Genomic DNA, 66726 nt, shown 5'->3' with positions numbered 1-66726 from the left:
GTAAAAGGCTGATCAGAGAGGACAGGCATTTGGGGTGAGGGAAGGACTTTATGGGTTGACTATTGGCCCTGGACAGAAGTGCTAAGGAGCTGGAGGGAGCCCGAGTTGCTCAGGGAGGGCAGGTGCCTGCCCCACCCTTTTCACCTCGGGAGGGTACCTGCAGGGCTGGTCTCAGGGCCTGATGGCTCCAAACAGATTCCTGTGGGAACCAGAGGGATGGCCTGAGGCCTGCAGGGCTGCAAGGAGAACTCCCAGGAGTGATTGCCAGAGGTGCTGAGAGAGATTTGGGATGAGAAGGGAGGAAACCCAGCATTTGTGTGGCTCCCACTGTGTGCTGGTGTGCACTGGACACTTTGACGTACACCGTCCCACTCATCTTCATGGCCACCCACCGGGGGATATTATAACCATTATCCCCATTTTACAGATGAGGAACCTGGCTTGCAGAGGTCACTGGGAGAGTAGGTGATGAGACGTGTCTGCTGGACGACATAGCTTGAGCTCTGTCCACTGCAGCAGAAAGAGCCCTTTCCTGGGTAGTGTGGCTGTGTTGGCCTCTGGGTGGCTTTAGTCACAACACTGTTTACAAATCGTGCACTTACCAGGCAGAGGAAAATAAGCAGCATAAGACAGGTTATTGGGACCCTTTCAGGTAAAGTTTTGTGAACCGGGTCAATCAATTAATAGACACAGGTGAGGCAGAGTCACTGGCCCTGGGGCAGAGTCAGGGCTGCTGTCTTTACTAACACGGCCATTGAAACCCCAGATGCGAAAGCGCTGCCCCCCCTTTTCCCCAGAAACTCTTCTTGACCACAATTCTAATGTCAGTTTGTTTTCTTGTATTGTTTCACTTTTTCCTCCAGAGAGGGCACAAAGATCTAAAAAAAAAACCCCAAAACCCTGAAACCCCCAAATGAAATAACCAAAAACCTCAATGAAATGAGAATTGCAGCACATGGAGTTCTGGTTAACTGAAGCGTCATTGTTGACTGTGGCTTTTCTTGTCTCTTGGCATTGGCTTTTGTGTGTCTGTGCAGCATGGAGAATTCGTCACTGCCAGTGACAACCAGTGACTCGCTGGTTGAGGGGATTGTGTGTGTCTCCTGCTGTGTGTGGTCACAGTCAGCTTCCGGGGTGTCAGGGCCATGGGATAAAGGGGCCCAGCAGGTTGGTCTGCCCCTCAGTGATTTCCTGTGGGGGCAGTGGCCCTTGAAGAAGAGGATTTCACGGGGCAGGGCCACCCCTGCTCTGCCTTTGCAAATTTTTTTCTCAATGGGCCCAGGCCTATGTGATGAATGCAGCTGAAGCGGGGCCCCAGGCAGGGGAGGAGGGGCAGGAGGAAGCCATTCAGAGTAGGGCCTGCACTTTGACCATCCCATCTTCAGTGAGCCAGGCCTTTGGTTACTAACTAAGAGGCTGGTAGATCCCCAGGGAAAAGGGCCTTTTGTTTATTCACTCATTCCCATTTCTCCTGTCATCCCTCCCACCTTTTCACCCTCCCTCCCCTTTCCTTCCTTCTACCCATCCATCCATCCATCCGTCCGTCCATCCGTCCATCCATCCATCCATCCATCCATCCATCCATCCATCCATCCAACCATCTATGAAACTGTGCAAGAGTGGTGAGGGAAATATACAAGACTAGGCCCTGCTCTTTAAGAGTCTTCCATCTAGGAACACAGATGAGACAAATACACACATAAAGCAAAGTAGAAAAACAGCAGGGTCATGTAGCAGAGTATGAATTGCTGTGAGCATTCAGACAGGAGATCTTCCCAATGTAGGTCAGGAAGGGAGGTAGCGATTGAGTTGAACCTGGAGGGACAGGTGAAGGGATTTCAGATGAAGGAAATAGGATTAGCCTTTCAAGATAAAGCAACAAGGGTAAAGGTTGGAAGGTGGGAGGGCTGTGGCTGTTCAGGGCAAGGTGAGCTGTTTAGTTTGGCCATGGAGTGGGAGTGAGTGGGAGGTAAAGCTGCAGGAAGGGTTTTGAGCCAAAAGCAGAGGGCCCTGGAGTCAGGCTTTGCTGCAATAGGCAGTCAGGATCCACTCCAGGCTTCTGCGTAAGTGTGCGGCATGTCCAGAGCTGTGCTTTGGGATGACAAAGCTGGCAGAGACGGCAGCATCACAAGGGCGTCTCCAGGGCTCTTCTCAGATGCCCGGTGGGGGAGTCCACACCCACTCTCCCTCTTTGAGCCTGGAGGGGTCCTTGCTGGAGTCCTTGCTGGCCAAGCTAGGCTAGCCAGCCACTCCCCTGCCAGTTGGCATCCTGTCCCAGCTCTTTGGCAGTAGTCAGTCCATGCCACACACATTAAGGTGGAATCCAACGAGAAAGTACTGCCTAGTGTGGCCATATGACTAAGTGAAGGGTAGCCTTTATGGGAGAAAGACGCTGGTCAGGAGAACTTATTAAAGTCTCTGGGAGGCAGAGTTTGAGGCAGTTAAACTTTGTCAGTGACAACGAGAGGTACCGCTTGGTGGGTATAAATGTGCCAGTTAGTACTGTGCTTTTAAATGAAAGGTTAGCTTACTTCTTATGGTACTTTAATGAGTGTTAAGAGGTATTTTGCCCACAATAATTATCTCTCCCCCTTCAGTGCCTTAAGTGGGCACTGTTAAGCATTCTTTTGGTTTAAGGAATATAAACTCCCAGCATGTAAATCCTGTATCTGGGAAGAATAACACATTGAGAGCTGTTGGACCCCTAACACCTCAGTACAAATAGACTCCTTAGGTTAGCAAGTCCTGATGCTACTAGCTTCTGAGAGGTGAGCGACCAGAACTAGATGGCTACAGAGTATTTTTAACAAACATCTACTGTGTGCAAAGGTCTAAGCTGGAGCTGGGGCAGGGGGAATAAAGATGAATACATCTTAGTCACTTTGCTGTGGATACTCAAAGGGTCCTGCCATCCAACAAAGAAGAATATACATTGCTACCATTTTGCAGGTGACAAGTGATGAGTATTGCTTGGCAGACATTGTTATGCTTTTAAACGCATTATCTCATTTAAAGGCATTAATATACCCTTATAAGATAGCTACTAGGATTATCACTATTTTAGGCTGAGGGAACTTGCTGAGAAACATATGTAAATACTGTTAAAAATCAAGTGAGGGGGGCCTAGGGAGATGCATGGGGATTGGAGAGGGGCCAAGTGCAGACTTAGCCAGCCTCCAGTGTCTCTAGCATAACAAAGCAATTAGGAAGCAGAAAGGCCATTCTAAAGTGCTACCTTGGTAGTGAGATCAGGAGGAGAAAAGCCAATCATGCCCTGAGGCAGGAGAGCAAAGCAAGTGGGAGTCAGGGCAGACCCCAGCGTGGGGTCAGGGCAGGGTGGCTGGCCATGGGAGGGACAGCGTCTTGTACACCCCAGGATTCCCACGCCAGCATAGTGCTTGGCTCCCGGGAGGCACTGAGTCAGTGCTCACTGGATTTGCTCTTCTTTTCTCATCAGTGAATTCGAGAGCAGGACCAAAAGCAGTAACTGTGGAGGCCTATGAAATTTGCAGGATTCACTCAGACTGAGCCCCTGGTCCCCTCCATGATGGGACCTGCCAGCCCCTACATATAAGAGAGGATCAACCTAGTTTCTTATCTCGGATGCCATGCTAAACTGTGAAGCAGCCCTAAAACCGGGTTGAGAATAAAAGCCTCCCCTGGTGGATCCTGGGAGGGTGTGTACGTGCATGTGTGTGCATGTGTGCGTGTGTGCACTCAACCAAACTCTCTTGGTCCCATCCAAACATGGGGGCTTCCTTTCCTTGGAGGGTCGGTGACAGCCCAGCCTCCCATTCACAGGTTGGAGAAAGAGCATTAATCTTCTTGACATGGCATTGGTGGGGGAGGGGGGGCCTGGAACCTGTCAAACTGGGATGTCCCTGGGAGCAGAGATCCTTGTCTTATTCAGCTGTTTGAATAAGCTTTAGTTCATAAGGCCAGGGCATAAAAATGTCAGGGGGTGGGGTGGGGGGAGGGACTTTGAAGAAGGGCTACTTGAAGAAAATCAAGTAGTAGTATAACAAACAAATATCATCTCTCCTTTTCCTTCTTGCTTTCTTTGGGAGTGGGGCATCGGTGGAGGGGACCCATGGAGGAACCTTGAAGTGTTTTCTGAGAACTAACACCCATGTTCTCAGTAGGAGGGTGCAGGGGGTAGAGAGTTCCTACTGCAGAGAGGGCAGGCCTGACGAAGACTAAACTTGTGAATAGAACATAATTTTTACAGCCAACGGCTTTAAGAAACTCTGGCAAGCTGGTGGAGCCTTCACTTCTCTTAGGAGTACTCCTTGAACTAGATGGTCTTACCTGTGCTATTCTTGTCTGGGCTCTGCAGCCACAGTATGGGGCTAACCAAGAAGAGCCAGGACCCAGAGGCCAGACGGGCCCACAGGAGTCCTTCCTCCAGGAGGAGATCCATCCATCTGGAATGAGAAAGGCAGGATTAGAGTGAGGAGAGGTGAAGGTGGTCAAGAACTCAGGTACATCAGTTAGAGGGACTTAGGACAAAGGGGCAAGTGGCTCTCACATACCATACCTGCACCCCTCACTGTCTTGTGAGCAGGCCATGTTCTTTCTGCTCCTTGCTCCAGTGCCAGCCTTCCCCACCCTGGAACACCTAGCAACTTCTCCAGCTATCCCCGATGTTACCCAACCTGGGCTCTTCCTTCTTCCCGAAACCCCCAGCTAAGTGTCAGTCCACATGATTTCTTGCCAACTTGTTCCCTAATTGTTTCTCGTGTGGTAGTCCTGGTCCTGAGGGCCTTACCCTCTTGTTTGGGAGTTGGAACTGTCCATTCAGGTCTCAAGGGAAACATCAGTTCTTCAGAGTCCTTCCCTGATCGAAGCCCTCCTGATAGACTTGAGAGCACCTCCCACTTTATTAACATCTTCTCCTTTATGTGTGTTTGTTTTGTCTTGTCTCACTCCACTAGAAAGTAAGGCAAGAAGGCAACTTGCCTGCCTGTTCACTGTGGTGCCTGGAATAGTGCCTGGCACATTGTAGACCCTTAAAAAATGTGTTGAATGTACTGGTAAATGAATGAATCCTCCTTCCCCTTATCATAGTAACCAATGCATGTTTGCTATGGATTAGAAAAAGCTAACAACGTCAGGTGAACAAAGGATGGAGCAGTGCAGAGAGGGCCAGGGGCAGTGCCCGGAATAGGGCTTGGGGTTCTTAACTCCGCAGGGTGGGTGACTCTGGGCAGGTAGACCAGTCTCCCTATGGCTGTGCGACACTCCCAGCCCCTCCTCCTATGATTCTAGAGCTCTGGAGGTGAGAGCATTTGGGACTCCCTGGCTTGGCCAATGGACCTGCCTTGGCAACCGGTGCCCTGTGTGCAGGGGAGGTGCTCCAGCGTGCCCTGGGGGCTGCAAGACTCTTTATGGAGCCAATGGAACAGGCATCGTTAGGAGAGGAAAGGGGAACAAAGAGCAACCTTCCCAATTATTAATAAGGCAGCAGCCCCATCCATCTTAATGAGACAAGGCGGAAAAAACCAGCCGCCAGGCAGCCAGCACACAATAGGATACAATAGAGACCTTGCTTTCTTTTTAAAAAGGAGGAAAGAAAGAGACACACAGAAAAGAAAAAGCCACACAGATTGGAAAGCAGTTCCAAAACGTCCACCTCTGTGCCCCTTGTAGAAGGTGTCACCCTGCTCTGCAATCGTAGTTGTCTCAGAAAGGCAGAGGGTACTGTGGTCCTCTGCTAGCCTGGGGTGGGATGGGGTGGGATGGGGTGGGATGGGGCAACTTTAATGGCAAGTGGTGAGTGGAGTGACACCCATCCTAGCAATATATTTTGACTTCTGGATGCAGTGAGGCCCAGTGTGGTCCAGTGTGGCCCAGTGCAAACATGAAGATCTCTAGCTTAGTTTAATTCTAGCTTAGTTAAATGGGGGCTCAAAATGATTTGTTAACTTTTCAATTAAAGCTTCTCTCTTCCACCCCCACCCCATCCCTGTGTTGCGTTAAAATTTTTCTGAGCCCTGGATATGGATTTTTCTATTTGTTAGCTGTGTGGCTTTGAGAAAATCACTTAATGTCTCACCCTCAGTTTCCTCAGAACAAATGTACCTCCTAGACTCACTGAGAAGATTACATTGTGCTAATCATGGATAAGCAATTACCACAGTGTCTGTCTGACACAAGGAAGGTGTTCAGTAGTAAATCTTAATTGAATCAGAGTCTGAATTATTTCAGCTGGACAGGCAAACAAGGTCCTCTCCAGGAGGCCGGGGGTATCCTGAGAGTGGATCTGTCTGATGTTCACTTTGATTCCCCTGGTTTAGCACAGGACCCAGCACAGAGTAGCTGAATGAATGACTAAGAGGCCAGATGCTGATGCAGTGGTGGAGAGAGGACAAGGCTCAGCACTCACAAGCTGGTGCCCTCCAGGGGGGCCAAGCCTGGATCCCAATTAGAGCAAGGATCCCTGCCAGCGATAGCTGCTCTCTGCCAGGATCCTCATTAGTTTGGCAAGACATCGTTGCAAGCTTTGCTGGATCCTGCCGCATGCCCAGACATACTCCCTGGTGTTCAAACCACTAAGCTCTCTTGGTGGGTGACACACAGCTTGTCCAGCATTTCCTCAGAACCAACATCCCCAGGCCTGTGCAGGAAACTCAGGTGCTCTCTGTGGCACTCAGGGAAGCCTTTTTACCATCTCACCCGTCCTGGGACAGGGTCCAGTCCATACAGGAAAGGTGTGTTTTGTGTGGCAAGTTACTACAGGATAAATTCCTGCAGCCCAGAAAGAGTGGCTGCCAATTCTTCTGGTACGACAGGTAAATGACCTTCCAAATTTCCCCTCTTGGCATGGCCATCTTATGGGTGGATTACCTCAGGCAGTGTGTGTTCTATGCCCAGTATGGCCAGGAGGGTGGAAGGGTCAGAGGCCAGTGTGCTGGCAGGGAGTTAGGGGCCTGGTGTCCACCAATGACCTACAGTAGGACTGTGAGCAGGCTGTTAAACTTCTCTGAGTCTGTTTCAAACTCTCCTCTGCTCCTTGGTGGAAACAGCTCAAAATCTCTTCTCTTAGGGGGATGCATGATGCAATGAACAGATGCCCAGACTGGACCTGTGATGCCAGGGAAGGGTAGGAGGCCTGAGCAAAGCACACCGGGGTGGTACGAGGTAATGGAGCAGCTGAGGGCATGCGTGTGAGGGAGAGCGAGGACACCCATCCTGTACAGAACCTTGCACGTAGTAGGAGCTCATTAAGAATTTGTTGATTGATTGCTGGCCTAAGAGCTCTCTCTCCATACTTCACTTCTGTGTGGTCTGGAAGGAAGATGCAGAGTATGACTGCATAGGCATCGTGACCTGGACAATGGGGGCAATTATCCAGAAAATGAGCCATCGCTCACCCCCCCTCCCACACTAAATCTTTTGCAATAATTACCTGACATTTCAAATGAAGCAGGATTTTTAAGAACCTATGTAATTGAGGCGAATATTAGAGACTCACACGGCTCCTTCTGCCTGAGAAAAACACGTGTGCTGTTTGATTCACCTGTCTTCTTTTCTTTACAATTAATAGTTACACTTTTACCTTTTTTTAAAAGTGATATTTAGACATTGTAGAAATTTTAGAAAATGAAGAAAAGCAAAAAGAAGATGCTTCTAACAACCAGAGATACTTAACATTTCAGTGTACTTATTTTCAGGTTTTTTAAAGCTTTTTTCCTTCCCTCCCTCCCTCCTTTCACCTTCTCTTCCCTCTATTCATCTTGCAAAATTTGAATCACACTATATAGGTTTGTATTCTATATTCTCCCTATGCCATTCATTCATTTACTCACTCATTCAGCAGGCCTTTATCTACTGAGAGCTTGAGAGGCACCAGGGCACTGTTCTTTGGGGTGTAGTTGTGAACAAAACTGATACCAGTCTCTGCCCTTGGGAAGCTTACATTTTGGGGGTGGTGGCAATGGGGTGACAGACAATAAAATAAGTGAACAAAATAAGTAATGTGTTAGAAGATGATAAGAAGTAGGTAGGAAAATGAAGTAGAAGGAAATAGCAAGTGGTGGAGTGATCTGGGTGCAATTTTAAATGGGAAAGATCTCACCAAGTAGGGGATGTCTGAGTCCAGACCGGCAGGGCAATATTCTATCCTAAAATACTCCATTTTCAATACCCGGTCTCTAGGTGCTTAGAATGACTTTCTCAAGCGCACAAAAAATCTAGACAAAATTCTTGTATCAGCCATATTAATAATGCAACAAATAAGAAGAAAAATGCAAAGAAAAGTGCTAAAAGCTTATGACCAAATCCTGGGCCTTTCCCTTGGGCTGATCAGAGTGTATCTACAGCAGAACAGAAAGTGAGTCTGGGGAAGGCAGGGTGGGTTGGGGGTGACATTGCAGGTACTTGCTCATCACAGCAATGCCAATGTGGTAGCTGTCTCATGCTGTATTATAGGAGCAAAAAAAAAATCCCATCAGAACAGCTCTATTTTGGACATTGGCTTTGGTCCGTTCACACTGAACTCTGTCAAAGGTCATAATTATCACTAACATTTGCCCTGGGCTTTTCAGTTTCCCAAGTCCTGGTGTTTTCAGAGTTCCTGATACAGTATGAGGCAGTAAAGTAAAGAAAGGGCAGTGGGAGTTTTCTATTTATATAAAATTTCAAAGTTTGAAGGAATCTAGAGTCTATCTGGCCCAGCTTCCCTCTAAGTTAAGGACTGAGTCTCAGAAAGGTGAAGAGATTGCAAAGGTCACTCAGCTCAGGTTGGAAAACTAGACTCTTAGTCCAGTGTTCCATCCACAGCAGCGGGTGTCTCACACAGGGTGACGTGATTACAGCATCATTCCCTTCCAGCTGCCAAGCTGGCTTTTCCCATGTGGAATTCCAAACAGTAAAGCTTGTTCTGCAGTCAGCCACTGGTACCAGGTTTCTCAAAGTGAGACCAAATCTGTCTTGCCTGCTCTCAGAGCAGTAACTTCCTCACCTGCCTCAGGACCGGTGTGGGATCTGTCTAGGGATGGGCAGGTGGCTGGTGTCAGCCTCAAGGCTCTTTCTCAGGCACTGTCACTCTTTGAGTGTGGGTCTCAGGAAGTAACCTGGTGCTGGTACCCCTGTGCCCATTAGCCGACCACTCCTGAAGCCCTGAATATGGACTTTGTCTGGCGGGCTCCCCTCTGCTCCGAATGGACTAAAGCCAGTCATTTGGCAAAAATCAGCTCAGTTGCCACCATTGTCTTTCCAGAGGCAGAGCTGAATGGGCCCTGGGACTAATGTATTCTATTATGCCCCTCAGGCCAGCCTCGGCCTGGCCTCGCAGGCTTGGGGAGAGGGCTGCATTCCGCAGGCCTCCCTCCCCCAGCTCTGCACTCTCCAGCCCTGCCCACCCTGGGCCCCAAGAGGGAGCTGCCCAGCCAGCCCATGGGCCAATGGGTGTCTCACCTCCCAGGAAGACGCCTTGAAAATCAGCTATGGGGAAGTCACCCTATCTGGAATGGAACCCTTGGGTGGAAGGAAGGGTGTTGAGAGTGGCTGAGAGTCCAGTGAGAGAGCCAGGAATGGACATGGAGAGGCAGCCTTAGCTGCTGCGAGGAGCAGGAGTCAGTGGGGAATTCTGGGGAAGCGGGCACATCGCCCCTGCCCTGCTCCCTCGCACCTCCGCACTGCCAGTCTGCAGGACGCATTCACTGATCGCGCAGTGTGTCTGCCGCCCCTTCTCCCCTGTGACCCATTTCCCACCAGGACCGTTCCTCCTCCAGAGGACAGGAAGGGTCACGGGTTTGATTTGAGCAGCCTGCAGACCTCTCGCTCCAGGGTCAGTTATGCCTGCACGGAGAGAAATATGATGTGTGAAAGATAAGGGGAGAGGGGCTTGGAGACGGGGAGCCTGGGCTCACACATTTATCACATGTGCCCTTTTAAGCACAAAGGAGAGGTTTGTGAGAGTCTTGGGTCACTATCTCTGGTTCTTGTGTTTGACAAAGCTAGGCTTCCATCCACTAGGAAGAAGGGAAGGCAGGATGTGCGTGTGTGTGTGTGTGTGTGTGTGTGTGTGTGTGTGTGTGTGTGTCTTTGGTGTCTTTCCCAACGAGACAGAGGTTTGGAAGTGTGAGTTCCTGGCCCCAGGGCTTGGTGAGCTCACACTGCAGAGGCTTCTTTCCCTTTTGGATTTAACATGGCCTGTTCCCCCCCCCTTTATTGATTACAAGTATACTTATTCTCATTGACGACTGCACCAACTTTGGGAGAGCTATCAGAAGGCTGAGAGCCTCCTTCTTAGGACAGTTTCGGCGAGGCGGGGTGGACAAAGTGATGGGAGACAGAGAGAATGCCTCTCAATCCGACAGGCTTTTTAGGCCTGAGGAGTGCGGGATCTCTGTGTGCCTGATGCCGGGTGGGAGTGAGGTGGGGTCCTGGTGGGCTTGTTCTGGGGCTGTGCGCCTAGCCTGTCTGTTGGTTTCTCTGAGTTGCTGGATGGTGGGTGGGCAGATGAATGCTTCAAGATGATCCACAGTGTCCTGGCTAACTGTAAGATCTCAGCCCACGCCTGCACTCTCCCCAGCCCTTTGCTCTGTGCACACTACTCCCCGGGTCCCCTTTGATGCGTATCTCTCTTCCCTTGCTCTATGGTTTTAGGATTTTGGGGATCTGCCTGAGATGTCCTCTCTTTCCCACATGGCCCAGCCCAGACACAGGCTATGACAAGAGGGGATGGAATTAAATTACAACCTGAAATCCCCCCTAACCTTGAGGAGGCAATGTCCTTGGGGTGGGGATGGAAATAAAACCGAAAGTCAGGGAATCTGTGTGAGTTGAAACATGAGGGAGGCAGAGCATTATATTCTCCAGGAAGAATATTTTATTCTCCTGTCAAGGCGCCAAGGACAATGGCAATAAAAGAAAACATACGCGATGGTGGTAAGGGTTACACGGCCCTTTAGGAAGCAGCCGGTTGTGTATTTATGGACCGAAATGGCTGGAAACCCCTTCACACGAGGAGTTAATGCAGAACTTGGAAAGCGCTCTAAGGCTGAGTGGCTGCACTCGGGAAGCTGTTATTTATGGAGCTTTATACTGTGTATTAAGCAATTTGCTGGTCTAGACTACACTTAAAAATAAAGAAAGAACAAAAGGGTTTGATGGACAAATTATGCTTTTCTTGGGGTGGGGGAGGCTTGTAACACTCTAAGTGTTAGAAGGATTTGAGAAAAGGCAATGTTTGTGTAATGACAGATATTAAATATGATAGAGTGTGAAACTCCTGGAAGGTTACAGAAGGCTCCAGATCTACAGCTGCTTATGTTACAGCACGTGGGGAAGAGGGCAGGGTCTGTTGGCTCCTGGCTGCTGCAGGCAGCCTCAGAGGGGCCAAGGGGCAGGCTTCTCGCCGCCTACCCTTTGACTTGGTAACACTCCCACAGCACTGCTTCCTTAAGAAAAGAGTTGCTTGTCCACCGTTTCTGCCTGAGAACTTGATTTCATTGTTAAACGACTGTCTGAATGCCCTTGACATGGGCTACCTAATGAGCCTTTCTGACTCAGCTTCCTCTTCTGTAAAGTGGGATGCTCAGTTGGGGGATACAGAGCAATGCAGGTGGACGTGTGTGACCAATCCACTGACACGTAGAGGTGGGGTGTATCACAGCTACAGGCATCAAAGCAGAAGGAAGAGATTCAAGCTTCTAGGTACATGGAAGAGCTCCTTAGGCTGTTGCTTCTTGGAATCTTCTCAAAATGCAAATTTTGATTGAATAGCTCTGGGTGGGGCCTGAGATTTGGCATATCTGACAAGTTCCCAGGAGATACTGATGCCACTGGTCTGGGGATCACACTTTAAACAGTTCCAAGAGACAGTAAGAATGAGAACTTTCAATCTTTCAGTTTCTTGTCTGTGATTAGAGTCTCTAGACTATAGACCTGCTTAAATTAGATTTGTTTCTAGCTGTGGGAAAGAGAAAACCCAAATGACTTTGGATTCAAGCAAGCCAAGGAGAGAGATTGTAGGTCTCACCCCATAAGAATTCCAGGGTAGGCTGCTCAGGTCATTCCTTACCATCCAGGTTCTTTCCATCTCTCTGTTCCTCCACCCTAGTGTGTGGGCATTTATCCTCATGCCTGTGGTCTCATAGTTGCAAGATAGCTGCTGTACCTCTTGGTATCACATCTGAATTCCAGACAGGAAGAAGAGGGGAGGGTCAAGGTGCATGCCCTTTAAGGTTGCCCATGACCCACTTACCAACGTGTGCTTCTCACTGCTTAGAGCTGGGTCATAGGACCAATCTCATTCAGGGATCCCATGTCTGTGCACCTACTATGTGGCAGGCACTGGGCTAAGTACTAGAGGTACAAGGACAAACATAGTTTCTGTTCTCAGGAAGCTTCTAGAGGAGCTTCAGACATGTAAAGAAGCAAACAGTGAAGAGAGGTGCTCGGATAGCTGCGGTGCATGGGGCAGACAGAAGACTGGGTTAGCCACATCCATCTGGGAGACCCAGGGCTGTGGCCAGCAAAGAGAAGGTGAAGAACTGAGTCTTGTCTAAGGGTTGGGAGGACAGCTGGCCCTGTGGGGGCAGCATGGGCTCAGCACAGAGACATGCGGCAGCCTGGCGCCTCCTGGGAACTGCATATCCACTCACACCTCTGTTGGAACTGCCTCAGGGCTGGGATCCAGCCTTCATACACCTGTAGGCAACACAGGTGGTTTTCACCTGGCATATATTCGAGGTTTTAAATATTTTTAATGTCACCCCTTGAAAAACCATGGAAGTCTCAAAATGTCCAGGTCCTAGAGAGGACCATAACTAGACCTCCTGCCTTATACTGTGGACTGCCTCTTGCACAGTCCTCTTGCTCCCTCTCTCATGGGTGTATAGTGAGCCCTCCCTCTTTGAGTGGCTCACAGTCTTTTCTCCCCTAGATCGTTTCTTCTGAGCATCCTCATGATGGCAGGTCAGCGACACAGGGTTTATTGGCAGCTGCTTGCACAGAGCACTGTGGTCTCCTCTGCAACCCAGGCCCGGGCACCCTTCAGGCACTGGCTACTTCCTGCTACTCTTTTTCCCCCCCGCAGGACCCCCCAGGAACACCTCTCATGCACTGCTCAGGCCTTGGGATCTATCTCTCTCTCCTCTCCCTTTTTCAGAACCATCTTTTCCTTCTAGCTGACCTCTTGGAAGAGTCTGATGAATGAATTCATGATAGAAGTTAACGGCAGCCAAAGGCTCTCTGGGTTTCTCTCCCTGGGGACTGGCATTTAACAAAGACAGTTAGGCCTAGTGCGGAGTCTACAGGATTGGAATCCAAAGATCGGTGTTCCTGGCTGAGTCTGTCCACTAGAGCGCTGTGATGGCTGGACTGAGTCCACCACTCAGCTCTGTGTCTTCTCCTGTGATATGGGAATAACAAACTTTGCTGCCAGCTCTGAGCCTTTTTGTAAGATGGGGCACTGTGCCTTTGCCCAGCAGAGCAGCGCCTTTCAGATGGGGACTGGGAGGAGGGGACCTCTCATCAGCCCAGATGGAGACCAGGAGGTGAGCGCTTGCACAGCTGAGGGTGAGGTCGCCAGACCCGGAGGGGAAGGAAAGGCTCTCCTGAAAGGTGAAGGAGTGTGATGATGGGCCCGCTCCCATTCCTCCCCCCAACACCTCATTTATATCCGAGTTGTTCTCAGCTCTAACCCTTGAGAAAGGCGGTGGAGCCGTCTGGCGCGCCTGCCACGAAGGGTTAGGTAAATAAGCACATGGCTCCTAGGGGAATGTGTCTGCTGCCGCCTCCGCCCTCCCTGCAGCAGTCTCAGCAGATTTACAGGCCTCCCGTCAACGAAGCATGTGCCACTTCACTTTCACTCCGGATCACCAGGGGGAGGGCGTGCCTAAAGGCCCAGTTTTCCTGCCCTGTGATGTCCCAGGGCAGCCTTGAGCTCTGAAACACCAGGACCTGGCCCCAGGTGTTACAGGCAGAGCCCCCTTCTAGCTTCTCCAGCCCCCGCTTCAAGCCCAGGCACTGTCAGAGGCTCCCAGAATCCCCAGCCTTCTAGGCACCAGCCCTTGTTCTTACACAGGGTTGCATTAGGGTCTGGGGGCCAGTGTCCATGTAAGATGTACAGGAAGTTCTGTTCTCCTTTCAGACTTGGCTACTACATTCGCCAACCCATTGTTGCTGAGCAGCCTCCTGGTGCAGGCCCTGGGGAGATAGGGAGGTTGGATGTGTCATCTGTATGCAGGTAGGTTCTGGGATGGAAGGAGAGTCAATACAAAAGCACCATACTCTGTTATGGATTTGTAAAAGGCCCCAACGATCAGTTCCCTAAGGAGTCAGATCTAGGAGAGATTTCCCCTTCCGGCAGACAAAGAGAACTATGTGAGTGATTTATGCTTACTATTGCCGTGGTTCTCAGGAAAAGTAGTGCAAAATCAATGCTTGGGTGCAGTCCCTCTTAGCTTGGATGTTTCACATATCTCCTCCCTTTACTGCATGTGTATGCATTTACTGGGGTGGAGAGCCTTATTGAGCACTCACTGCATGCCTGGCACCATGCTAGATGCTGGGATGCAGTTATAAATGAGACAAAATAAGACAAGATGCAGGCTCTCCAAGAGCTCACAGTCATGTAGTAGACACCCCAAAGCAAGCAGTTATAAAACAAGGTGAGTGCTGTAATGAAGTGTGTATAGGTGCTCTGGGTGCAGATAGGAGACAGAGCCTAATCCACCTAGGGGTGGAGTTGTCTTCAACTCCAAATTTTTATGAGTTTCCTAGACATTCCCAAACCCTAGATAGCAAGTCAGGCCAGTTCTTGAGTCAGAGGGGCTCAGGATTAATAAAGTGGGCATAATATTTGCATCTCTATAGAGGCAGAATGGAAAAGAAACCTGTCCAAGTAAGAACGTTACTGTGCTTTGTGACGTCTTATATGGGATATCACTTTAAACATCTCACATTTTACTAAAACCCTGTGTGCCTCACTAACACTAGCTATTGATAATTCACATATTTTATTTCATGAGGTAGCAGGGCAGGCATGATAGCTCTGATTTACAGGTGAGAACTCTAAGGCCAGAGGGATAAAGTGAAAGTCACCTAGCTGTAAGCAGAACCGAGGCCATACGTCTTTGTATTTGCTGACTCTGGGCCAGAATGCTTTTCTCTGCATTGCACCAAAGCTACCACCACCCAGCCGTAGGCAGGAGACCCTCCCACCTCGCTGTACAACTCCTGGCTGATGGAGAGGATCCTGAGTGTATCTTAGGAGAGTGTCATAAAAATCACTGATGATATGATAATGGAACAGAATAAAAGGAACAGAGTAGAAAGGCTCCTCCCTCCCCCCACCCAGTGTCTCTAGGAGAGGGCCGGAAGGAGCTGTGTGTGTGTGGGAAGAGGCCACCAGGTAGGCACCTGGGAGGCCCTTCAGCGACCCTGTTTGGCCTGACAGTCAGCTTTGGGCAATAGGGAGACTGAAGAATGCCTCCTTGAGCTGGTGTTATGAAGCAACAGGCAACACACTTCCAATTTTCATGTACAGGCACCTGGCAGTGTAAAAATCAGAACTTTTTTGAAATGAAAAACACAAGTTGAAAGTTATATTTTGCCCCTGTTCTATTCAGGAATCCTGGTTTCTAGGCGCTCTGTCATGCCAATAGCATGGTTAAAGAACCATTGTTCTGGAACTTTTCCCTCTACACATAAACATTTTTGCCATGAGGAAAAGGGAGACTGGGCTTTGAAGTGCAAAAGTTTGACAAGATGAAAAAGAACAAAAAACAACAACAAAACAAAACAAAAAACTGGATGCAGCGCTAAAATACAAAGTCTTCAGGCTCTTCCCTGGTGCGAACTGTCTGGTGCCCATCCTCCAAAGTTCCAGGTATAGAATAAAGTCTACCAGTGAAACTGAGACCCGAGTGCTTCCCTTCCAGCTGGGCTGTGGAAGGAGCCAGAAACGTACTGGGTTTAGGATTCTGGGGTCTTATTTATATCCCCACTCCCCATTTGTCCTTGAGACAGTTGTGTCCCCCGCATAGCCTAAGAGGCCTCTTTCTAAAGCAGTAAGACCATTCGGATGTGGGGTGGGGAGCTGGGGACTGTGGGTGATCAAAGCCAACAGGGATCAACCAGACATATAGGCCAGGGCCTCTCATGAATGGATTTGTGACATTTACTCCTTACTTAAGACTCCAGGACTGGTGGAGGTATGTCACCTGGATGGATTTCCAGAATTGTAGTGGTGAACAGACTCAAGTTCTCCCACCATTTGGGGGAAACTGTGCAAACATGAGCGGGAGGTCAGCCAAGCCTGGATTCAGAGGTGAGAGGATGTTATTTACCAACACAACTCTTTCTAAGGAGCGAGTAAACAGACACATTTGGCTTGGGACTGAGGGCCTGGCTGGAGGAGAGGAAAGGACCCCCTACCAAACAGCATTTTTCTCTAAATGCCCCTTGAATTGAGACACAGTTGCCGGGTCTCCTGCGGTCTATTCTCTGTGAGGAATGTCTTCCCCAGCTTCTCCGCTGAGCTCTACCAATTGTTTAGGGGTTAACCCTTTGCCGTCCAAACTCTTGCTTTATCTCTCTCCGTCTCTTTCCCTCCATCTGCTCCTCTCTCGCTTTGGTGTACCTCTCATTAGCCTAGAAATGACAGAGAATTTGAGCTTGCAGATGGGTTTTGTGTGCGCAGTGGAATCACAGTCTCCATACCGGCACGAGTGCTTTAAGGAAACAGTTGCTTCTTCACAAACTCAAGTAGCTTTGCTTGGAATCTGTCCATCAAAAAATTTGGTCTGCAGAATCCAAAGCCAGCTTCCCTGGAGCCTTACAAACAAGCTGGCCGGCAAGGCAGCGCCTCCTACAGTGTCTGCCTTAAGCAATAAGATCTGTGGCCCATTTGCCACATGGGGCGGTGCCATACAACTCAGTTGTGGGGTTTTCAGCATCCTTTGCTTCCTTTCACCCACACTTCAGGGCACCCGCAGCCCAGACCCAGCAAACTTCATAAACTGCTTGCTGTTGTCTCCTGCCCTTGGGGTCAGTCATAGTCCCAGTCCCAGCTATCTGAATGTTTGAAACATACAAAGAATTCCCAGGAACTCTGAGGTGGAGGGTGGCAGGGGGACTTCTGTTCTTGGGGGGGGGGGGGCAGGTGAGAAGGCCCAGCTGTGTTTCTGCTAATACTCTCCCCTTGCTTTCTGCCTTAATGGGAGCCCTTGGTTTTGACTTGAGGTTCCTGGGCCAGCACTGAATGTAGCATGTGTGCCTGAGTGATGGATCTGATATTTACACACACCACGCTGATAAGTGCACATGTGTTTTTAATGTTTTGGCTTTCTACACCACAAACATGTCAATGTGGATATGCGTGCACACACAGACATGCTGTCGAGCTGGGACTTGAGTAGGTTTTTTTTTTTTTTTCTTCTTTCCCTTTTTTAAAACAACTCTGTCCCCCCCCCCCCCCCCAAAAAAAAAGCTAGCGCCTTTGCAAGCAATCTTTCCCGCCGCGCTGAGCAGCGTTTACTTAATGCCTCCGGTGTCGCAGGAGGGCCACCATCCGGTGATCCCACCTGGAAAAGTGCTGCATTTTAACACCAGCGAACAGCCCCAACTGCACACCTTCCCCTGGTCTCGGCGGGAGCTGGGCTGGCCGGCTGGGGGTTTGAAAGCAGCTTTCCCCAGCCCCGGCTTGTCGGAAAGAAAACGACTCGTCTTTGTATCGCAGCTGCAGAGAGCAACACCGAGGGGGTAAGCTGCTGGTCTGGTGGGCTGCGGTTTGAAATGGGGAAAAGCTGTAAAAAAAAAAAAAAAAAAAAAAAAAAAAAAAGCCTTCGTTATCTCCTGGATTTGCAAGCACTGTTAAATTCCCCGCGCCTCGGCGACCCGCGCAAGTTAATTAACAGCGTTCAACACCGTCTTCTCCACCCCACGCTTCTGGTTCCTCTTCCCGTTATTTTGCTATTTGCTCCCCGCCCCCGCCCCGCGCTCGGTTCTCCTTTTATTTATTTATTTTTCGATTCTGTTTCTTAAGGGGTGTTGACCTGCGATAAGTTCTAGTAAAGCGCAGCCCGTGGCGAGGGAAGCGATTGGCCCGCCGCGCGGGTGACTGACGGCCGGGCGCGCGCGGCTCGCCGCAGCCCGGCGCTGATTGGCTGCGCGGGAGACTCAGGCTCGGCCGCGGGAGCGCCGGGCACTCCAGCGCCGCAGCCTCGGGAGTCGGTGCCGCGCGCCCGGAGCCCGGGCAGCACTCAGGCCGCGCGCCCCCTCCCCGCGGCAGGCCGAGGGCCGCCCCCCGCCGAGGACCGGGCCGGAGCGCGCCGCGGAGTCGGGCCGCGGTGGGGACGGCGCCTTTTGTCCCCCGAGACTCCGGGAAGTTTGCGGCGGGACGCGCGCGGGGAGGCGGCCGAGGCAGCCCCGACGTAGCGGGAGCGAGTGCGCGGAGCCAGCATGGGCAGCGGGCGCGGCGCGGGGGGCCGGCGCGGGGCCGCCGGGGGCGTGCTGCTGGCGCTGGCCGCGGGGCTGCTGGCCGCGGGCTCGGCCAGCGAGTACGACTACGTGAGCTTCCAGTCGGACATCGGCTCGTACCAGAGCGGGCGCTTCTACACCAAGCCGCCGCAGTGCGTGGACATCCCCGCGGACTTGCGGCTGTGCCACAACGTGGGCTACAAGAAGATGGTGCTGCCCAACCTGCTGGAGCATGAGACCATGGCCGAGGTGAAGCAGCAGGCCAGCAGCTGGGTGCCCCTGCTCAACAAGAACTGCCACATCGGCACCCAGGTCTTCCTCTGCTCGCTCTTCGCGCCCGTCTGCCTGGACCGGCCCATCTACCCGTGCCGCTGGCTCTGCGAGGCCGTGCGCGACTCTTGCGAGCCGGTCATGCAGTTCTTCGGCTTCTACTGGCCCGAGATGCTCAAGTGTGACAAGTTCCCCGAGGGGGATGTCTGCATCGCCATGACCCCGCCCAATGCCACCGAAGCCTCCAAACCCCAAGGTAAGGCCACCCCCTCCGATGCCCCGGGCTGCTGGGGACCCTGGGATCCGCCGGGCTGCAGCGGGGGCTGCGGGAGAGCCGCTGCCACCCCGACCGCCGCTGCCGCTCCACCCCGGAGTTCGGACGTGCTCCCTAGAGACTGCTCCTCGGCTGGGCAGAGGATGATTTTTCCCCCCAAAGCTTCCAGGCCGTCCCAGGTGTTGCCTAGCGCCTCTCCCGACCCAGGTGCACGGACCTCCGGGCTGGCCCGGCCGCGGCGGCTGCGCTTCCCTCCTCCCCCAAACGGGGTCCCGCTTGTGGAGCTGCTCTTCTTGGGGTTCAGTCTCTGTTTTCCGTACCTGAAACAAAGCCTTAAGCTCCAAATAAAAGGAGAGCCCGTCTCCCTTCCGAGAGGGAACCGAGCCTTCATCGCAGTGATTAACACTCCAGACAGGATGCACCAGGAGGGTAAACCCAAAACCCAAAGTGCAGAAAGCTCAGGAAGGCCGGGATACATGCTGGGGCGCAGCTTTATTTTCTTAGATTCCATGAGGATTTTACAAAAACAAACAAACAACTCTTGCCTTAACTAGTCATTCAGCCAAGTAGCCGAAACTGCAGAACTAGCTGAGAAAGAAACTTTGGAAACGGGGTTTTCTGTTTCTCCACCCCTTTCAGGTAAAGGCTTGGGGAGGGTTGGGGGGGGGGGGGGAGAATCTCTTTTTCATGCTTGCATACCCCCTGCGTGTCTCATTTACACAAATCCCCAGGTAATTAGAAAGATAAAAATGTAATTAGTTCATTGTTCGCCTCTCCTTGGGGAGTGGATTTCTGCAAATTGGAGACTTTCCTAACTGTCTCTGGGACTGCCTGAAGTTCCTCGAACTCCCTCCCACTTAAAGGGCAGTTCTTGGGGGGGGGGGGGGGAGGAGAGAAATCCCAGAGAGGCAACACAAGGAAACAAGCAAACCCCCCAGCACAGTGTCCTGACTTTTATAGGAGTAAATTCAACCCTGAATTCTTTGGAAGCAGAGACTTAAAGATGTGGAGATAGTCTGAGATGGGGAGCCATACCCAGGTGTGTTTAGCTCAGGGGCTAAGTCTGGAGGGCTTTTTGAGGAGGGGGCTTCCGGTGGGGGTGTTTCTTGTCATGTAACATTCAGGAAGGCTGCTTGCTGACTTCGCATATCTTTATGTGATGCCAAAAAGAGATGTCCACTGAAGGGCGTGTTCCCGCAGAGTGAGGGTAGGGGTGGGTTTGGGGAAAGGGGCACCCTGAACTTTGAACGCATTTACTTATTCTAGGGAGGGAGAAGATCAGTCCAATGTGATTGATGTTGGGTGGCATGGGTCCTGGCTGGTGGGAATCCGGGCACCTCTCGCTGTCCACTTCCTGGGTGTCTGCACAGGGTTAACCTTTGGGAAGTGCAGCTCTTTGAGAGCGAGAGCTGAGCAATTACCTAGAGCAAACAAAGCACTTTGTGTTCCTCGGTGTGGAGCCACCCCCTGCGGCCCACAGCATTTTCCTTCTCCCCTTCCTCGCTGGCTGGCCGGCCGCTGGGGGATTAGCCCAACCCAGCCTAGTCCTGCCCTGGGAGGCCCTGGCCAGCTCTGCTTGGGCTGAGTCCACTTGTCTTTCTGGGTCAGTTAGTTGGTGGACAAGCAGACCTTTGGGGGAACACCTTCTGAGGAGAAGATGGGAGGACTGGCTGGGGTGCCTACTTAGGAAGGGAAAAGAATCCTCCCAGTTGAACCCCCAAAAGTCTGGGGTGTCTTCTTGAAGCCTTTCACCCCTTGGCTGCTGCTCCACTGGTGTGCTTCCTCCTGTCTGGGCTGTTGTACCTCCCTCTTCTCTTCTTCCTCCATCCCAGGAGTGCCCAGTAGTCACCCTCCCAAGACCAGCTGCTGAACAGAGAGAAAGGCTGTGAGAGGACCAGTCAGGTGTGGGACCAGGGAACTGGTTGTCCCCCCTCAGCATTTTTGGTGAGAGGCTCTGCCTTGAGAGGGCATCTGTTCCTCCCCAGGCCTGCAGCCACTCAGTGGGAAGGAGCCCTACATGATTTCCTCTGTGGCCAAATGGCCACTGACTGTCAGCTGAGCACGGAGGTGGGAGGGCTGTGTGCATGTGCATTGGTGCAGGTTGAGGTGACTGCACTACTGGTTCTTATAACCTGATGGCTGGTGGCTGGTACTTTTGGATGACAATAAGTACACATGTCCTATTTTTATTCTTTTATTCTTGAAAATTAAAACTGAGTTTTCAAAGCAGCATCAGATCTCTGTATGATTTGGCTGATTTCTGTTTACATACTTTGGGGTATTGGGCTGCCCTTTGTGGCCATGTGTTATTAAAATAAACTCAGTTATGAGAAATGAGGCAAAAGACAACGCCCCCCTCCCCCCCCAAAAAAGGCCATGGCCCAAACTGCATCAAGCATCTGTTATGGGAGAGGCAATGGTTCTTTTCCTAGGAAAGTTATTTCTAAGTCTTGACTTACATTAGACCTCTACATTATGATAAGTTGTTTTCCTTCCTGCAAGGTTTTATTGATTGAAGTTGTATGAACAAGCACATACTTTTAGTTTAGTTTAGTTGTTGTTTAGGCATGTTGTGCATTAAATCAGCCTGGCTGTTCTAGTCACAGGTCACAGAGGCCACAGTGCCCTCATTATGCCCAACAGCCTTCCATGGAGTCCCTTCTCCGTGTATCCAGGAGCTGACCAGGGAAGACCTGCTGTGTGTGTGTGTGTGTGTGTGTGTGTATGTAAGAGAGAGAGAGAGCGTTGTGTGAGAGAGGGGGTAGAGAATGTGCTGTGTGTGTGTGTGTGTGCATTGATTTTTAAAAATTTACTTAATCCTGATCCCACTGTTGGGCTTTCTCTTCTACTCCCCTTTAAATATTAATAAAACACAAAAACGTTTTAGTTTTTGGTCCCTTTGCTTAAACATTTTAAATACACTTTAAAACAGCGGTTTCATTCTACCTCTCAGACAGATGCCTGGGTGGATTTTTCCTGCTGAGGCAGCCTGTGGGGCCCCAAGGACAGTCAGAAGGGGCACAGATTAATATTGCATTACACATTCCTCCTGTCTGGATCGAGCTGCTGCTGCTCCATAGCCGGCTATAAGGAAAGTAAGATGGGGGGAAGCCACATTGAGAACACACAGAGCTCACCTCAAGGAGCTCCTGCTGCCCTGAGAGGCACTGAAGGCCAAAGGTCATTGATGGTACCAAGGGAAATGCCCCTGTGGGGTACAGAGCCCTTGGCTGGGATCGGGAACCCAGTGTCTAGATAAAATGATGTGAGTGTGAGGAGCAGATGGAGACCTGGCGTTTATATTCTGATGGCCCTGCCCTTCTACTTGTTTGGTCAGGATTATATTCATAGAACCTTGCAGTGTGTTAGCTTCCATTAAAAAAAACCAAAAAACCTGAACAAGGAAAACCCCAAGGCACAGGTGATGCTCCCACTATAAGTTACATGGTCCTGCCCATATTGCAGGACTTCCTTTCCCTGTTTTTCTCCCCATGGAAGCAAGAACCATATGTAAAACTCTGGGTAAGTTTTTCCCTTTGTTAGAAACACTACCAATCTCAAATTTGCTTTTGGGTGAAAAGCAAATTTCCAACATCTGGGCCAAAAGACAGTCACACAGTCTTCCGCTTGGAGCGTGGCTGTGGTTCTTGCTGCATTGAGAATCTGGATGGTGTTTGGCCCTGGATGTAGAGTAAAGGCTGGAGAGGAATCTGTGAACAAAGACTAAGACATGTGGTCTCTGCTGGGCCATGTAGGGACCCTGCTTGGAAGTGGAGGGGGGTGGCCAGCTCTGGGCCGCTGTGTCCTGGGGGCAGCATGGGCCTGGGAGGGCTGTGCAGCGCCCTGCTTTTCCTTCATCTTGGGAGGCCTTGCCCATTTCACTGAGCCACAGGGGAGCTCCCTGAGGAGGAGATACTATCCCAGGAGCCATGGAGAGGGAAGGGGGGAGGAGGGGGGTGGTGTCAAGAGCCTTATGTTTGAGCAGAGGTCGCTCAGCCACCATCCTTCCTTGAGGTGACTTTCCTGTCCTCCTTGGCTCCAGCCTGGCTCGGCCTCTAGTGCTGTGCCAAGGATGGAGTGCCCCTTAGAGCATGCTGATGCTTTCCCAGATCACGGATAAAACTCCAAGTCATTTGGAAGATGCTTATGGTGATGGTGGTGGTGGTGGTGATGAGAAGCCACTGCATCTTTCTGGGGATTACACTGTACCTCTTTCTCCCTGCCCTTCCACAGAAACACTTTATTTCCCTGGGATCCCTCCAGCATCAGTAGCATTTTGACTTGGAGAAGGCTTCTAGCCCCGTCCTCAGATGCCTTTTCCCCTTGGAACTTAGCCACCTACCAGTGGCCCTGATGTCGGCCACACACACATCTCCTCTTCAAAGCACTTCACAGTGTCATGAAAATGCCTCCAGAGGGTCTCTCCCATCCAGCTCTGTCCTCCCATTTGGCAGCTCCTGCTAGTGATAGCCCTTTTTGAGAGGTGTTCAGGGCCTGGGGTTAGAGTTTGTGAGTCTGGCTGAGTCCTTTTTTCCTTCTTGGCTCCTAGAGAGCCGGTCAGGTTGATCTGCTGTCTTGTTGGGAGCTTGAGAACGGGAAGGGGGCAGGAATCAGATGGGGGATATTCAAAGGAAAGGGGAGGAAGAACAGGAAACCGACAACTGGAATAGATGTGTTTGGTTTATAAGTCAGCTTTCCCCAGAGGCCCGCCATAGCCCATCAAGCCACAAGCCATAGGAGTCGCCCCAACCCAGCCCCAGGTGTTGATGCTGTAAGTATCTGTGCTATATTCAACAGCTCTAGCCCCCAGATTTTCAAGAAACCATATGTCCACTTAATAGCATTAGGTCCTGGGCCTTGGGAGCCCTCTCTTTGATTGTTGGGTTGCCCTTCAGAAATTCCAGAAGGCCTTTAATTACTTTCATTATGGTTGTGGGCTGATCTCTTTCCCAGGGACGGCTCCTCTCTGCACCCCCTAACCCACAACTCACAGCTTCTTTTCCTTCTCCTCTCCCTTCCCAGGCACAACCGTGTGTCCTCCATGTGACAACGAGTTGAAATCTGAAGCCATAATCGAACATCTCTGTGCGAGCGAGTTTGGTAAGAAAGCGCCCCGGTTCCTCCTGGCCCGTGTCCCTGCTGAACAGAGCCTGTCGATGCATCTTCTTCTGGCTTTATATTCTCTACCTCCAGCCTCCCCTGTGGCTGCTTTTCTCAGGCAGATGTGGGAACGGGGTGGGGAACTGGCCGGTTTTAATTAAAGTCAAACTTTGCCTTTGTCCTTCTGTGTGGGAGGTCACTGGACAGGTTTTTGGTGACCTTCTCTAGGAGGGAGGTAGACTTGGGGACAGGTGGACAGGAACTGGGGGAAAACACCACTCCTTGGACACTCCCCGGAGGTACAGCATGCAGGTTGGGCCGGCCTTCTCTCCGCACTGGCTCTTTCGCCATCCACCCCTAGGTGTCAGCACCACTCTACCCAGGATCTGAAATGGCCGATGGTTGGGTGCCTTCCCCGGAGGGGAGAGTCCAACATGAGGGCATTCAGAGGAGGGGCAGAGAAAACTGACATCCTCACAATATTGGGATTTCTCTCCCTTTTCTCCCAAATCACTCTGGGTTAAAAGGGAATTTCAAATCAGCATTTATAGCCCCAGGAGAAGGGCTAGATATGGCCTGGGGGACCGATCTCAGGTGGCCTTTCAGGGATGGTCCCTGGTGGTCTGCCTCTTAGACCTGTGCACCAGACACCCTGGGATTCTCTCCTTTGGGAGAAGTAAATGTTCACCGCACCCATTCGAGGGGCCGACTCCCTCATGCCTGCCTCTCTTTCATATGGATGCTTAGAATGGTTCGAGCCAGGCCTGCTTTGCTGAAGGGCAGGTTCAGCCTGGTGCTGAATAGGGCGTTTCTCATGGTGCCTGCGTTGCGTCCCTGAGGCTGGATTTTGTACAGAATTCTTATCAAGGTAACACGAGTCTTTATGCCCTTTCAGAGCTACTACTCCGTGTTTTCATTAACCAAATATCATAAAGTACCCGAAGGGGCCTTGTACTGGCAGAGTGCCATGTCTGAATGAGCTGCACACGTATGTGCATGAACATGTGAGTTACAGGAAGTTTACATATGACAGACATGCTCTCAGGGTGTTTGCCATTGTGACCGAAGACAAGTTGGAGAAATCAGATCCTTTGGCATGGAGAGCTTCTTGAGGAGGGAGGTATTTTGTGTGCATTATCTCTATACTAGGTGTCTCTACAGACCTCCTTCGTCCTTGGGGGGGATAGCAGGACCTCAAAGAGGATTTGGTTTACTCTGCATTTTGCTGCTTGTGTTTGTCACACGCTTTTCTTTGTTGGTTATTTTATTTTATTTTACATATTTTTTTTATATTTTATTTTATTTTAAATAGACCTTTATTGATTTCAGAGAGAGGAAAGGAGAGGGAGAGAGAGAGATAGAAGCACCAATGATGAGAGTCATTGATCAAGCCCGCAACTCGGGCATGTGCCCTGACCGGGAATCGAACCCCGATCGCCTGGATCCTAGGTCGACGCTCAACTGCTGAGCAATGCCCAGCCGGGCTCTTTGTTGGTTATTTTAAATGAACTCAAATAAAATTGTGGAGAGCTCTGATTACCCTTCCATCTGACTGGAGTGACATTTGCTTCTCAATGGTCACACTCTTGTTTCACCAGGGGGTGTTGAATACCAGCCTAGCCTGGTGGGTCTCCTGCTGTAAAGCCTGCGGGTGCGCAGCCCCACACTGCCTTAGCAACAAGCTTTACTTCCACACATGGGGTTGGGATTCCTTCCTGAAGACACCTTTGAGTATGGAGAAAAAAGACATAAATAAAATCTCAGAAATCCTGATGAGAAGACTTTGGCTGCATGGCTGGGCAGGAAGAATCTGCTCAGGTATGGCCGTGTTCCTGAGGGATTCTTAGGAGGGGTGACTAAGGGGCCACTCTTGTAGATGTCATTGTTCCTCTTCAGATACTGTAAGTCACCACACTTATCTTCAGAAATTGGCCCTCTGACATTTCATCGAATCCAGGGAATCATATTAAACTCTGAAAGGTAATATATTAGCAGATGTACTAGCTGCTCATACGACTTCTGTCAGGCTCGGCTCCTGAGGGAAATGTGATGGCAAACCCTGGAACTGAGTGTGTGGAGGTGACTGGCAGGGGATGTCTTCCTGTTACGGAGCTCAGATCCAATGCATCTGGTTATTTACTGATTCATGTATCTATTCATTCAGTGTTTCTTGAGTGCAAAGCCTTGTGCTAGATGCCATATCCAAAAATACTTACCTGGAATAAATTAAAATTTAATTAAAAAAATTTAAATTCCTGACCAAACACTAATCACTGATTTCCTAGAAACTGGAGTCACATTTTATAATTCACCAGCTGAAGAGGGGGCTGTGGGAATTCAGGGCCAAAGTTAATGCCAAGAGCTGTGAGAAGCGGGTCCATGCTTATGCTCAGATTGTTGTCTGGGACATAACAGCCTGAACTTGTCATCAGGTCCCCTCTAATCTCTCTCAGTTACCCACCAAAATTCTGGTAGCTGGGGGCTTTGTGGCAGCTAGTTAAACTGGAGGCCTTCCCTAGACATGAGCTGAAGAGGCAAGCCTTGGGAAAGAATTTGAATGTGGAAGGTTGACCTTCTGGTGTAAGGTAAGGGTCTAAAGGGTGCCCAATAACTCCCCTGGGGATGGACATATTTCCCCCACTATAGTAGGTACCTACTGAGTCAGCCAGCACCTGCTCATGCCTTCCAGAAGGGAGGGCTATATCTTATTTTAATAACCAGTCAGGTCTTGGTGTATCGGAGTGATTAGCTTTTTGGGACTGTGTTCTTTTAGCTCTGAGTTTATTTTATTCTTGGGTTCGTGGAAATTTTGACTTTTTCCTGGACCCTGCAGATCGTCTTATCAAGTTCACTTATTTCATAAATAAGGAATCGCACTTTCCCAACTGGAGTTCCTTTATCTTTCCTCATGCCGCCTTCCTCATTTACGAGAAGACAAACAGCCACTGGACTTGGCCATAGAGGCATTTATCTCTCCAGTACGGGTATGGTGAATGCTGTGCTGCTTTCATCTGGATGCAGGAGAGACTTTCAGTGTTTTGTTTGTAATGTTCTTCTAAGACAATAAATAGGGTCCCCCCTCCTCCTCTGTCCCTCTCTGCAGGGGCTGAGCCTAGCTCTGTCCTTCTCAGCACCCTGGAGAATGCAGCCTTGTGGGAAACTTGTTTCTTCTCTGAGTTCATTTCAAGTAAGTGAGGCAGTCAGCTTACACTGATGGGATTGAGTTAGGAAACAAAGACATTCGGCAATGCAAGCTGACACACAACAGAAAAGAAAAAGAACGTTTTGCTCCCTGCTTTAGGGATCAAACTTTGGAGTAAGTGGCCCTGACATCCTGGCTGGAATGGGAAGACATCAGGTTGCTGGAAGGCTCTCTGTGAGCTCCAGGAACAAGGGGTGCATTCCTTCGGGGTCAGCACGCACACTTGCCCTCCTGCCAACTCATCCTCAGACTCCTGCGTGGCCACCCTGTTACCTCCTCCTTGGGCAGTGCATTTGTAACTCTGCCTGGTCTGCTTGGCCACCAGTCTCAACACCCCTGTACTGGACCCCCTCAGTTCAGAACACATTGTTTTCCCCCAACAGGGAAAAGCATCAGTAGAAACACCTGTGTTCTGAAGCTCAGGAATGCAGCTGGATCAGCCTGGATCAAGTACCAGATGTGGCAGAGCCAAAAGTTAGGTGGTGCAGAGCCTCCGAATTCAACATGGCAGCCAGCCTGCCTGCTGTGCTTAACTCAGGAAGCACCCATCTGCTTTTTGTCCTTTCTGGTTTTCCTGCTATGTGACAACAGGGTGCTGCTTTCTTCTCTTACACAGGCCAATGCAATATTTGCAAGCTGCCACACTAATGATCCTGCTGTTAACCACCCAGTGCCCATAGCCGTCTTCAGGTCAGCTTGTCCTAAGGATGTGAGGATCTGATTTATAATTGCCGTGAGGCTAGGACCGCACCTCTGGCCACTCTCTCAAGCTTCTCTAGTATCTGCAAACACCCATGAGTTTTTCTGGTAGAACTGTGCATGATGATGTATTTCTAAGATCAGAGCTTTCTCTTGTGCTGGTTTCTCCAGTTTTTTGAGCTTGAGAGTTCAATTGACAACTTCTTTAGCCCGGTATTTTCTCACTGTGGAAAAAGATTTCTTTGCCCCCAGAAATTTTCCTTGCCTTCTGGAAGGATTTTCTTTCCATTTATGTGTTTCCTCATAAAGAGTAAAACCATACTTTGCAACATAAAAATGAGTCAAATAGGAAAGCAAAAAAAATATATAAAAAAAATCGGCTCTCATGGGTAGTGTTTGGGAATATTTCCTAGAAGAAATAGTTTTGGAGGTTCCTGCACCTTCGCTAATTTGTTCTCACTCCTTTTTCAAGGTGTCTTGGCTGTGCTGCTGTTTGGAGGCACACTGTTTCACTCTGAAGGGTTGTTTGATCTCTTGCAAAGAGTAGGTTCAGCCTTTCCAAACTAAGCCCCGAGTTTCCTCCCACAGAGGAAGAAAACTGGCAGCCAGCACAGTAATTGCAACATCTGTAAGCTGCTTGAGAGCAGGGGCTATATCTTGTACCATATTTCACCTAATGTAAGATGCCCATTAATTGTGAGATGCACTATTCATTTGGTACCACTGATAAAGAAAACATACTTTGTATTCAAATGTAATGCTAATCTGTGTCTTAGAATGAACGAAACAAGGTCTGCTTGTACTTACAGCCTCTGGCACAGGGTCCTGGACATGGAGGCATAAAATAAATATTTGTCAGATGAGAATATGAATGACATGGGATGGCAGGGATTTGGAAATTGGACTTCCTTATTTATAAAGGGAAAAGGCTCCTTTCCAGGTGAATATGTTCCACTTGTTTATTAAGTCCAAGGAAAATTACATGCCCTGTTTTGAGTGACTGAGTATATATGTAAAAGAAAAAAAAAAAGCCCTAACATTCAGAAATCTAGTTCAGTCAAAGTAGAATTAAATAGACATGGGAGAAGGGTAACAGTTGTCGCTGACAATCTCCAAAATACATATTCCACCCACCGCTCTGTAAATACTAGGAAGGAGCTGTGGCATCTCATGTGAGGGGAAAGGTGGTGTTGGCACTTTAAGTGCACTGGATATGTAATTCTCAGCTCATAGCCTGAGACCAGTCTAGTCTTCCCATGCACTGGGCTGGGCTGGACGGTGCACAGACCTATCTGAACCAGGAGCCTTCCAAGCCTTCGAGTTGGCCGGGTGAGTTGTGATGTCATTCCTGGCTCACTCGCAGTCTCAGATAGAGTTCCTGAATAGATGCCAAACCCGGGGCCCTGGCCAGACGAATCAGGTCTTGAGCAGTTTGGATTGAGGTCATATCGGGAGCACTTTGCACTCGGAAGTCACGTCCAGGAACTGAGGAAAAGCTGGAGAAAGAGCTGTAGTTCCCCTCTGGTGATTGTGGTACATCCTATCTCCATCTCTAATTTCTTCTTGGCTCTACCTGTGGCAAGAAGACACTTAGATAAAACATATTTCACCGAGCACTTCTGTTTAGCATCTCTCAGATGTGAAAGCACATTTAAGTATGAGAGAATACACAGAAACCCAGGATCGGTGGGTGGGCACGGCATTCTCTGGAACCGAGTTCACTCCTCCCTCTATCACCGTACGAATGCTCTGCAGCACTGGGCAAGTTTTGTAACCTCTCCAGCCTCAGTTCCCTCTGTGAAATGGCAGCTGATGGCCAGGTATAAGTTTTGATGAGGAGCAGATGAGCTGGTGTGTAAGGAACCTCACCCTGGGCCCAGCCCAGGCTAGACTCACTAAACATTCATTTTGGTGCTCTTTGCAGGGATGGCAGTAGCCCAGCCACCTGTCCCGGGCAGACGAGCCCTCCCTTTGTGACTCTCACCAAACAAGTGAGAGGTGCATCTCAGGAACTCCTGCTCTGGCTTATTTATTGAAATCTTTCCTGAACTGAATTCTGGTTTCAGCACTTCCCCCTCCTTGTGCCAACCTGGAATGGTAGCTCTTCTTTGTCCTAGGACATGTCTAGGTGTGGGCATGGTAGGTTCAGGATTGGCTGATACATGACTTCCCCTTTTTTGTGGTGAACTGGTTCTGACCAGGATATTCCTTGGGATGGTCAGTTGCCCAGTGGTGTGGCTTGGGGCTCCTTTGATGTACCCTCAAACCTGCGATTCTATCATTCTCTGGTTATGAGTAGTCCTGCCCTCATCTTTAAAAAAAATTTATTGTGGTAAAATGTACATAGTATAAAATTTACCATCTTTACCATATTTAAGTATACAGTTTAGTGGCATTGCATATGTTCCCTTTGCTGTCCGTCCACCTTTGGGCATTTTTCATCTTGCCAAAGTGAAACTCTGTGCCTAAACCCTAACTCCCCATCCTCCCTGCACCCCAGAAATCACCCTTCTACTTTCTCTATGACTTTCACTATTCTAGGTACTGCATATAAGTGGAATCCTGCAGTATTTGTCCTTTTGTGTCTGGCTTATTTCACTTAACAAATGTCCTCTTTATCATCTGATGTGTATATAAACTATCATGGAGAAGGGGAGCAAGGAGGATCTGCCCTCAAGTTCACCCCTGCTCTCTGAAGCTTTTCTGGGAGTGGTTGGAGGAAGAGGGGGTAAAGGATGAGATTGGATAAGGGGGCTGCTCTGTAGCCCTCACAAATGGCCCATTTCTTTGAGTGTTGTCTTGCTCATCTGTATCCCTTTGTCATTCTAAAGATGCAGGGCATGGTGGGACCTCAAGATCAGCCAGTCCAGGGTTCTCATGCTAAAGACTGAGGAAAATAAGGCTCAGATAGAGGAGTTAGTCACTTGGTTGCCCAAGGCCACTCCACCTGGCATCCCTTCCAGGTTTTGTTCCCATCAGCACCTACCTGGGTAGCCAGTCCAGATTCCATACCCTTCCTCCTTCATGTTCTCTCATGCCCATCACATTTCCATCCTGCCAGGAATGGTAGAGGAGGCGCCCTGCGAAGGGGGCACAGGGTGCTCCTTCACTACATTCAGAGTTTGTGGGATATAAGTGGACTAATGTCTGTGCCTAACATAGAAAGAACTCAGCAATGGTTGATTTCTTTTTTTGTGGAGAAAAGCAGGCAGCACAGTAGAGTAGAAAGAACAGGCTTGGATTAAACCCCAACCCGATAAGCTGAGCAACCATGAGGAAATCTCTAAACCTCCCTGAGCCTGTCTCCTCACTTGCAAAATGTGGATGGCGATTCCTGTGTTAACTGGGAATTGCTGAATAAACCAAGTGTGTCCCGTTCCTGGAATATGGCCGGCGGCTGCTTCATCTGTAATAACGACCTCTTCTTATTCAAAAGGATTGTTCCAATCTGGCGGCGTGGCTCAGTTATTGAGTGTCAACCCATGATCCAGGAGGTCATGGTTCGATTCTCGGTCAGGGCACATGCCTGGGTTTCGGGCTAGACCCCCAGTAGGGGGCGTGCAGGAGGCGGTTGATCAATGACTCTCTCATCATTGATGTTTCCATCTCTTTCTCCCTCTCCCTGAAATCAACAATATATATATATATAATATATATATATAATATATATATATACACACACACACATATCTATATATGTATGTGTGTGTATGTGTGTGTGTGTGTATGATTATTTCAGGATGGAAATTAGCCTAGGTAGGAAAATCCTAACACTAATGAAATAGCCTTGTTTGGCAAAAAAAATTTAGGAAATAGAATGGAATGTCCCAATTAATTCTCTGGTTAACAGAGGATTAAGCTGAAGAAGCCTTTTTAAAAGCCCATTTGGAAAAACTTTGAAAGCTTTATGCAACTTCAAGGTGCTGTAGTTAAAAAACCAAACCAAACCAAAGCAGACAAAAAAACAGCCTACTAGCAGTTTTAGTAGGATGCCACCCTTATGTCACTGTAAAACCGGATGTCATTAGACAATCAAAACTGCAGAATACAGGAAGCTTGGGCTGAGTATAGACCAATTCTAGGACATGCCCACCCAAGTTTTTTCTTTTGTGTTTTTGTGTGTTACTTAAAAATCTTATTCCTAATATGAGCTTTTCAACTTCTAATATATTGGGGTCTATTTAAGAGAGATTTTAGACCTTGTGTGTTGTACTTCCCTCTGCCCTCCCCTTTTTCTCAAGCAGCATTTCCAGGGCAATTTTTAATTTCTTTTCCAAAAACTGCCTTGTGATGTTTGATAAGTACTCCCTTTAACCAAAAACAGGCTATGTTGAGAAGCATCTGAACATTTAAATATTGGTAAATTTTGTCCAATTTTGCAGAAATGAGCCAGAAGCTCCAATCTGTAACTTTTTTTTTTTTTAAAAAAGAGTACAAATGGCCAAAGAAATGTCAGTCCCTTGCCCTGCCTCAGCCTGCTTAGAGCAGCCAATTAAACATGCATTAGCTTTGGAAGGCTTCTCAAAGGCCTATAGATTGCACTTGAAATCTTTGTTTAGTCTTTCAGGAACACTGTCACATGGATGATTTATCAAAGAAAGTTGTTTATCTGGCAGTAAAATAAACTCTGGGCCTGTTCAGGCTAAGATTTCCCGTGAATTTCTACCAAGGTAAACACTGGTAACTGGCAGGTTGCAAATTCCGTGTGAAAGCCAGACACATACAATAAATATTTGAGCTACAGCTTTGCTGTGTAAGAGGACTGGCCTGTCACTAATGCTGTCACTCGCACTGTGCCTGGGAGGACCTGGCACTGCAGCCCGGCCCCCTGGGCCACTAGGAGCGAGAACTGGCAGGGCCCGTGTGTGCAGGAGCTGCCCCTGCTGTGTGGGCCTCCCTGTGCTTGAGTGCCACTTAGCGCTGGCACTGGGGACTTCCTGGATCCAAGGGGACAAGCCTCAGGATGGCTTCCCTCAGCATCACACACACAACCTGTGATGAGTTATGAGGGAAGTGAACCAGAAGCGGGCAGCTTAGGTTTCTTTGAAAATAGACATTTGTTGAACCAAATTGGCAGGGGACTGGGGCGTGTTGAATGATTTGGGAGCTGCGGCCAGGGCACTGTGGGAAGGGGGGAATCACTGAATTCTGCTGAGCTGGAATTACAGTGGCACAAGTGCTGGGGTGCTTTCCCGGGGCTCCTGGCTTTGCTCATTGGTGGTCGTGAGAGATCCATTTGGGAGTAAAGAGGGCCTGTCTGAGTAATGAGTGAAGGAACAAATGAAAGGTGATGCTGGAGAAGAGAGGAAATAAGCCTTCTCCATCTCTGAAAGGAAGATGTAGCTGTCATCGTTCATAGTGGCTTCTCAGGGAGGGGCCTCTGAGTTACAAACCACTTGTTCTCAGTCCCAGAGGCTAGAGCTTCCAGACCACCACCGCCTGGGTCAGGACTGAGTTTAACAGCGTCTGTGGGTACCTTCCATAACTTAGGCACCACCCTGGTCCCTGTCATCCCAACCACCTTGTTGGGTGGTGGTGGGGGGGGACCCTGGAGAAGAGGTGACATTTGTGTCTGTTTGATGAGGGCTTTTTGAGTTGGGCTCATGAGCAGGGCACCTGTGCTCAGGTTGGAGTCCTGAGAGTGAACCGCCTTTCCAGGTTGGGTGTGTGAGGCCAGGCCGTTCTGGCAGCTTTAGGGATTGATGTGCAGGTAACAGATGCTTACTGGCTTGCAGGTATTTAGGGGAATAAAGGAGTACTTTTCTGCCGGGCAGGCATGAGGGGAAATCATTTACAAATTCTGAAAGGATGTCTGTGAGTTGTACAGAGATGCCCACATGGTCCTTTGGCAGCCGGGAGGAATTAGGAAGCAGCTTCCCTGAACTGTGTTCTGGCTCTTTCTGGCAGGATTATGAGCAGGATTTTGCCTGCCTTATTTTCTCTTGCCCTTCCATCAGCATTTTCCCAGGACACTTCCATAGTTCCTCAGATGTGTTCCCTTCTCTGTGTGAGCCCTTTGAAACTTAGTTCACCCAGGTGTGTTTCCCACAACGGATCCATTCAGCTTCTGGAAATGGCTCTTTGGCTGCAGGTAATCCCTAACTCTGTATCTGGTAGGAGAGCTAAAAAATCTCAGAAACAGCTGTAACCTGGGAGAGTGCCCTCAAGCTGCACTCCACATGGGGCAGCGACACCAGCTGCTGCACACGGGCCATGGATGCTGGTATTTGTGTCTGTGGCAGAGGTGGCCTGTCTTCCAGGCTTTCTGTGGTCTCAGCTCCGCACTGAGGACACGGCTCCTGTCCTTCAGAAATTTAAGAATCTGGTAGATGAGGCTGGCCTTTACAGTGCTTGTTTGACTCTGTTCCCGGTGATTTCAGTGCATAGTCCCTACTCTCAGGCCTGAAGGAGGAAGGGTTTCTTAAGGGGTGGTGGGGGCTGGAGACAAAGAGGCAAATTTCCTAGAGGAGAGGAGTATCCTAACTTGGGCTTTAGGATAATGGAGAGAGTAAAGAAAGGCATTCCTGGTGTCAGGAGAGGAGATCTGGAAAAGGGAAGGGAGTGAAGACTCAAAACAAATAGGAATTCTTAAAGTGACAAAACTTAAAGCAGGTAAACAAATGCAGGTAAAGAATGTCATTTGTCCTTTCTGGATGCTAACTTTGCATCCCGTGTAAGGGCTGGCCCTGGCCCAAAGCGTGGGGTCTCAGGCTGAATGAGGTGTGAAGAAGAGTTGGTCCTGACTCGCCACTGCCTGTGGACCCCGCTGGAGGGTGGCGGGGCCCAGTGACACTGGGCCCACTTCCCATGAATGAGCAGCAGTTGGAATGAGCAGGTGTGTTACAGTGGTTACCCATTCAGTATGGCATGGGCCCGAGACAGAGACACCACCCAGCGGGGCAGGGCTGTAGGAGGGAAGGAGGGAGGGAGGTCAGTCAGTAAGAACTGTGGTCTGACATAGGTCAGTGGAACAGAGTAGAGAGCCCAGATATAAAACCACATGTATATGGGCAGATCATTTTCTACAAAGGAGCCAGAAACACACAATGGAATAAAGATAGTCTCTTCAATAAATGGTGCTGGGAAAACAGGAAAGCCACATGTAAAAGAATGAAACTGGATTACAGTTTGTCCTCATGTACAAAAATTAACTCAAAATAGATCAAAGTCCTAAATGTGAGATCTGAAACAATAGTTACTCAGAAGAAAACATAGGTACCAAACTTATGGGCCTTGGTTGTAGAGAACATTTTATGAACTTGACCCCAAAGGCAAGGGAAGTAAAGACAAAAATAAGTGAATGGGACTATATCAAACTAAAAAGCTTCTGCACAGCAAAAGAAACTGACAACAAAACCAAGAGACAGCCAACCAGATGGGAGATGATATTTGTAGACAGTGGCTCTGACAAGGGTTTAGTTTCCAAAATATATAAAGAACTCATAAAACTCAACACCAGACAAGCAAACAACCCAATCAAAAAGTGGGCAGAGGACCTGAAACAGACAACTCTCCCAAGAAGACATACGAACAGCCAATAGATATATGAAAAATGTTCCACCTCACTAGCAGTTAGGGAAATGCAAATCAAAACTACAATGAGATACCACCTCACACCTGCTAGAGTGACTGTGATCAACAAGACAGGCAATAACAAGTGTTGGGGAGGTTGTGGAGAAAAGGGAACCCTCATTCACTGTTGGTGGGAATGTAGACTGGTACTACCACTATGGAAAACAGTCTGGTGGTTCCTCAAAAAGTTAAGAATAGAGCTTCTGCATGACCCAGCAGTCCCTCTCCTGGGTGTATATATATATCCACAAAACTAAAAAAAATGTATTTGCAAGGATATATGCACCCTATATTCATTGCAGCATTATTCACAGTGGCCAAGACATGGACACAACCAAAATGCCCTGCTATAGAGGACTGGATAAAGAAGGTGTGGTGCATGCACACAGTGGAATACTACTCAGCCATAAGGAAGGATGAGAGACTGCCATTCATAACAACACGGATGAACCTTGAGAATATTATGCTAGGTGAGAGAAGTCAGTCAGAAAAAGTTAAGAACCATATGATTTCACTCATATGTGGGATATAAAACTGAAACTTGTGGACACAAACAGCAGTGTGGCGGTTGCCAGAGGGAAGGGGGTGGGGAGATGGAGGGTAAAGAGGGACTTAATATATGGTGACAGGAGTAGATATGATTTTGGGCGGTGGGCACACAGCAATATACAGATATTGTAACATAGAAATCCACACTTGAAACCTATATGTTCATATTAACCATTGTCACCCCAATAAATTTAATAAAGTATTATAAAAAATAAAATAAAAAGAAGAGTTGTGGTATGCTCTGGGCAAGGTGCTGGGAAGTGGAAGGGTGAGCCTGGGCCGATGGGGGCAGCTTCTAAACTGCACGGAACCTACAGCCCCTTCCACCCACAGGGAGCAGGGCTAACTGGAGAGCCACAGCCTTTGTTCTGAGGTTCAGAGGCGCAAGGCGCCAAATGTCAGCCAGCACCCAGCCTCTCGGGTTACAGCTTCTTCACTCTAAACATGTATTCATTTAAAAACAGGTGTACGATATGTGGGTGTCTGTGTGTGCACACAGGCATTTTCTTTTGAAAAGCTAACCACAGGAGGTGCGCATTTCTTGCACAGATTTAATTCAGCAGACGATTGTTGGGCTTCTACTGAGTACATGGGCCTGCGTTACTTTATACTGCATATGCTGACTTTGCGATCAACACCCAGAGAACTGTCAGTTGAGCAAATGGAGAGTTTGCGTCATTCCTCCCCAGGATCTAGGAAGAGGGGTCTAAGCGTCCCCATAGTCAAAGCCAAAGAGAGCACCTACTTCCTCCCTCTAGGTGGTGCTCTGAATCCTGAGTTGAGCCCTTGGCAAGGAAGGTAAGACCTTAGTTGGCCAGAAGATAGGTCTCACCTGTGCACATAAGTTCCGAAGGGGAGATTTTTAGAAGGTCCAATTCTGCCCTGTTGCATGTTGCCTTTTTCATTGGACTCTGAGTGAGCCCTGCACAGAGCCACCTTGTTGAGGTGAGAGCACCCGCTTTATCATGCTTCCATCTGACTGAATGAGTTTGGGAGGTGGGGCTGAAGATGTATCTGTGGGTGAGCTCATGGGAGGAGCAGGGCACCTCCCCCTCCCCATTGCTGGGGCCAGCATGAGGCCAAAGCTTCATTTGTCAAGGGCTTCCCCAAGGTGCTTCTCTCCTGCCTCACGGGCTCTGGTACCCAGCCCTTCTGTGTTATTCAGCATGGCGTTTCCTGCCCTAGAGAAAGAAGTGCCTTGATGAACTGATCTCATGTTAGTGTTAGAGACAGAATAAATGCCAGTGGAGTTGAATTGAGGATGTATCATATCAGGCTCAGCCCTGGTATGTGCACATGAAAATGGTATGTGGGACGAATGGGATGTGGTGCCTGCCCTCACCATCTAGAGGGGACATAGAGCAAAAAACATAAATATAATTCAATGCCATCAAATGCTGGAATTCCAGTAATAGGTAAGAATGGGGAGCCATGGGAGCACAGAGGAGGGAACAGTTCTTCCTAGGGAGGGGCCAGGGAAAGCTCCAGGGAGGAGATAACTTGTACTGCTTTCCAAGGAATTGGTAGGAGTTTGCCAGGCCAAAAAGATGGGCATAGGAAAAATATCTAGGTTGAGGGCCTAGGAGAGATGGAGACATAGAGGCATGACATTGTACATTGGGGCACGGAGAATCTTTTTGTGGTCAGCTCATAAGGTCTGTATGCCCAGTATCTAGAAATGGGACTGACCAAGTTGGCAGAAGTCAGCTCATGGTGGTCTTAAATGCCATGCTGGGAATGGAGCTCTCGTCTTGGTAATGGAGAAGTATCAGAAGCCTATTTGAAAATGTAACTTACATCTCTAAAGAAGACCTTGGGTGGGGAGCAGGGGGAGAAGGAGACGGACACCTGGAAGAGCAGGCACGCATTCATCCCCACGATGAAGCACTAGTGGAACTTCAGGCATCAGGGGCTGGGATGTTTGGGGCAGGAGAGATGTCTGGGTTAGGGTGAGGACTGGGGAGAGAGGCCCTCAAGTCACCTCCCTTAAGTAAGGGCTCAGGGCAGTGCTTGGCCAGCCCTGGACCAGCTCTGGCCACCCACTTGAAGGAGCTCCTGAAGCCTGTCTGATGAGGTCAGCACGTGGCCTGGGCAGCCAGGGCAGGGGGCCATCTGCTGCGGTCAGGGCCCTGGGAAACCTTTGTTCTGGGTGTGTGGAGCAGGAGCCAGAGCTTGTAATCAACTCAGAGTTGGGTCACCGCAGAGCTGGTCATTACCAAGAGCAGTCATTAGGGGCTGTCATAAACTGCCCTGACTTTTCTCTCCAGACCTTGTTAGTGGCCCAGGCAGGCAGTAAGCACAGTGCTTCTGGAGCCAGCCCTGTAATCGCTGGACTGGTCAGGGCCTGAGGGGCTGGATCAGCTCAGGTGTCTGGGGTTTTTTGGAGGAGGGAGCCAAGAGAGGCTGTGGCTACAGTACAGGACAAGGGGAGAGGCCTCAGCTGGGGTGCATGTGTGACTTGTGTGTGTTTATGTCTGTGTGTGTATGGGTAGGTTCTGAGCTGTGGGTGTACACATATGTGTGTAGCCATGTGGTACAGTGGGCCATGTGCATGTGCACACACATGTGATTATCTATCTGTGTGCTCAGCATATCTGCCTGGCAAGCACAAGCATGGCAGACAGCTGCTTGCACAATTGATGGGAACACGCCTCTTACCGCTGCCCTGGCCTCTCAGGTGCTTAGTCTCTCCTGGTGAGGTCAGAGGCTTCGTTCTTCCTCCATCGCTTTGGAGGGGCCTTCTGAACGTGGTCTTGATTCCCCCGGGATCAGGAAGGCTCTAGAGAAGCCCATAAAGATCTCTCTGCAGCTTGTCTTTATGCAGACCCATCCTGTAAGTCTGGGGAACACTTCCTACAGCCTTGGTGTTTTGTTTATTACTCCAGATACCAACTTGGCCTATTTTGTTTAGGTTTTAGAGTTTGCAGCAAGTCCATTTAGAACTGCTGGTTCTCTGGGCAGGAGGCACTTCCTTAGCAGATTCCAGTGGTTAGTGGGAATTGTCATAAAGGGCATGCTGTAATCCCAGGGATTTACCAAGTAGGGCAGAAAGAACATGCGTGGCCCCAGCAGTCACACCAACCTGAGGTCAAGGCCTGGTTCGACCACCTCTTGTGTCAGCTCTGGCAAGCCACTTAACCTCTCCGTGACTCAGTTTACCACCTGTCACAAAACAAAAATAAAAACTCTGTGCAAGGAGATGTGATGTGATGGACAATAACACAAATTCCGGAGTCCTGGGGTCTGATTTCAGGACTGTCCTGGGGTCTGATTTCAGGACAGTTTTGTGACTCGGGCCAATGTGTTCAAGTCTCTGAGCCTGTTGCCTTAAGCAAATTGAAGGGATCACCCTAGGTGAACTCTAAGGCTCCTTCCAGCCCTGAAATTATATGGTTTTGTTCTGCAAAATCTCTGCGATGTGGTTTCTTGATAGAATATCTTTGTGGGCACCTCCCTGCTCCCCAGAAGTGTTCACTCCGGAACACTTGGCACTCATCAAAGGCACCTGTGGAGGAGAAGCTGGTGTCTCAGAGTGTGCAGCAGAGGACAAGTAAGTTGGATACCCTCCCTGAAGAGTCGAGGTGGAGGTGGAGTTGGGGTTGTATTGTTATATTGTAGGTGAGCATCCCCGGGCAGTGCCTGTGGGTGCTAGGCATCCTGTCCTCAGCTCTTTGGACTGGGTCCACATTTGGGCTCCCTCTCCTGACCTTGTCCCGAGGTTCTTGCTCTCCCCTGTGTTAACCCAGAAACCCAGGGATGGAGGGCATAGGACCCTCTTCGCCTGCATGGAGAGCACACAGCCTCATGGGAAAGCAGTTTGGAAGTGTGGAGCACGTGATTTCTAAGGAGCACTATCTAAATTTCACAATCAAGTTTTAATTCCAGCTCCACAATTTACCAACCGTGAGAATTAGGCCAAGATTAGTTCTCTACACTCAGTTTTCTCACCGGCAAATAGGGATACTTATGCATACTTCTTGGAGCTGGTATGTAGACCCATGAGATGCTAACCCCCTGGCAGCCAATTACAGGTGCCATCTTCAGCTTCATTTGGCATCCCCAGGAAGGCTTCCTGTTGAGCAGAGGCTGTCAGCATGCCCAGCATGGCCATTTTCCCCCTAAAGCATTTATAGCATAAACACACACTTGGCTTTCTTTAAAAAGGACAAATAAAGGGTGAGTGCATTTTTACAGTCACAACAAATCTGAACCAGGGTAGTGACAATGATGCTTCTTTCGGAGGAGCTTGTAGTTTTAGAGGTTATTAAAATATAGGCCAATCTAACTCCTAAGCATCTCGGGGCTCACAGGGAGCACATATTACCAGAAGACTGAGGTCCAAAACCATGGGGTGGGAGAGGAACGTGGAAAATCGAGGCCTGCATCTTGTGCCTACCTGGCCCCCAAAGGGGCCAATGGCCATTGCAGGTCCTGGTGCAGGCATGTTGCATCTGGGAGTGATCTGGTGCTTCCACTGGCACTCTGTACTGTTCCTCTACACTGATACCATGTGTAGAATGAGTGTTCAGCCTCCTTTTGGCCCATGATGGCAGGTATTTTGTGTACAAGAGCTGTGAGGTGTCAGACACTGAGCTGCCAAGCACCGTTCCTAGACGTACGTGTTGCACAGTAGGTTGGATGTTTCCCACTTTCTAAGGGGCCTGGTGATTCTCCCATGTCGTCCCTCCGATGGATAAGCCTGTGTGTCTAAAGAAATCTGCCTCTCAGGACTACAAGTGTTGAGGGGGACAGTAGTCAAGAGAGTTGACACTGTCTAGTCCAGCAAAGGGAAGACTTGTTCTGTGTGGCTCTGGTAGAACCTGGCTTGGTGAAGAAATAAAACCTTGATCAACAAGGTAGTAGGGTCCCCACCACAGGAGCTGTTCAAAGGCTAGATGATCTCTTGCCTGTGATACCTGAATGGCTTGTATTTGGGAAGAATTCAGAAGGCATGACCCTATCTATGGTCCTTTCCAACCCTGCAGATTCCATGATTCAGTGATTTATGGAGCACTTGCTATTTGCTTTCCACCCGGAAGGTGACTGTGTTGGTGGATGAACCTTCTTTCCCATGGGAATATCAGGTTATTTTCCTGAGGAAGGTGGGGTAATAAATCAGGGCCCCCAGGTCACTAGATCACCCAGCAACATGGAATGCCACCTCTGAAATGTGTTTCTATTCAGTTCCAACCTCTCCTGTAGACCCACTCAGCCAGGAGAGGGCCGGTTCCTAGGTGCGCAAAAGCAGAATCTCGAATTCATTCCTAATTGTGTGTCTTCGTGACGAAGACCAGATGGCTTGGAGCATCCTGGTGGTTATGACTCTTGGGGAATGGTCCTCCAGTTGCCAGAGAGGAGATCCCACAGATATGGAATGAAGTGCAGGCCCCAGGCCGGGCCTCCCTCTTCTCCTCTCCCCCTGTCCTGCCCTTTCCTTCATACAAGCAAGACCATCTGGTCTACCCCCCACTCCCTGGTATCAGTTTTCTTGGTGACTTTTTAAAAAAATCCCTTTTTGCCTTCACAGTTGTATAACTGTGTGTGATGGGGGAGGGCAGCGAGAATGCCGAGCATGGGGCTGCCCCTTCACTGGCAAAGGAGAAGAATCAATAGATTGTGTTGCTGATTTTTCTGCCTGACTGACAGCTCTTTGCCTGCAGCCGTCTTTTCTTACAGGCTTAATGTGTCTCCTGGCAGGTTTCCTTGTTTGAATGATTACTCCAGTGGAGAACAGTCAAGCCTAGCAAAGAGCTGGGCACTTGCCTTTTCTTCTGCGCATCGTTCTGTCCAGGTCCCCCTGTCCTGCTGCTCTCTGGGAGTCGATTGGTGAGCTGAATCTGGTCTGGGCCAGCGAAAAACTCTGACTCCTGCCTCGCCCTCTGGGTTCCTGAGAAAGAGAACCCCAGGCTGGAGTTGAGAAGCTGTCTGTGTGCTTCCCATGGAGTCCTCAGCATGGGAGTCCCTGGGGGGCCCACACCCCGGGAAACTCCGGCACAGGACACAACAGAGAGCTCCTTCTGAAGTGGCCGGGGGGGGGGGGGGGGGGATCACTGGCATCCCCCAGGTCCGATTGCCTGGTGGTGTGAGGTCCAGGAGCCCATTTCTGGGGCTGCTCTCTAATGAGTAAGCTGACAGGAGCACATCCTTCTGTGTTAGTCTCACTCCAAAATGCTCGTCAGAGGAAGATAGGTTGGGGACCCACCTGCACAGGCCCCAGGATTGCTCAGTAAGAGTTTCCTGAATTGGAGGGGATTGAGAGTGGGGCTAAAGCCTGTTGTTTTATCTGATGGGTGGTCCTGGGCCAGTGCAAAGGGCCGGGCAGCACTTCCCAGGTTCTCCCTGAAGGGGGTGGGACCCTCCAGCTTTTCCCTTTCACCACAGCCACATTTCTTGCAGGAGGCGACTTATATGATAGTGAGCTGGGGCTGTACTCCAGCCTGGATGCAGCTCAGTTTTCTCGTTGTTGGCATTTTGTTCTGGCATTGGAATAGGGAGAGGGTGGCTGTGTGAGCACATGGGGCTGGAGCCTGGGAGGCTGGGGGATCAACTCGGAGTAAGTGTGTATGTGGGAAGGACAGACACAAGAGGGACTCGTGCTTGGGGAACGAGGGGGAACAGGATGGCCACAGGGACTTGGATTCCAGGCTTTAGCTCCTGATCAGTGCTGACAGCTGAGACTGTGGTCCTCATTTCCTCTGTTTTCTGATCTCTGAAACGAGACTTTGGCTAGATGGCCTCTTAAAGCCCATTCCACTCTAAGACTCTGTGCTTCTGTGTCCTAAGTTATCGATCTTCAAACATACATGCCATGAAACAGAACTTTTCTTCAAAGAAAATTTTACCCTGAATTCCATTATAGAAAAGCAGTCAACACGGGCCGCTGGGTTGGAAGAGGAGGGGACCTGGAGTGGGTTGGCCTGGGCACATCAGATACTCTTTTAAGTAACTGGGTATGTGACCTCAGGGAAGAAGGGCTGGGTTAGCCGATGACACACACCCTATACTTTCATCCTGAATGGAACATTGGGGCCTTTACCAAATGTCCCCTGACCTGGCTGCCTGTGGGTCCAGAGGATACCATTTCTATCCAAACCGAGGACCTGCTAGCCAGGTAGCCTGCCTTTGTTGGCTTCGCTGCCCACTCAAGACTTGGTGGTAGTCACTGCAGAAGACTGTGCTTGGGCTGGGGCTCCCAGTGCTCAGAGACGCACAGGAGTGCCCTGGGGCAGGAGCCCTACACAGGGGTACCTGGTCCTGATGTGGCACAGCCTGCAGTGAGACAGCTCTTGAGCATCTTTCCAAAGCACATTTTCTCCCCAGTGTGGCTGGTGCACACAGTAGCCACTGTGCTGTACCCAGAGCCACGATTCCTTCCTTCCTTTGGGTCCTGCTTCTGAGTCTGGACTAATGAGCCAGACTTTCATTCCTCCTGGGTGTCTCCAGTGGCTTCACGCCCTCTCAGTGATGTGACTCTCGAAAGTTCCTGTAGGCGTATGTGTGGATCCCACTCACTGCAAATCGTAGTGTTCTATTTTTTCCAGAGAGTTCCTCCGCTCTCATGCTAACAGGTGATCATGATGGTGTTGGAGGCAGGTGGGTGCTGTCACCAGTTGTGCTGTGGCCCCACTAGGACACCTGTGTCCAGAGCAGTCAGTCTGAGCAAAGGAACAAATGCTAATCAACTCTATATTATTTGAACTAATCAATAGATAAAAGAAAATTGAAGGAATGAATTTCTTTTTCTTTCTAGAAAAATAGTGTTGATCTGGGAGGTTTTTACAAGCTCAGCTGCTGATTTTGGTTTGACCTTCTGATACCTACATTGGATCGTTTTAAGTAAAGCTTGAGAACAGCTGAAAAAGCCACCTGGTGCCTGTTGGTTGTCTTCCCAAGGACAGTTTCACTCGGTTTCCTGTCCACCAGCAGGTCTGCCTGACATGGGGGACTTGACATATTTCCAGGAGAAAGGCCTACAGATCATTCCATTCACATTTCACAGGGAGAACCCACAGACTTTTAAGAGGGGACAAGAGGAGATATAGGCGATTGCCACCCACTAGTCTCTCTAATTCTAACTTGTGTCCAGGTAGCATACTTTTTGTGAGAGCAAAGAAAAGAAGCAAAGATGTGGCTGTGTCCTGAAGCTCAAGAACTAAAGATATTGAAACCTAAATGGCAGAAAGAGAGGAAAAAACAGGCCAGGGAGTACATGTTGTCAAAGGTCACATAATGAAAAACAAGGATTGAAATTTGGCAGTGCTCTTACCTGTGAAGTAGTCGGAAGCCTTACTCTTGGGCATAGGATGAAGAACAATGAGATTATAGAGAGTCACAGGTCTGTTTCCAGCGGGGCTTGGCTGGGTGGGAGAGAGGACAGCCACATGTGCTCTGCCCACCCTTCCTGGGACTTTGTAGTGAAACCGGGCATTGCCCCATCTCCTGGACAGGGGGGTGTCTATTGTGGCCCAGGCTCACACTGGACCTTGGTGCCTGCCAAGTGCCAGAGTTGGGCAGGCTGCTAAGGCAACTCAGTCTTCCTAGTCTCCCTGCTGTTTACATAAAACCCTGAAAGGCTGAAGACATGAAACAAAATGCAAGTGCAGCAAGTTGGATAGATATGTAGGGTCAGAAATGTGGATCAGTAGGAAGAACCTTAATACCAAGGGTGGGGTGGCTGAGCTCTATGATGAGACCTCTGTTTCTGCTTCAGAGAGAATCCTGTGATGGGTGGAATGAAGGATTTGGGACATAGGCTTCTCTTTTGTGTTCTTACTTGGTACTTTTGAGAAGTCCGTGATGGCTCAGAAAGGGGCGTCCCTCTCTGAATCCCTTTATACCTAGAATGAAGCCCTTTTCCTTGGGCATGGCTGAACCAGGCCAGGAAGGCTTCAGGGAGAAGATGACCTGTAGCTTTGTCAGAAGGATGGGTAGGAAAATGCAAATTTAGTCTGGAGCGCACCCTCTGCCTTCAGAGGGATCAAGTAAGAAATAAAAAAGGGAGACAAGCCCTGGCCGGTGTGGCTCAGTTGGTTGGAGTGTCGTTCCATTCACCGAAAGGTGGCAGGTTCCATTCCCGATCAGGGCACATACCCAGGTTGCAAGTTCGATCTCCAGTCTGGGCGTGTGCAGGAGGCAACTGATAGACGTTCCTCTCTCTCCCTTCCTCTCTCTCAAAAAAGTAAATAAATAAAAAGAGAGAGATAAGAGCTGAGATGTGCCTGCTGCGCGTGTTTAAGGCCCTTCTTCAGGGATCCCAGCTCAGGGCCTGGGGCCAGCCAATGGGTCAGGGCACACCCCAGGCCTCTTCTCCCATCTGTCAAATGGGAACACTCCTGATACTCCACCATGGTTGGACTGTGTCTCTTGCTTTTCTGGGGCTGTCTTTGAGTTTAGACAGCTTCATGACCAGGATTAGACTCGTACCATTGTGTTCCCTCTAGTCCTGGGCTATGCTCTATGTAAGCGAGTTTCCCTGGAGATGTGAGTAGGCCAGGCTAGCAGTTACCACCCGAGATGGGGGATGCTTTCCCTTGTATGATTAGGGTTTCTGTGTTGAATTTCAAGACATGGAAAAGATTTAGAAAGATTGCGAGTGCTGGGATGGAAACAGAGAATAGCTGGTCCAAATGGCTACACAGAGACCCAGGGAAGTAAAATGATTTACCCAGGTTTACACAAAAATGCTGAATTCTGCTGACTCTGGACTTAGAGTCCTTTCCTCTGAAATGTGCACTCTTTTTTTTTTCTCTCAAAGCTTTTGTTTTCCTGATTTTGTAAGAATCCACCACTGAGGGATAGGGGCCCACGGATCTCTGCAACTCTGAAAACAGTGCTCGACAGCTCGCCCAAGGGTCCGCTGGGCCTTGGACACGCCCATGCTGGTCTTGCTGAAATCAGCCTGAGCACCCATGAGTTTGGAGGGCTGTCCCGGCCACCAGCATGTTTAAACACCATCCAAGAAAGAATCATCAGAATGCACCACTGAATACTCAAGGCAACAAATCAAAAAGCCCACCTTCTCCCCACCCCTCAAACTCTCTGAACCAGTGGTTCTCAAGTGTGGTCCCTGGATCAGCTGCTTCAGTAACCCTTGGGAACTTGTCAGAAATGCTAACTCTTGGGCCCCACCCCATTGCTACCAAAAGAAACTCTGGGGGTGGCTCTGCAATGTGCTTTTGTAACAAGTCCTCCAGGTGATTCTGATGATACTGAACTTTGAGGACTCCTCTCTCAGAGTCAGGGACGGCTCATGGCTTTTCCGATTTGTTGGTTGTGAAGCCCATTCTCCACTTTTTTTCATTCCAAGAGACCATTCCACACTCCAGCTTGCCATTTGTGGGAACAGTAGGGGGTGGAATGGAGAGGAATGGAAAACAGTGACCCTGCGGCAGGAAAAACTGTTTGCCTTGGCAGGTTCGCCTGGACTTGGAGCCAAGATTCAATCAATCCTAGTGATTGACTTTATTTAAGCCATTCTCTTCTGCCTCCTGCTTGGGGAGGTGGGGAGGAGAGATACAGTGCTTACTGGAAGGGGAGGGGTCCAGAGCTCTTCTTTGTCCCATTCTGCTGCTAGAGCTGCCAGTGCACACGTCTTCCCAAATAAAACCACACCAGGCAGCTCTTTGCTCTTAAAGTGGGGTTTTCATTTTGCACCATTAGCTTAAACCAATGGGGACTTAACACAATCCATGAAATCAAGCAATTAGGCAGTGAGATCCTGGCTGGCTGACATCAGTGCTGCGCGCGCGCGTGTGTGTGTGTGTGTGTGTGTGTATTGGGGAGGGGCCTGTAAAGTTGCAAACTCCATTTTTCTGCGTTACCTCTCCCATCTCCCCAAGATGTCTGGGTTCCAGAAAACAGCAACATCAATTAATAATTTTCCCTAAGTAAGTCACTAAGGAGCATTTTTTACATCTGCCGTTTTTGTAAATGAGAGAAAAAGAAAGCTGCTTTCAGTCTTTTGGGGGGGGGTTATGTTTCTTTCTTTTTTCTTTTTTTCTTTTTTTTTGGTAGCATAGGTCCTGCAGCCAGTAAATGCATGTAAGTATGCAGCGTGTGGTTTGTGGTCAAGGGAGAGAGTCTGAGTTATTGTGACCAAGTGCGAGCTGCTTTCTTTGCTAAACGAATTAATGATGCCAAACACTGCCCCTGCTGGGAACAGAGAGGTCTGTTAAGCCTCCATTGCAGGGCCTTTGTCAGTAGGACTCATTTGGCCCTACTGCCTCAAAGCCAGTTCGCCACGGTGCCCAGACCCTCTGCTGAGAGTTGGAAGGAGGCTGCAGTTTCTCACAACCCAGCCCTTACCCAGCGATGTTACCCAATTTCATATGCACAGTTGGGTTTGGGGATGGTGCTTTCTGCCTCAGGGATGCCCACCCAAGAGATTTGTGAAAATGGGTCCAGAAGTAGAAAATCGGGTCCTCTCTGTTTTTATTACTTTGCGAGGTCTTGTTATCTGAACAGGCTTTTTCACCTGGAGGCTCTATGTGGGATGAGGGATGTGAGCTGAGGCCACAGAGCTGATGTCGAGGTGCCCATCTGTGGGTTCCTCCTAATCCAAGGGGCCAGTAATAGGCTACTTTGTATGGAGTTGGCCAATCTAACCCCCCAGCTTCTCAAATCATCTATTTGGGAACTTTAGCCCTCTCTGCAAAAGAAAGCGATTGAGGAAAAAAGCAAGTCACTAGGAATCTGGGTATGTGCTCTGTTATCTGCTGTGGGATGAATTTTCATAAACACCGATTAGTGAAAATGGGTCCACGTGCTTGTCTAGTTGTCCCTAGAATCTTGCAGACACCATTCATCCCCTCTTGCTTTTCTGCTTGGAGGAACTATGGAATAAAGCAGTGGACTCTGCTGGAGAGGCTGGGGAGCAGGTTCTCAGCAGAGCTATGGGAACCTCCAGCTGAATGACCTTGGACAAGTTATTTTTGAGCATCAGTTGAACTAGGTTTAACATCCCTTTCAGTTCAAAGGAAATAATTAAAATTCTAACTAATTGATTTTTTTATCTAAAGAATGATGGGGATTGAGTAGATCTGTAGGTCACCCTCTCCCCCCAAAATCAATGGAAAAAGCAGAATTCTTACTCAAATATAACCCTTAAGAAGTCCTAACTACTGCCAACCTGCTGTAGTTGAGGGGCAGTGGAGGACCTGGAAATATAACCTTTGTGTTTCTTTTAAGATCTCACATTTTGTAGATTCATGTATATTTTAAGTTATTTAGACACTACACACCTTTTAAAAAATTTAAGTTTTTTGCTTCAAAATAAGTACAGTTTAAAAAGTCAAATAGTAATAAAAGGCTTTTAACAAAAAACTGCAGTCCCTTGCCCTGTGCCTTCCCACCACTAACTCCCGCAACCCAGAGGTAATCATTTTAGCTATTTTTTGGTGATATTTAACGTGGTTATAATTTGATTTCTTAATTTTAATTTTTAGACATTGTTTATTTCTGTTATTGAAGATAAAGATTTACCTGTTTTACACCATCACCCCACTTCTCCCCAATAAAGTTATATGACAGTGTTGGTTAAATTCATACTCAGTGTTTAATTTTTTCTAATTGTATAAATGTTATCTGCAGCTGAGCCATGTAGTGTACTGCATTTATATTTCCTTTCTTGTACACCTTTTTGTTTTTCCTTGAGTTGTTAATTGCCTCATTTTTGTCCCCAGTTCTTATGTTTGTATTATGAATTCAGCCCCAGAACTTATCTGCAGGTAATCTGTCTGAGTCTTCTTTCCTCCTGTTTCAGTCTGGACTGGTTGAGCTTTCAACCTGCCACACAGTTGTTCTGGAAGAACCATTTTAAGACTTCCATTGCTTTTATTTTAAGTGAGATCTTTGTTTTTCTGAATTCTGTGTCATCTTGTTCTGCATTTTTTAGAGTACATTCCTGAGAAAAGTCATGTGGGAGATAATTTTCCTTTAATCATTGAATATCTGAAGATGTCTTTATTCTGCTCTCACATGCTGACTGATAGGCTCGATATCAAATGCAGGCATTTTAAAGGCATTGATCCATTATTTTCCAGCTTCTAGTGTTGCTATGGATAAATCCAATGCTATTCTGATGCCGTTCTCTAGAGGATTTTAAAAGTTCTCTTTATCCCTGGTGGTTCCAGATGTTATGATTCATTGAGCCAGGGCTGTTTAATTTGAGAAGTCATGTTCCTCATTTCTGGGAAATTTTCTTGCATTATTTCTTTGATATTTTCTCCCATTCATTTTCTTGGTTCTCTCTATAATGCCTTCTATTCAGGTGTTGAAACTTCTGGATTTACTGTCTATCTTATCTTTCTTCTGTTTCCCATCTCTGTGTCATTTTGTTCAGCTTCCTAGGAAATATTTTCAACCTTACCTTAAAGCACTTGCATTGCATTCTTTACTTCTGTTCTTATGTTTTAAAATTCCAAATACTCTTTCTGTTCTCTAAACATTTTTTTAAAACAGCTTTCTGTTCTGGTTTTATGACTGCAATATTTTATCTGATTTTATCTTTGTACAAGTTTTTTTAATGTTCCCTACATTGTCTCTGTTATCTCTGAATTATGATTTTTCGTTTTGTATGTTTTGGTCTCTGTTGCTCACATTTAGGGGCTTCCTAAAATGCCTGCTGATCCTTGGCTGGCCATTTCGTGAAGCACTGAATTGGAAGCTCTTTGTGTAAATGCATGGCCTATGATTTGTAAGGTCTCATTTTATTTTATTTTTTGTGGGGCCTCATTTTAGAGTTTCGGAGCTGTAGGTCTTTTCTTTTGGGCTACTAGCTTCTTTACATAGGAACCCTTCAGTTCCCTGGCTGGGGGATATAAATGTAGTGTCCTAAGGCCTGAGGGTCTGATTGTTCATGCAAACTTCCACTAGGGCAGCACTTCACCACCCTGTCCTGTCTGGTGTAGCCATGCCCACAGCCTGTCTGGTTCACACCTTCTGTAGAGAATCAAGCTCTTGGCTGCTGCTGGAATTGGTGAAGGACAGTCACCTGGATTTATGGCCCAGGCTAGTAGATCTGAGTGTCCTCATACAGACTTTTTACCAGCTCCCGTGTTTAACACAACTCCTATAATGGGGTGCAGAAGCACCCAGTGGCCCCAATTCCTGGGTGTTTCTGAGGCCTGCAGTGTGGATCGACTTGTTTCTCACTGGCAGTGAGGTTTCGGCTTTTCCTCCCCCTGTCAAGCCAGGTTCCACCACCCACTTGCTTTCTCTTACACTAAATGTTGATATGTTCTTGTTTTCTTTTACCATTTTTCTACATGTGTGTATAACTGTTTTGTTTTTTTACTACAGTTTTAAACTGACTTCGGAAAGGAGTGGAAATGATTGCGTGTGCTCAGTCTGATATGTTTGGCTAGAAGTGGCCAGTGGTAAATCTACACAAACATTCCAGAAGCTTGGTGGTTGTCAGTGTGGCATACCTTTCCTTTCCACTTCCCTCTGGTTGTTAGCTCTCTGGAATTCACCCTCACCCCTGTGGATCCTGGCCTCCCACGGGTTGTCAGGGACCCCCGGATTGCTAAACTGGGGGATCTAGTCTCACACTTATTCTTAAACTCTGCAGCATTTGGGATCAAGGAGCATTTTCTCCATTCAGAACACCTTCCCCCTGTGCTTCCTGAGATACCGGGCTGCCTGGCTTTCTCTCTGTGCCTGTGATGACTTTAGCAGTAGCTCTTCCTCCTCTCCCCCGTGTGTAGGTGCTCCCCGGGGTCCCTCATTCTCTTGTCTTTGTGCTTTACTCTTCACTGTAACTACTATCTGTAATCAGATGAGTCACACATCTGGTTACTAACTCAGCCCCATCCCCACCTTTCCCCTCAAGTCTCTTGTATTCCTGCAGCAATTCCACATTGTCCCTTGTCTAAATGACTGGCCTTTGGCTAACAGTTGTCCTACATTCACTCACCCTATCTAGGTAGTTGGAAGAGTGGTGGCACCATTAGTATAAGCAGATCAGGAGGAAGAGATGGTTTTGAAGAGAGTGTGGGTTTGCCTTGAATGTAATGCGTTTCCTGTTCCCATTTCAGCCTCAGAAATATGGCCAAGCCTCACGGGAAGTACACCAAGGGACTGTAATTTGTGAGCAAAAAAATATGGCTTAGGTGACTGAAGTGGAATGAAGCTTTAAGGGTCTACCTGAATATAAGGGATTATTTATTTTAAGATTGCTGAGAAAGACCTAAACAGCCCCTAATTGCAACCCTAAATGTGGGGTTTTCACAGTTTCTAGGTCTCTGAATTGTTGCTCACAGGGACTGGTGAGGTGAATGGTGGGAGTATACTCTAGTCTTGAAGGATGCTAAGTTGTTGCTAAAAACAAGTAACAACAGAAATGCCCTGGGAACTGTTTTGTTTGTTGTTTTGTTTTGGTTCAGAGTCTAGCTGCTACAGGTAGCTGAGGTCAAGAGCCTGAGGCCGATGTGGCTTCTCCCCATGTGAGTGGCTCACCAGGAGGGGACAAAAGTATGAGCACAGTGTGGGGATGCTGGAGATGAGCCTTGCTGGCTGCCTGGTATTGCCCAGCATGGTGCCTCCGAATAGTAGTACTGCCAGGCTTGCAGACTTCACTCTACACTTTATAGATGGAAAACAGACACTCAGCCCAAAACCAGATTTTGCGGTCACACAGTTAGAACCCAGGACCCAGGGCTCCTTCCACCGCACCAGCTGCTGCCTCCTGAGGCATCTCCTCCCTGTGCACCACCACCAGGTGCATTGCAAACTGAGAACACAGTCCAGGGGCGTAAGCCCTGGGGGCCAGGCACTGTCAGCAGGGTGGGGGCTGGGAGGGGAGGAAGAGGTGATCAGTCCCAGGCTGCTCCTGGGCCAGCACCCACCCCTGTCCCAGCAGCCACTGGATGAGGCATGGTGGGGGGCTGCCCACGTAACCACAGGCACAGGGAAATCAACCTCGGACGGCTAATCGCCTATCCAAACATTGTTGGTAATCTGCATCCCTAAAATAAACCCTTGAAAGATGGAAAGATGTTAGTAATTTCTGGCCATATGTGCCTCCTCCTTCCCTACTTTCCCCACCTCAGAAAAGAAAGCGAGCCAAATGGCAAGGAATAAAGAGCCTAATGCAGAACACATGTCCGTCATTTGATTTCCCCTCCCCGCACTGTCCCCCCACTTATGTAAACTAAATTCCTTTACACGGTCATGGCAAAGGACCATTAATTTTTGATTTGAGTTGTGATTAAAAGCAATACAGTCAGAAGAGTGAGATAATTTCCACTGAAGCAATATCATTTGAAACCCAGTGGTGGTGTGGTAGGAAAGAGCGGGGGCTCTGGGGTTAGGTGTGGGTTCTACTTCTGATTCTGTTTCTTACAAACAGTGGCCATGTGTTTTCATTGCTTAACCTGAGTCCTTCTTGATTGTAATAAATAATCATGAAGATTCTTCACGTGGATGCTGTGAGCATTAAATTAGAAGCCAAGCCGACAGCCCGTCTCCTGTGCTCATAGACAGAGGCCGGCACGTGGTGAGACCCTAAGAAAGGATGGCTCACTCCTCTGCAGAAAAGAGGGTGCCCACAGTGTCAGCTGGGCATGCATTCACCCCTCCCAGTGATGGAATTGATCACTTCTATGGCAGCTCTTCATTTCCAGCCTTGGACTTTGGGAAGTAGCTTGAGACTCATTTAAACCGCGGGGCCACATCTTAGAGCATCTTGTGAAAGGAGAATTGTTCCAACTGCATTGCCTCCCTGCAGTATTCTTTGCTGCCTTTCTGTGTGGTTTTTCCTTGGCTCTGTTTGGCAGAGAGGAGGCAGGGATGGACACTTGACTTTGCCTGGGCCTGAGCACTGTGTCCCCTCTGGCTGGTTCCTCACTCAACCCTGCTGAGAACCTTTCTTATTTAGCGAGCCACACAGACTAGAACAGTTGAAGTCTTTTCTCAAGTGAACCCCAGGCACAAGGTTTGTAAGCCAACAAGGGAAGCTTAACCAGGTGTGGGCCTGTTTGGACACGTCTGGGGTAAGGTCCGCTTTCTGTTCTACACCCCCCGCTGCTGGTCCCATGACATCTGTCCATGGTGGGGGTGGGAGTAAAGCATAATCAGAGGCGCTGGGCAATGGCTGGTTCGGGCTGGGGGAGAATTAAAGAAAGGAACTCACTCCCACGTGTGCGGGGAAGCCTGGACCAGCCTGTGAGGTCAATGGTAATCCTCAGCGAGAGCGTTCTGCTGCTCGGTGCCCAGTTCCTGAACCTTCTGCCACTCTTAGGAGTGAGGCATTTCATAAGCGACACCAGGCCTAGGGTATTATATGGGGTTAAGTAAGCTGCAAGGTCTGGAGTCCTTGTGTAAGAAAAAGAAAGCAGTGGGAACATGTTTAATTTACTGACTTTGACTCATTCATTAAAGATTTGTTCCTAGGACATTTTCTCCCCTTCTCCTTGTTTTTGGGTTAGGCCAAGGGTGTGTTTTCTAATCAACTAAATATTAAGTTATAAAGCCTTCACAAATGCAGCGTTTCCTTTGCCAGAACAACCTCTTTTACCATTTCACAAGTCAAGTCATTTTGAAATGTGGATGAAACTGGGAAGAGTTCGAGCTCCTCCCCCCGATTTTCATGGCCCATTTAATCAGTGCTCTACGTTTTGGGTTCATTATAAAGAATTTTGCAACCATAGGGTCAGCATGGGCAGCACAGTGATTAAAATGCACATTCAGACATGAGTTTCCCTTTAGCATTAGGGACTTAACCCCTTAGGCCTCAGTTTTCTCACCTGTGAGTTGGGGAAAATAATGGCACCTCCCTCATGGAGTTGTTGGGTTTCATTGAGGAAATGCGTGGAAAATGCTCAGCACACTCCTGGGCATGCCATATGCTTTCATAATTGTTAGCTGTGGTTATTTAGTTCAGATTTAAGCCTTTCCTCATGGAGTGTGGGTGGAAGTTTTGTGTTATTAAGAAGAGGGGGCTGAGCCCTGGCTGGTGTGGCTCAGTTGGTTGGGTGTGGTCTTATGCACCAAAATGATGTTTTTCTCTCTCTTCTCCTCTCCCTTCCTCTCTCTCTAAAAGGCAATTAAAAAAACCTTTTAAAAAGGTGGGGGCTGAGTAATTTTGAATTCAGAAGAACTCAGAGGATGTACAAATTATCTGGTGACTAGCATCTAGAAAATGATTTCCAACTCCTTTGGAAATATCGGGACTGGCTGGTCTTAGGACTATTACAGCGATGCCGTGTATTAATGCACTAACAACTTAGAGAGTTGTCTCCACACTGATTTATCTTCATCAAGGGACCCTGTGCAGCCATCACTAAAGCACCTGGTTCACACGTTAGCATTAAAATAATGTTAACTGCCTGGCTGGTGTGGCTCAGTGGTTGATCACCGACCTATGAACCAGGAGGTCATAATTCGATTCTCTCTCAGGGCTGGGTATGGGGGCTAAATCTCCAATAGGAAGCATCTGGTCAATGACTCTCATTGATGTTTCTGTTTCTCTCTCCCTCTCCTTTCCTCTCTTTGAAATCAATAAAAACATGTTAAAAAAAAAAAAGTTAACTCAGCCCTGGTTGGGTGGCTTAGTTGGTTGGAGCATCATACAGTGCACCAAAGAGGTTGTAGGTCTGATTCCTGGTCAGGGCATATACCTACGTTGTGGGTTCGATCCCTGGTTAACATGCATATGGGAGGCAACCAATCAATGTTTCTCTCTCATGTCAATGTTTCTTTCTCTCTTCTCTCCCTTCCCCTCTCTCTAAAAATCAATAAACATGTTCTCAGTTGAGGATAAAAAATAAATTAATTTAAAAAATGAAATAATGTTAACTCAGGGTGTGTAGAGACAAAGAAAAGAGAAGCCCGAGTGGGTGGACACGCTGGCTTTCCCTTTGTGCAGGGGGATGTGCTGAGAACAGAAGAAGCCCATGTACCAGATTAGACTTGAGAGTTCATCACCCGCGTTTACCTCTTAGGACTTCACCAGGACTTGCTCTCATCTAACAATGGGAAGTCAAAAGAGAGTTTGCTTCCGTTGGGGTCTACTCAGTGGAGAGAACATTGGTGGCAGCCGCTAGAGGCTGATTAGCGCTTGACAAAACATTAGGGGTATCTGGTGTCAAACCTCCTTAAAAGGCACGCTGGTGGGGCCCTGATTTCTCCAATGCTGCAGGTGGGCACTGATGTTTCATGCACGTGAGCATGACAATTTGAAGCATCCTGTAACTTTCCCTCGCTGGCTGTGCACACGTAGATTCTATCCATCTTGTTTAGAGGACACAGCTTTTGAGGAATTTCATGCCCCTTGGATGTTAAAAAAATGAAACCAATATCTTAAAAACACACACCTCAGGGTACATTTTTCTTGGAATGCAAAGGTCTAAAGCATTAGATTATATGGATTATATTGGATTATATAATCCCCTTCCTCTCTTAAAGCATTGTGTGCTATTCTGAGTCACCAAGTTTTCAAAAAGAGAAATATGAGCTGGTTTTGAAAATATACTTGAGACTCATGGCCCTTGTGGCCACTGTTGAGGTACCTACTGGTAGGTACCACAAAACCAAGAAGCAGAAGCTGTCATAAAGGATAACTGGGCCCTTGCTACTTAATTTCTAAAATGGCCTCCTTTGGCCTGCTGTTTGCCTTTCATGTCACCCTCCCCTTCAGCCACAGGTTTGGGTGGTGGGTTTACGTGAAAAGCTGTGTTCTAAAATGCTTCCTCTCTCCCCTCCCCCCCCCGCCCTCCCCATCTCTAGCACTGAGGATGAAAATAAAAGAAGTGAAGAAAGAAAATGGTGACAAGAAGATCGTCCCCAGGAAGAAGAAGCCCCTGAAGCTGGGGCCCATCAAGAAGAAGGAGCTGAAGAAGCTGGTCCTGTACCTGAAGAACGGGGCCGACTGCCCCTGCCACCAGCTGGACAACCTCGGCCACCACTTCCTCATCATGGGCCGCAAGGTGAAGAGCCAGTACTTGCTGACGGCCATCCACAAGTGGGACAAGAAAAACAAGGAGTTCAAAAACTTCATGAAGAAAATGAAAAATCACGAATGTCCCACTTTCCAGTCGGTCTTTAAATGAATCTCTTGGGGCGGGTTGGGGAGGGAGCCGTGGGTTGGGGTGAGGGGTGGGGCCTGAGCAGACGCCGGAACTCACCGCTTCTGTGGGTAGAGAACCTTGTAGTCCAGTTGGCTTTCCTCTTGCAGCCCCCCTACTCTACCCTCCACACCCCGGTATAGCTAGTATTTAAAGCTGCACACCCAGGTAAGGAAACCCTGTTAGATTAGGAAGCCTTGTATGATCTCCAGTCTGGAGCAGTGTGTCACTGAGGACAGGAGGTGCAAAGCCAGTCACTCAGAGACACGATCAACCCTAGACATAGTCAACCAGAGACACGCTCACTAAAGAGAAAATTTTTCCACGCACACAGAAAAGGGATTAAGCAAAATGTGAGGGACAGCAGCAAAAACTAAGTCCTGCACCTTTCTTTGTGTCTTTACAAATTGCTTATGGGTCGATCAGTTACTCCTTTGGAAGCAGGAAATTCTAACTATTGGGAAGACACATTACTTTTTGTTTCAGAGTAATTGTTGTGTCTGCTTGAGACAGAGACAAGCACCTGCCACACTTACAACTTAAGATCAGTTCCAGAGAGCAGAGGGTGCAGGGAAGAAAAGCACAGCACAGTAAGCAACAGCAAAAGCAACGGGAGGCCACGCCTGCCCTTCCTGCCCATGGGCTTGTCTTTCGCTATGAACCAGCCAGTCTCAGACGCCATGTGAGTGGCAGTTGACATCAGTCATGACCTAACCCCTGCACATGGGGAGGGCAGCACGTGCCTGCCTTTGTGCGAGAAAGAGGAAACACTGTGGCACCAGGCCCGTGGCATGAGAGTGACGATGCTTTTCAGACCCAGGAGGCCATGGTTAGTGGATTTCAAAAAACATAGTTAAAGAAGAAAAAAAAAAAATTACAACAGTCCAGCAAATTGCTAGTCTGGGTGAACCGTAATTGGGTGAAGAGCTTAGTATTCTAATGTCATCTGTTTGTTCATTTCACATTTTTTAAAAGACTAACAACCAAAAAACCCACTTCCTTTTCAAGGGTTTTTAAAAAAGTCTACATTGAGCATTTGAAAGGTGTGCTAAGACCAGGGTCTCTCGTGCATCTGAGGCTACTTTCTAGCAGAGTGGTGCCATCGCTGGGCATTTTGGGTGGGAGGTGGACTTAGCTGGTGCATAGCCGTGGGCCCTCTTTCCTGAGGAGTCCTGGATTGCTCTGGCCCCAGCACGACACTCATCAAAACTCACAGTGCTTCCTATTCCTGTCTTTCCTGTGAAGAAATAGATTCCTAGAAAGAAACTGATTGCCTACAGGTCAAAGAAATTCAGAACTGCCAGCCAGCCTGACCTGCATTCAAAGAAAGTATTTTTATTTCTGTAGAGGGAAAGTTAGACCGCAAGTGTCTCCCCACCCAAGGAGAGAGTTCCGAAGACAACACATCTCTGCAGTTTTTCCTGAGTGCCCTGAGATACTTCTCAAAGCCCTTGTGTTTAATAAGTGATGTACATAAACTGTTTTGCTTAAGCAACTTCATTTCTCTGGTTCAGTGTATAGGAAGCAATTCTAAACAATCAATGTTAATTTCTTCCCAAGCCTGATTCTTAATTCTCTGTAACACCTCGAGGACTTTAGTGATTGTCCCTCTGGGTGAATGGTTATACCCAACGTGGGTGCTGCAGGGAGGCAAGCTAGTGTTACCCACGTGCCCTGGACTGACACAGAGACAGTGGAACATGCTGTTAACTTCTGAAGACTCCAGTCTGAAAACCAGCTGCCAACTTTGTTACCTACCTGAGGGCTATCCTGATGTAATTAACCTCTCATAATTAGTGATCCCATCATTTTAACACCTTTTTTTGGTTCTCTCTGACCTTTAATCATAAAGTGTTGGGGATGTTAAGTGATTTGCCTGTAATTTAGGATGGTTTTTTAAAATGTGTATATATATTAGTTAATTAGAAATATCCTACTTTCCTATTGTCAACTGAAATTCAGAGCAGTTTCACGAATGCATGGATCTGGGTCTTAGTTTTGGTTGATTCACTCAAGTGTTCGTTGAACGTTTGTACCTGATGTATCTGCTTGTCTTGACCGAGAGCATCATGCAACAGGACCCTCATTCCAAAGCAGGGGCCTTGGGAGAGGGGTTTGTGTGGGGTATTAGCAGTTATTTCAGAGAGATTATGGAAAAATAATAGGTGTGGCCGTGCTGTGCAACTCCCTAAATGGGAATTCTCAGGTAGAAGGTGACATTTTCAGAAAAAGTTCAAAGTAAATTGGAAATATGAACTGCAGCTGCAGTTTTTACCCCAACCACAGCATCCCAGGACTTTGAGTTTTACAGTGAGTTTGAGGCACCCACCAGCTCTGTCTATAACATGAAAATTTCAGGGCGCAAAGGGAGACTATGGGCCCAAAGCTGCATTGTTATCACAAACCTTTGTTTTGCTGAACAAAGGCTATAACAAAACCAATGTGCAGACTCATTGGCTTGGTCGTTGGTTTCCAAAAGAGGAGGTGTGTATGTGATTGGTAATTATTGCTAGTGCAAAGGTCATATTTGTAAAGGTTTCAGATAATCATTCTGGGTAGAATCCTGCTAGGTCATTGACAGGACTCAGCTCAACCTTTGACAGATATTAGTGGTTATCTTAGAAGATAGAAAGGGAGGTGAGAGTTCCAAGAATACTTTACTTTTAGAATATCCTGTGTAACACTTGGCTCTTGGTGCCACCGAATTAACACCAAGGCAGACTCCAGTCAGAGCTCCAGTTTTCACTTGCATCTGTAAATTACAGAAACACCTTTCCTCAAGCCTAGAATCTGTGTTTCTCACCAGACTCCAGGTAACTGTTGCCCTGTTGTAACTCCACAGGTGTGATGGGCTTAGGCCATCTGTTCTAGAAGCACACCTTAGGTAACTCCCATGGAATAATGTACTGGCCATTCTGACCTGTCACCAGCAGATACATAGGACACAGGCAAAATTCTTGTTTCCTCTAGTTCTTTCCTGTAGCACTCCTCTTTTAGAATCTAAATCTTCTCAAAAGCTTTGAATACTGTGAAAATGTTTTACATTCCATTTCATTTGTGTGTGTTTTTTAACTGCATTTTACCAGATGTTTTGATGTTATCACTTATGTTAATAGTAATTCCTGTATGTGTTCATTTTATTTTCATGCTTTTCCTGCCATGTATCAATATTCACTTGACTAAAATCACTCAATTAATCAATGATCATGTGAGTTGTGACTTTTTTCCCCCAACGATACACCATTCACCCTCTTCCACTGCACACATACCCCACTCCTGATTTTTTTTCCGTGATGTTTCTGGTCTCAATTAAATAGCTTTCAAGAAGTAGCTGGGCATGAGTGGGCTGGAGAAGCACCCTCACCTGCATCTGACGTTTACCTTCTGCTCCCATGAATAGCTTCTAGGAGTGTTTCTCCTGGCTGTGTGTGTTTCAGATCAGAAAGACGGTTAAATACTTGCTCTGCGAGAATCTATTTTTCAACCCTGCCTGAGTTTCTTCTGCTTTTAAATGCTCTTGCTGCTCTGGCCAATTCAATGTTAAAATTACTGACTAAAATTTGAAAACTCTTTGGTATCTGGAATCTTAGACTCCCATGAGACCTTAGAGGAGACCCTTGTAATTTACAGATGGAGAAATTAAGATGAGAGGTGGCTAGGACTTCCTAAAGAGTTTGGGGCTCCTAGGTCAATGGTGTTGCTGGAACTAGAACTCAGGTCTCCCAAGTCCTAGTCTTGTGGGAATGATGTCTGACTTACCACTGAACTTCCCTTTGGACCCAGAGTGTGGCCTTTGCCAGGCACATGCTGTTTCATATTAGGTTATATACTTATTGCCTAAGGAATTGTTCGGTGTGACTTGTAATTCTGTAAGCAATTACAGTGACAGCTTCAGTTGATGTCATTCCCTGACTAACAAGGCACTTCCAAACCTCAGACAACTGGCAGTTTTATCTAGAAGTGAGGAAATACTCCATCACACAAAACCACGCCTAAGCACAGAGACACTTTTTCAGTCATCGTATGGAGACTTGTAAAAATTCCATTAATGTTGTGCTCCAGTATGGAAAGATTTCTTCATCTAGTGTACCTGACTGGTGAACTAGCCCAGCCAAGGAAACTATTAGCATTTCCTTTCAGTTCCCCTGTGGTTAATAAAGAAAATGAATGGCTTCTGTGGCTCAGTGGTTGAGTGTTGACCAATGAACCAAGAGGTCACTGGTTCGATTCCCAGTCAGGGCACATACCCAGGTTGCGGGCTCAATCCCTAGTCGGGGGAGCACAGGAGGCAGCCAATTGTTTCTCTCTCATCGATGTTTCTATTCCTTTCCCTTCCTCTCTCTCTAAAAAAAAAAAATCAATAAAAACATATTTAAAGACAAAAAGAAGGAAAATGTATTTTAGGCTGGGTATGGATGTCATGGTCACTCCACTGAAGTCCTACCACCATGACCCATGGTTTCCCATTGCTGTTTGAATTTATCTTTGAACATCAGCAGAAGAATGAAATGTGTATAAGGGCATCTTGGCTTCAGCTGCTGGAGTAGCCCCGGAGTTTGGGGTGTCCAAGGGTCAGGACTGCTTGCACCTTGTGTCTAGGATGCTGGCAGTGTCAAAACAGCAGCCTTGTCTTCAAGCTCTATAGCACCCACGCCTCTTCAAGGAATTACACCGGTGCTCTCCGACTTACAGGCAGAAAGAGATGAAGGGCCAGTCACTATGTTTCCAAGTTAGGCTGGTCTTACTTCTAACGCCATTTCCCCACCATGAATCCAGAAGTGCCATCATTTCACTTTTGCTCCTGAGAGAGAAAATCTGTACCCATCATCCAGTAGTAATCAAAGGAAGTAGGGAGAATCTTAAATCTTAGTGTGTATCCCCAAGGGGAACTAGCTAACATGCAATTTCTGGCTTCTACCCTTCAGACATTTGGGTCCAGATTGTTTGCCACGGGGCCCTGGACTCTGAACTTAGAACTGGCGCTCTAGGACCCCGCAGTCCACTGGGTCTTACTTTGCAAAACATTCTAGTAGGACTTAATTGGCTGGGAATGAGACAAAGATTTTTTTTGGGTATTTCCCTTTCCCATACCCACACACTTCATATTGCTGCAGCCCTTTCTGAAGTTTTCTGAGCTATTCTTACTGGGCATTAGTTAATAGAGGCCAGTTAGTACATGAGGGAGGGACTGAGCCTAACTCCTTTAGAGCTAGGTATACCTGGCTCTCCAAGGAGTGCTTCTCAAAATTTAATATGCTCGAGAGTCACCTGGAGACCTGGTTAAAATGCAGATTCCCACCAGGTGGGTCTGAGGCGGGGCTGGCGTTCCGCATTTCTGGGCTCTTGCTGTGGGGAGAGGCTGACCCTGCCAGTCCACAGAGCACACTTTGAGTAGTGAGGCTCTAAAGGACAAGCAGCAGCAAAATCACACTCAGGACAGTGAAACAGGAAGGGCTTAGCGTGGAAGCCACAGGACAGCCTAGGCTGGGCTGCTTTGGCTCACTGGGAAGTCAGAGAAATGGGGGCCTTGGAGACAGGTTCAGGGGGTTAGCCCAGGATGAGCTGCCACTGCCCATTGCTTCCCTGGTTGTAAGTCTCTTGGGGACCCTTAGAGGGAAGAAGTGGGGGAAGGGAATTTTTGGGCATGCTCCCCTCAGGGAGAGCTCCAGTTGGGTCCTTTGCTTTGAGGATATTTATCTTTCTCTTGCAGGTGGGAATATTAGAGGAAGTCTCAGGGGAGGGTCTCAATAGAACATTCATTCAGCTTTGCAGGTGTGCTCTTTCAGGGTCATGGTCTCCGCTGATTGGTCTGAGCCAGGGGAGGGGGTTATTAGTCAATGTAGCTGGTCCTGAGGCAGCCACGGCATCATTTGTCTGGTTTTGTTGCTTTTCTGGACCTGGAGCTGAAATACAACTGAGGCCGAGATGTTATCCTAGGGAGGAACGGGTCAGGGGGACTATACTGCATGACCGGCAATATGAAAGGTCAATGGGTCTAAACTGCATGACCAGCGATATGCTATGCTAGTGGAGGAAAGGTTACCCTGGGGGTGAGGTCGTTGTTTTCTCAGTTTTGCCCCTTGCTAGGCACCTGGAGCTTTCTGCCCCGACGACCTTCTGTACCTGGCCCATCGTCCTGCACTGTTCATGTCTGTCTTACTGCCCTATTACAGAAGAGTCACAGTTAGAAACCCAAAGCTGGGGCTTATCTTCTCAACCCACCCATTAGATTTCACTGTTGTCCATGGTCTTGAGGGTTGGTTCTTTTCCCTCAGACTCCATGAATTTTGGAAATTCACGGACCCCTTCTTTTTTTAATTCCTTGGCAAACTTAGAATCTGATCTCTGCCCTTTACCAAACTCCCCCAGTCCCTGTCCTGGACAACCAGAGGTCGTTGGAGTTAACCAACTGGTGGCATTTACCTCGACCGCTAAAGTAATATCAGACTTTGACAACAGAATTGGGACTTTTCATGTTCCATTTGTTCACATCTGGGCAGTTTCAAGCTCAGGTTATGGGAGAGGCCAAGACAGGGGGGTGGGGAACTGAAGTATTTGGAGGGGAAATCCCACCTCTTTGATAAATTGAGGACAGCCTGCCAAGCAAGGCTGACTTACCGGGAGAACAGGCGTTAGGAATTTCTGTCAGCGAAGGCCGGGGAAGGCTGCCTTTTGTAGGCTTAGGAGAAGATGGGTACCAGAACAAGCTCCAAATAGGAGCAGAAAGCTCCTGTGTCTTTATACATCTGTGGACTATTTAGATAAGAAGGGGCTGTACTTAATCATGGAGGGAGTTGTTTGCTTAAATAAAGGGAAGGAGAGTTGCATGTATGTGTTTAAGCAGAGAAAGAGGAGGTGGGAGGAAGGAGAAAGGATCCAGCAATTTTCCACGGCTGAAACCCCTCCACGTGGTTTTAATTAGGATGACCTTCTCATCACCTGAATGCCAGGATTGGTGGGTGGGAGCCGGGTGAAGGGTTTGGAATCCTCATGGTTCTGTCTGTGGGGTTCAGCCCTGCTCTGCTGTGGGCATCCGTGAGCTCCGAGGAAAGGCTCTTACTCCCTTCCTCCCCGGGAGCATTTGTGTCCTGGGCTCTAGGGCTGCACGCATTCAGGAAGCCTGTTCCTTGGCTAGCCAGGTAGGTCCGAGGCCAGGGCTTCTCTGGGATTCCACAGATGTGAAGACTTAAAGCGATCGAAAAACCCAGCGCTGCACATTAGATTTCCTTTCCAAAAAAACAAGGGGAGGGGCGATGAGGAGGCCTGCTGCAGTGCTTTGTGCATGATCCCATCTCTGTTGCACTGTTTACTAATTCTCACTATAATCACCTGTCACTGTTTAGACCCGGGAATGGATTGGAGGTGGGAGGTGGCTTAAGGGCCTCGTTTCCATTTTTGCTGCTTAGTTCTCTGGAGAGTTTATGAAGATCTGGGTAATTTTGCCTTTTTGCGTAGATGATTAAGCCCATAATCTGAAGGAATAAAGGCATAACAGGCCAAAACCCAAGTGCCTGTTTCACAATGCAGCCCAGGGACAGCCAGGGTGGGTTCTGCAGAATTAACTGGATTCTTCTGGGATAAGTACTGCCTCCCAAGGCTGGCAGCTGAGGCCACCAAGAATCTAAATTTGGCTGCTGGTCTTGGCCAGTGACCAGTGACTTTCAGCAGCAGTATATCCCTCTGGCCTGGCAAATCCGGTCCTGACCTGGGCCAGGCCTGGGCAAGGTCCCCGGCCCCTGCAGAGGAGGTAGAGGAAGCAGAGGAGGCAGAGGAGAGGGATGAGGCAGAGGCAGTCGTAGTTGGCTAGAGTAAAAATAAGCACCGGCCTGTAAACTGCAATTAATGTCAGCGCGACCCTTCCTAGCTCTGCCTCTGACTTGCTGACCAGCATGTGTAAACTCTCTGTGTCCTCTCGTGCTTCTCTCAAGTTGCCTCCTTACTTCAGATGCCTCCTCTCTGCAGTGCCAGGACTGACAGCTCCTAGGACATGGAGACTGGAGACAGGTGATGAAGGCATCCCACGCCAGAGACGTGGTAGGGACAGCTTAGATGAACACCGGGACCAGGCTTGCATTTATTTCCACTCCGTGGGCTGGAAAGAAAGCTCACCTTTAAAACCCCCTGAACTGGCTTGATCGTGTTGTGAATCTTGATGACAATACAGGACAGCTGGTGTGTCCCGGTCAGTGTGGCTCCTAGCAGACGTTTGCCTCCTCGACCCTCCTCATTTCCATGCCACCTCTCACTCTGAGCTGGAGAGCACAGCTCTCCACTGGGGACTGTTCTCTCCAGGTCTAGATATTTCTCAGCAAGCCTCTCACTGAGCCTTCAGCAGGTCGAGAAAATCCTCTCCTCTTTTCTGACTCACTGTTTCCTCCCCGCCTAGTGGATGGAAATGTGTTTGTTCAGGAGAAGTGGTTTCAACGGCAGGGGAAAGGGATCCAGCTTTCAATCAAGTCAAATGAAATTCATGTGTTTCGAAAGGCACACACATGCGTGTGCGTGCATGCGTGCGCACACACACACACACACAGTCGCATACATTCCCAGGGAAGGTCAGGGCTCTGCCCGGGGAGGACTCTTTGGCCAAAGTGCAGACTGCTCGGGGTCTGCATTTGTTGCTCTCGTTTTCACAATCACTGTTATGTGTTCAGATGATTGTGAGTGGCGTTGGGCATGTTTGTTCTCATGTAATTGCTTGTTTCCTACTGAAATTTCCATGTCAGACCTTCTCCTTGTTCTCATTATCGCTTGCTTCATATTTTGCCTGCCAGAGAAGGCCCATCACAGCGCCTTTGGTACGGTTGGTATCGATTATGGGGCCCGGCACGGGCTCCCCTCGCAGGCAGGCCCTCAGGCGGCTGGGCTGTCAGGAGTTCGCCGCAGGAATTCAAGGCTGAGAGCTGCAGCTCTGTCTTGACCAGCTGGGGTCCCTGGTTGCTGGGCCAAATATCAGGACAAGGGAGACTTGACAAGGGCCTGGCCTGCCTCCTGATTTTGGATTAGGCTAACCTCGGAGCGCATTTTGCATTCCCATCCCAATCATTTCAGAGGAAATGTGACCCTTGTGTTTCTGATTCATGTGCACTCAGCTCACTAAAATGTTGATTTACAAAGGGCGAGTGATGTCCAAACAAACCTCCGGGGCCTCTATTCCAAGCCAGCCTTTCTTCCCCCTTTCTTATGACTTTTTGTGAGTAGGGTAGGTAGGAAGAAGAAATCAAAGTTTTCGCCTTTGAACTGGGGAGTCGCATTCCATCAGGAATAAACTTGGACGGAGAGGACAGGAGCATAGCCCTCTGGAATCAGTTGGGTTCTATATTGGACGCGTCATGTGCTTCTAGACCTAATCAGAACCACCTGGACTTCCTCAGGCCCAGTCACTTTCCAGGCAGCACAAAGCATTTGAACTTGACCTGTGCTGAAAATGAGCCAGAGTACATAAAAAGAAAGACCATCATCTGTTTACAGGAATAAACGTGTGTCTGCAGAGAGCTCTTGGAGTTCTGGGATAAACACCCCATGTCGCCGTTCCTCTTCACCTGAAATTCCAGCAACTGCTTCCCATGAACACTGTTACTCTTTCAGAAACCCAACCATTCCAGGAACTGGGGGTGCATTTTTGTATGAGGTACACATAAAACCTGTTTGGAATGGGACATAGTATGACATACTATAAACTCAGCTACAAGTGCCTTCATGGGCCACTAAAGTTTTTTAGGAAGCCCTGGGCTTTTTCCCATTTCTTATTTATTTCAGGAGAGAAACTTAAAAAAAAGTACCCCTGAACTTGTGTGCCAGGAGCACATCTGTTTCCAGGGTGTGGGTGTGGGTGTGCGTGGGTGTGTATCAGTGTCAGTGTGTGTAGGGGTTGGCGCTGGGATGTGTATGCTTGAGTTTGTGTTGGTGTCTGTGTGTGTAACACGGCTCCAAAATCAGGCCCCTCTTCCGCAAGCACCCGCCCTATGAGAGGTACAGTGGGATGTTAAAGCGTTAAATTGTGTGGTGCCAAGCCTGCCTTATATTGATCACTCTTGTTTCTGGGCTATTTTAGTCACTTCAGCCTGTTTGTAGACACCGTGAGATAGGATACTAGTATCCTGTACATTACACATCATAGTGCCTTTAGTATTATGCCTGGATGCCACAGGCCTGCGTTTCACCCCGTTGCCACTGCCATTGCCCTCAGCATGTGCCTTGCACAGGGCTTGTACTCGAGTAACTCGTGTTGGGTGGTTAAGAAAGGGGTGGGGGTGCCTGGCCGGGCGTGGTTCAGTGGTTGAGCGTCGACCTAGGCTCCAGGCGATCGGGGTTCGATTCCCGGTCAGGGCACATGCCCGGGTTGTGGGCTCGATCCCCAGTCGGGGGCGTGCAGGAGGCAGCCGATCAATGACTCTCTCATCATTGATGTTTCTATCTCCCTCTCGCTCCCTTTCCTTTCTTCTCTCTGAAATCAATAAAGATATATTTAAAAGCAGAAAAAAAAAGACAGGGGTGGGTGGAAACAACCAGACATCAAAGCCTTGCCGGTCGTGGCCTACGTGGGGCCATCAGGAGAAAGGAAA

General features: G+C 48.5%; 1 protein-coding gene across 1 annotated transcript; it reads left to right on the top strand.

Annotated features, from left to right (window-relative positions):
- The first annotated feature begins 18414 nt into the window (after positions 1-18414).
- SFRP1 (secreted frizzled related protein 1) lies at positions 18415-59363 on the top strand. The gene is made up of 3 exons (XM_016195635.2): positions 18415-18958; positions 23999-24076; positions 55824-59363. The coding sequence occupies exons 1-3, from the start codon at positions 18415-18417 to the stop codon at positions 56144-56146; spliced, it is 945 nt and encodes a 314-aa protein (XP_016051121.2). The 3' UTR covers positions 56147-59363.
- The last annotated feature ends 7363 nt before the right edge of the window (positions 59364-66726 follow it).

The sequence above is a fragment of the Miniopterus natalensis genome, chromosome 2 (genome assembly GCF_054644295.1).
Source record: "Miniopterus natalensis isolate mMinNat1 chromosome 2, mMinNat1.hap1, whole genome shotgun sequence".
NCBI classification, from domain to species: domain Eukaryota; kingdom Metazoa; phylum Chordata; class Mammalia; order Chiroptera; family Miniopteridae; genus Miniopterus; species Miniopterus natalensis.
The sequence above is the reverse complement of the archived record's forward strand: the minus strand, read 5'-3'. Positions and strand labels throughout refer to the sequence as shown.

Coding starts and splice junctions, on each gene's coding strand:
- SFRP1 (XM_016195635.2), top strand. CDS start 18,415: ATGGGCAGCGGGCGCGGCGCGGGGGGCCGGCGCGGGGCCGCCGGGGGC. Junction 18,959..23,998: donor CGAAGCCTCCAAACCCCAAG/GTAAGGCCACCC, acceptor CTCCCTTCCCAG/GCACAACCGTGTGTCCTCCA. Junction 24,077..55,823: donor TCTCTGTGCGAGCGAGTTTG/GTAAGAAAGCGC, acceptor CCCCATCTCTAG/CACTGAGGATGAAAATAAAA.